Source organism: Schistocerca piceifrons, unplaced genomic scaffold (genome assembly GCF_021461385.2).
Source record: "Schistocerca piceifrons isolate TAMUIC-IGC-003096 unplaced genomic scaffold, iqSchPice1.1 HiC_scaffold_2521, whole genome shotgun sequence".
Lineage (NCBI taxonomy): Eukaryota > Metazoa > Arthropoda > Insecta > Orthoptera > Acrididae > Schistocerca > Schistocerca piceifrons.
Window position 1 is genome coordinate 1,891,129 of NW_025728467.1, and position 72,089 is coordinate 1,963,217.

Here is a 72,089-nt window from a genome sequence, read left to right on the forward strand (position 1 = left end):
GCTCTGGATGAAGGGTGTGAGAAGATAAATTTTGGAACCCACCAAACGTCGCATAATACGTTTTCAGAATTTTCAGGAAGAGGACAAGGAATGCGTATAAAATTCGTTGTCTGTGAGAAGGAAATTTATGAGCACACTATTGCGTCCTACAGTGGGAGAAGAAGTTGTCTGTGATAAGTTTCCAGCAACGATTTCGACCAATAACGGACGATCCATTCCATTAATTTAGGATGTTTTCTTGTTCGTATTCGGCCGTTGTTAGATAGTGGTTATTAGGTGTCGTCGACATCGGTTTACCATTGTTGGTCATATATTTTGTACTATGTCTGGAGAGTTTTCGTTTGTTTTACTGTGGCCTTGCTAGCTATGGTAAGTGAAGGTGTACGTAACGGGTTTGTGCGATTTCAGTGTTTTTGTCACTATGGTTTTTCTTTCTTCTGCCGCAATGGTAAAAGTGAAATATGCGGTATCAGTTTTCGGAGATGTGTGTGGTTAACTGTTATCTAGGGTTTCGTTCAAGCGAAGTTACAATGCCACTGGTTTTGGTTTTGCGTATTTGGCTTGTGCTTACTATGCAGAATTTCGTGTGCTTGATTTTTGGGTTTCCTACAGTCTTTTGTCCCCACCGAAAATTTCTGCTTCTCGTGGTTGGCCCGTTAATTTGAGTTTTTAGTTGTCATTATTGCTCGTGTTACTCAAGTTTGAGACGGATGCAGTGAGTGGCACTATGAGCGACATATTCTTTATGCTTGAAACCCGGATTTACTGTCCAAGCCACATCTGGTGAAGACTTAATATTAATGTGGAATGAGTGGAGATTGCCTCTCGGGAAGGCGTCAAGTGAATTTTATCTGCTTTTCTTGAATAGGTAAATGTTTGTTATTTTTCGGAGATATGGGGATTACAACATTCAATCTCACTACGCCAACCCTGTGTTCACTAATCCCTGAATCGGTTTTGATGCTCGTTATTAGCTCAGGATCAGTTGTTGCTAAGAGGTCAAGTGTGTTTTCACAACCGTTTACTATTCGCGTGGGCTCATGACGTAACTGCTCGACATTTCCAGAGAATGCGTTTAGCACAATTCCAGATATTTTATGCGTACCTCGGAATTATGCATGTATTTCCGCCAATATATCGAGGGTAAATTACAGTCTGACAGGAAAGGACAGCAGAACTTAAGGCTAACAATCAAAATTGTCTCATTAGAAACATACCTTCGAAATTCCTGAAAATCAACATAATAGGAAAGTATTATCCCTAGTTTTTTGTCTCCATAATAAAGTATGCTAGACAGCTTCTCCCAAATACACGGAAATTAGATCTCATTCTTTAAGGAAAGGACTGCACACTACTATGCCTCAATTTCTCAGAGATGAACAACTAACAAGTCAACCACAGAGTCAAGGGTATGTTTGTCTACACATACAGTGCGCTCATTTATCTTTGTTCCAGTACAATAAAGGTGAATAATTTACAGTAGCAGGAAATATGAGAAGCTATACACATTTATTACTTTTAGTTCGAGGCATCACGCTCTTGCTTAGTTTCCAAGTTTCAGCTATGGTCTTCAAAGGGTTGCCAACATTATTAGTGGTTCATGTATCTAATCACGTTGAGTTTTTCATACTGTGTTACGTTTTGGTTACATAAAACCCTAAGTGGGTCCAACAGAAACCTGTCACCGCCGATCTGTGACCTCGACAAGTGTTGCACAGATTGTCTGCTACGTAATCTGATAATGTAACTGATAGCCGGTAGCTGTAGTTCGCCAAGTATCGCCCTACTCAACCGAACTATCGCTGTTCCCTTTCTGACTCGGCTTCAGATGCAACCGTCGTTTACTCCGCACGCGTCCACTGTCCGGCCGCAGTGAGTGACGCGTGCACAGCTCACCTCCCGTGCTGCCACACGGCAGGGAAGACAAACCTGGTGGTCCCACAGCAACGAGCTCGGAATTTTCGTACCACTTTCTATAGAATCGGTGAGTCGTGTTTTCAGAAGAATTCCATTGAATAATCACGTAGCTTCGTACAGTGTTTACAAAACTATTAGAGCCGAGTTTTAACCTATTGTGTCATGAGAAGCTATGAAACAAGATAAACTATTTTCTATCGGAAAATTACATGTTCACTCACACAAGAGGAAAAGTGAAAATGTTAACTGTCCGGCTGAACAAAAATTGTTTATAAATCTGAAAGTATAGTACCAGTACAAACACAGCAGAAAAATTTAGAACTTCTTGATTTAAAAACGGTAATTGTGTGGCAGCACTTCCGTATTTGTATCAAAATTGATTTTTGGTAAAGGTAGTCAAGTTATAATCGCCCAGAGCTCCACAGCCAGTAGGTAACGAAAGCTTTATGGGTGTAGTACCGTGTCATATTCAAAATTACTTCCGCTCATGAAACCAACGTTTCAGCCACGGTTTTAGTGGCCGCCGCTTGGGTGTACTTATTGCTGCCCATAACTGACACGGGCTCTGATTAACCGCGTGCTGCGCCGCAGTGTTTCTCAAAACTAATCAGTTTTGAAAGGTGCGAAGGATATTCTCCGATGGTTACAACCCCCTAAACATCTGCACAGCCATAGAAACGAATGAAAGAACCCGAGGTAGGCAGGACAGGGACGAACTGCAGCCAGCAGCGTGCTTACCTTGTGCGGAGAGCGCCAATGGCCGGAATGGTGAACACCTTCGCCTCGTTGGTATGCTGCCAGTCTTCTGCAGCACCCTGAAGACGGATGTGCTACGCTGCACCAAGGATGAGATACATGCTCTGCACACTGGTGGTGTATACCACTTTTCAGTGAGTAGACATGTGTATTGTTGAAAGCGGTACGCCAGTAGCAAATGGGCATACGGGATGACGAGTGTTACATCCGCATTGGGCAGTACAACAGACCTACAGAGGCAGGAAACCACAAATACTGCGGCAGTGCAATTAAATGTAATGACACCTAAGACGGTGAAATGCAAGATCAGAGAATCCACCAAAATGCTCGGCACTATTCGCCGGTGACTACCAATTATGGACTGCAGCGTATCACCACTCCCTTCACCAGCGAACCCATTAAAATGAGCTTTCCCACTCTTCCACTAGCAAACAGAACCTGTTAATTGCAGTTTGACGTCATGCTCAGCAGAGCCATCATGGTAATGTGATTCAGTACGAAAAGACAACACCAGAAGACCCATAAGAAGGCCACTGCAACCGTAGCCCAAGAAATGGTTTATCAATGATACTATTTCACTCGCTACCATACGAACGAAACTCCTCTGACGGAAGTTTAAGGCCTTTCACATATTGTCAATTGTCTGAAAAAAGTATTCTTAGCTTGTACACAATTTCACACTGTCCGCAGTTGGCTTCAGTGTGTTGCACGTTTTACGGGCCCTACCCGATCGAGCTATCGGCTGACGGACCGACAAACTGTACGTATGTAGGCGTTTTGACCGACCGACAAACACTCCTTGTCCGGATGTCTGACGAGTAGGCCGCACATCACCCAACAAACTATGCCGTGTGTAGCGCTGTCGTGCTAACCTTCCGAGGAAAGCTGGTCTTGTCACTGTTTTTTTTTTTTTTTTTTGTTTGTGGTTTTAGGGCGCAAAACTTCTATGGTCATTAGCGCCCAGCCCGTGACGTAGAAAACAGGAAAAAAACGAAATTTAAAATCAGCAGCAATGGAAACAAAGTCAGAAAATTTGAGAAACTAAAGGCAGAAGGAATGCTTAAAAGTCCACTATAGAAAGGGGTTGGTTGTCCCCAAAAAAAAAAGGTTCAAATGACTGACGTCATTTCACTGTCACGAATAAACTGTAGAACGCGGTCAGCTGAGCGCGTGTCATCTGCTAAAATCAACGATAGATCAGGCGATAGCTGTAGACGGGAGCGTAACGGATTAAAATAGGGGCATTCAATTAAAAGGTGTCTGACCGTCCACAGCTGAGAGCAGTGGGGACAGAGTGGGGGAGGATCACCGCTTAAAAGATGTCGATGACTAAAAAGACAGTGCCCTATCCGGAGTCTAGCTAAAATTACCTCCTCCCGACGACGCGTTCGGGAGGAAGAGGTCCAAGCGCAAGGAACGGCTTTCACTTCCCGCAATTTATTGTGGGAAAGTGTTGACCAATGCGCATGCCATAAATGAGTAACTTGGCGACATAAACCGCTCCGTAGATCGCTAAACGGAAGAGACTGAAGAGCTGGCCGAGGAAGAGAAACTGCAGCCTTGGCCGCTATATCGGCCGCCTCATTTCCACAGATACCAGCGTGTCCCGGGAGCCAGAGGAACGCCACTGAGACGCCCCCCAGGTGGAGCAAGCGCAGACAGTCCTGAATCCGGTGGACCAGAGGGTGCACAGGGTAAAGAGCTTGGAGACTTAGGAGAGAGCTGAGAGAATCTGAGCAGATTACGTACTGTATCCGCTGATGGCGGCGGATGTAGTGGACAGCCTGGAGAACAGCGTAAAGCTCCGCAGTATAAACCGAACACTGGTCGGGAAGCCGAAAGTGATTTGGGGTGTCGCCAACAATATAGGCACTCCCTACACCTAACGATGTTTTCGAGCCATCGGTGTAAATAAATGTGGCTTCCGTCATTTGTGCACATAGAGCAGCAAATGCCCGACGGTAAACAAGTGTAGGGGTACCATCCTTGGGAAATTGACATAGGTCTCTGAGCAAGTCGATCCGGGGACGGTGCCAAGGCGGTGCTGTACCCCAAGTTGTCAAGAAGGTTTTAGGAAAGCGGAAGGAAAGAGAATGGAGCAGTTGACGGAAGCGGACTCCCGGGGGTAGTAGGGAGGAGGAGCGGCCTGCATACCCGACATCAAAGGAGGCGTCGAAAAAAAAGGTTATGGGCTGGATTAGCAGGCATGGAAGACAGATGGCTAGCATAACGACTCAGAAGGACTGCCCGCCGATTGGACAGCGGAGGTTCAGCAGTCTCAGCATAAAGGCTTTCCACAGGGCTGGTGTAAAAAGCTCCAGACACTAAACGTAATCCACGGTGGTGGATAGAGTCGAGACGCCGAAGAATAGACGGCCGAGCAGAGGAGTAGACTATGCTTCCATAATCCAATTTCGAGCGCACTAAGGCGCGATAGAGGCGGAGAAGGACCACCCGGTCCGCTCCCCAAGAGGTACCATTCAGGACACGGAGGGTGTTAAGGGAACGCAGACAGCGAGCCGAAAGATAGGAAACGTGGGAGGACCAGCACAGTTTTCTGTCAAACATAAGACCCAAGAATTTAACGACGTCGGAAAACGGAAGGTTGACAGGACCTAGATGTAAGGAGGGCGGAAGAAACTCCTTACGTCGCCAAAAATTAACACAAACGGTCTTACTGGGTGAGAAACGGAAGCCGGTTTCGATGCTCCACGAGTGGAGGCGATCGAGACATCCTTGAAGACGTCTTTCAAGAAGGCTGGTCCTTTGAGAACTGTAGTAGATCGCAAAATCGTCCACAAAGAGGGAGCCCGAGACATCAGGAAGGAGACAATCCATAATTGGATTAATGGCGATGGCAAACAGTACAACACTCAGCACGGAGCCCTGGGGTACCCCGTTTTCTTGGGAGAAGGTACGGGAGAGAGTAGTGTTCACCCGCACCCTAAATGTGCGCTCTGCCATAAATTCGCGAAGAAAAAGGGGCAGCCGGCCTCGAAAGCCCCAAGAGAACAGTGTGCGGAGGATGCCTGTCCTCCAACAGGTATCGTACGCTCTCTCCAGATCAAAAAATATTGCTACCGTTTGGCGTTTCCGGAGAAAATTGTTCATGATATAAGTGGAGAGAGCAACAAGATGGTCAACAGCAGAACGATGCTTTCGGAATCCGCATTGGGCTGGTGTTAAAAGACTGCGGGACTCCAGCCACCAAGCTAAACGGTAATTCACCATACGCTCCAAAACCTTACAGACACTACTCGTGAGAGAAATGGGGCGATAGCTAGAGGGGAGATGTTTGTCCTTTCCAGGTTTCGGAACGGGAACGACAATAGCTTCCCGCCATCGCCTGGGAAAGGTACTGTCGGTCCAAATTCGATTATAAAGGCGAAGGAGGTGACGCAGGCTATGGGTTGATAAATGCAGCAACATTTGGACATGGATACCATCCGGTCCTGGGGCGGAGGAGCGAGAAGTAGAGAGTGCATGTTGGAGTTCGCGCATGGAGAAAACAGTATTGTAGCTTTCGCGATTTTGAGAGGAGAAAGCAAGATGTCGCACTTCCGCTGCACGTTTCTTCGGGAGAAACGCTGGCGGGTAATTTGAAGAGCTCGAAATCTCAGCAAAGTGCTGACCCAATGAGTTAGAAATTGCGACGGGGTCCACTAAGGTATCATGCGCGACAGTGAGCCCAGAGACCGGGGAGAAACTAGGCGCGCCTGAGAACCGTCGAATTCGACTCCAAACTTCCGAGGAGGGAGTGAAGTTGTTAAATGAGCTAGTAAAGAATTTCCAGCTTGCCTTCTTGCTATCGCGGATGACGCGACGGCATCGCGCACGGAGCTGCTTATATCGGATACAGTTGGACAAAGTTGGATGGTGACGGAAAATGCGAAGAGCACGTCGCCGCTCACGTATTGCGTCACGGCAGGCCTCGTTCCACCACGGAACTGGAGGGCGCCGGGGCAATTCGGAGGTGCGTGGTATTGAACGTTCCGCAGCTGTGAGAATAACGTCGGTAAAATGTGTGACCTCATCGTCGACGCTGGGAAAGCGACGGTCATCGAATGTCGCTAGAGACGAAAAAAGTGTCCAATCGGCTTGGGCAAACTTCCAGCGTCGCGAGCGCATATATGGCAGTTGAGGCTGCAGTCGAAGAACACATGGAAAGTGGTCACTCGAGTGTGTATCATCAAGGGCGAACCATTCGAAGCGCCGAGCTAGCGGAACAGTACCGACCGCAAGGTCCAAATGGGATAAATTTGCCGTGGAGGCAGACAAAAATGTAGGGACCCCAGTGTTGAGGCAGACTAGATCCGCTTGGTGGAAGACGTCTAGCAATAGTGAGCCACGTGGACAAGGATGTGGAGATCCCCAAAGCGGGTGGTGGGCATTGAAGTCCCCAACCAGCAAATAGGGGGGTGGAAGCTGATCAAGAAGATGAAGGAGATCAGCTCGTGCCATTGGTGTAGACGATGGAATGTATACCGTACAAAGAGAGAACGTGTATCCAGAAAGGGAAAGACGGACGGCGACAGCTTGGAAGGAAGTGTTTAAGGGGATTGGGTGATAATGGAGAGTATCATGGAGCAGAATCATGAGTCCTCCATGGGCTGGAGTGCCTTCAACTGAGGGGAGGTCATATCGGACGGACTGAAAATGAGGGAGAACAAAGCGGTCATGGGGACGCAGCTTTGTTTCCTGAAGACAGAAGATGACCGGCGAGTAGGATCGTGAGAGGATCGACAATTCCTCCCGATTGGCGCGAATGCCGCGGATATTCCAGTGGATAATGGACATAGGGTGAACAGAAAATGGAGGAACGGCACCAAGGGTGCTGTCAACTCAACGACTGCTCAGAGCGTGCGACCGACAGCATGGAATGGCATTCAGTCGAAGGCAGAAGATCCTGATCCATAGGTTGGTCAGGAGCAGCTCCTGCCACCAACGATCGGCCAGTTGACCGGCCACCAACAGTGCGCCTCGGCGACACGGAAGATGGCCGAGGGCGATTTCCGCCAGGTGGTGCTGTAGATGGGACACGCCTTGGCGGAGAAGGAGAGGAACTGTGTTTCTTCGTAGCCTTCTTGGAGGTATGTTTAGATGAAGGAGGAACCGATGGTTGTGAAGTTGCAGTACGTAAAAACTCTTCACGAGAATGCTCTTTTTTTGTAGACTGGGCGTCTGACTTTTGGGCTCGAGATTTAGCAGAACCCGACGAAGGGTGAGCCATAGAGTGGGCAGGCGAAAGAGGTGAGGTTGAACGGGCGATCTTTGCGCTGGCCGATCTGACGACCGTGGTACTAAATGTGAGGTCGCAAGTCTGCGTGGCCGCCTCCTTTGTTGGCCGAGGAGAAGCAAGGACAGCGCTGTATTTTCCTTTCTGAGGCACGGTGGGCTGTCGACTGGCGAGTAACTTTCGAGCAGCAAAGGTCGACACCTTTTCCTTCACTCTTATTTCCTGGATCAGCTTTTCGTCCTTAAAAACAGGGCAATCTCGAGAGGAAGCAGCGTGGTCACCCATACAGTTGATGCAGCGAGGGGATGGAGGTGGACAAGCACCCTCATGGGCATCCCTGCCACACGTAACACATTTGGCCGGATTGGAACAGGACTGGCTGGTGTGATTGAACCGCTGACATCGATAGCAACGCGTAGGGTTTGGGACATACGGGCGAACGGAAATTATCTCATAGCCTGCTTTGATTTTTGATGGGAGTTGAACTTTGTCAAAAGTCAAGAAGACAGTGCGGGTTGGAATGATGTTCGAGTCAACCCTTTTCATAACCCGATGAACAGCGGTGACGCCCTGGTCAGACAGGTAGTGCTGAATTTCTTCGTCAGACAATCCATCGAGGGAGCGTGTATAAACGACTCCACGCGAGGAATTTAAGGTACGGTGCGGTTCCACCCGGACAGGGAAGGTATGGAGCAGAGAAGTACGCAGCAATTTTTGAGCCTGGAGGGCACTGTGTGTTTCTAACAACAGGGTACCATTCCGTAATCTGGAACAAGACTTTACAGGACCTGCAATTGCGTCGACACCTTTCTGAATAATGAAAGGGTTGACCGTGGAAAAGTCGTGACCTTCGTCAGACCGAGAAACAACAAGGAACTGTGGCAACGATGGAAGAACCGTCTGTGGCTGAGACTCAGTGAACTTACGTTTGTGAGCAGACATAGTGGAAGGTGAGGAAACCATTGCGGAAGAATCCCCCATGATTACCGGCGTCTCCGATGGCGCGCTCCTCCCTTGTGGGGGCCCTCACCGAGGGCACACCCGCCTTAGGTGATTGTTCACACCTCAGGTCACACCTCCCGACATACGGACGGAGGGACCAATCGGCACTTTCGGAAGGTATCAGCTCGGGTAATCACCCCTCCCTGGGCCTGGCCTTTACCAGGGGGTACGTACGTGTCCTACCTGTCTACCCGGGGCGGGGAATTACGCGTTACCCCGTCACCGGCTACGCATGGAAGTGCGTGGGTCGGCCTTCAGACACGCACAGGGAGGAAGAAAGAGAAAGGGAAAGGAAAGAAGAGGGGGTCTCAAACGCCGCAGCGGAGAAAAGGGTAAAGAGAAGAGGTAAGGAAAGGAGAAGGACAAAGGAAGGAAGAAGACAGACAAGCAGGGAAGAAGAAGAATGCGGTACATTTACAAGCGTCCGTCTCCGGACGTAGGCGCAAACCATGCTCCCAGAGGGGGAGAAAGTAAAGGAAAGAGCAAGAGGTGAGGGGGGGTGAAGACAGGGGATGGGGAAGGATGCGGAAAGGGAAGGTATGCAGCCCGGAAAGGAAGGAAGGCCACATTAGCTCGGGGCCCCGTGCTCGCTACGCACGTATCCACAAAAGAGATGTGGATCCCCTGGGGGGGGTCTTGTCACTGTGCGCGGTATTCAATACACACGACAGGGTGCGAGGCGGTCGAAACCTTAAGGACACTTTGTGGGGAAATTAAAAAACTGAAAATCTTGGGACACGTCAAACGAATATAGCAATATAGTTGCACGAAATGCACTATTTTTAATTAATGCGTAAGGGTTTAGCGTGGCTCAGAGAAAGTTCGTCGGATTTCTGTTTTTAGATCTTGTTTTCAATACTTATGGGTAATTTAAAAACTGGAATATCAACGTATAGTGGTCGTTAATTAGTAAGACACACAGTGCTCTTCAAGATGGAACAGATTTTCAACATTTATTGCTTCCATCATACAAAAACAGTTCCAACGTTCCTGGGAAGAGAAAAGTTCAAATTTTTATGCGTTCAACGTGAGCCCCATTTGTTACACAACAGATACCAGAACGATGGCTCACTTCGTGCCTAACATGAAGCAGCTGGTGTTTCATTGTCGAACTCACAGGTTGAACAATGCGATGAGTGTGAGGCATGGTGGAGGGGAGGGGGGAGGGATGAAAATGCGGTCTTTTACATGACCCCACAAGTAAGTCACAATATGTGACCTCTTGAGACCTGGAAGGCCACCGGCGATAAAGCTCCTCCAAAGTGTCCACACTATCTTGCGACTTACTTGTGGGGTCACGTAAAGGACGTCTTTACCACGCCCCTCCCAATGCCTAACTCTTTGAAGTGTCAGACATCGCGTTGTTCAAACTTCAGTTCGATAATGAGACACCAGCTGCTTCGTGTGTGGCAGGAAATGAGCTGCCATCTTGGGATTTGTCGTGTAACACATTGTGCTTTCCTTTTACGCATAGAAATTTTCTCTTTCCAGGAACACTGGAGCTGGGTTTAAGTCTTTTCCTTCTTTTTGAATAGCCCTATACTTGCTTCATGCTTATGAACGTTCAAAGTCCAGCCTATATCCAAACTACTACGAAGAGCGAAGGATAGAATATTTTTACAGGTTTTACAATTGCCAAGTACTTCATTTCTGATGTATCTGTATTATTAGTTTATGTACACCATCACCACATGTAGTCTTTCGTGTTCGGATTTAAAATAAGTTTCTTAAACTTTAAAGTCATTTTATGCTACGTACATAATGTTTATGTAAACCGTCTTTTTTGCTTTAGCGTGATTTATTACCTCGCAACTATACATCAGGTTGCGCGTTTCACGAATTATATTAACTGATAACCATGGGATACAACAGCACTGAATTCGACGTACTTCTGACTTCTGACAGTCGCTAGAAATCATGAAGTAGTTAACAGCCTCTCTTTTTCGTTAAGAATGGTTTGATGTTCAGCAACTATGAAATGAATAATTCGCCCCTTATCAGGTTATTATGAAAATTATCAAGGCCCAGCTGCTTAAGTAACAGAACGTGGGTGAATTTCTTTGCTCGCATTAGTCACTTTAGTCCATAGCTCTCAGGTTTTTGGCATCATTACCTCAGTTTATACAAACCCCTGTTTCCGTGTGAAACAAATCGGTATCTCTTAAGACAAAATGAACTTTAGTTAAGGTCGGGACGTGTTTTGGCTGCCACGAAATTCGTCGGTTGGCCGACATATTGATGCGTAAGTAGGAGCCCTTAGTGGAAGTCATATCGTATTGTGAAATCAAAGAGTATGTTGAAAATTTTCATGAAAAGCACATATATGTCATTTACTTTGTTAGACTGATGTACAGGGTGACTAAAAACAGTGTGAATGGCTTTCAAGGGTGTTTCACGGTAAGCTGTACCGACAATTAACTAAGGAAACAATTCGATACGTTACGGAGTTTCCGAGTTAATTAGCATTAACGTTAGCCTGTCAGTTCAATCCGCTCAGAAATTCAAGCGTCGGAAGGAGACTGTCGCAGACGTGTTCTTCGGTTTTTCCTAAATTTAAACAGGAGGTTAAAAAATTTGGAGTGTGTCGGTAGTAGGGATCGAACCCGAGCCAAACACTGAGCAACCTGGTGCGCCATCATCTACGCTATGAGAACTGACAGTTGTATGTGGAGGGCACTTTAATTTGAGCACGCAACAGCCTGACTTCAATGTTAATTAACACTGAAACAGTGCAAGGTATGTTTTTCCTTGTCTTTTCAACACAACCTACCGTGGCACACCCCCTTACTATCCATTACGATTGTTTCTCACAACCTCTATAGATTAAGTGCATGCCTACCCTACAGATCTACATCGCACCTAAAATTTGGTGATACGTTTCACAGCAAACGAGTTTATGTTAACGAGAGAAACGAGTTGGTGGCTCCATTTCCTCTCACCACTAGAAGCGACCAACTGTCCGTTCACGCTGTACGGCACGTTATTGAACATGGCAGGTAAGTAATGTCAAAGTCTTAAGACGTATGCTGTCGCATTTCCTCCTTTGGCAGAAAACTGAACTTCATTTACTACAAGATACTACGCACCAACAGCACCTACTCGTTCGATTTCCGAGTAAATCTATTCTCTAGCATGAGTGAAGTTTTCTGGCTGTTGTCTGAAACGTTTCGGTTGATTAGAATAATTCTTCGTAAGATATCAGTTCAATAAAATTTCTCATACTTCAGGGGCTAACCTATCATCAAATAAAACCTTAATTTTCTACATGCTACAGATTTGAGGAAAAAATTCGCACCGATATGAAATACCACAGTATTTAAGACCGACCCAGTAACAACTTCCGTTCTTTTTATTTTGATAAGCTAATGCACAAGCAGTACGTGGAAGACTCATGTCCGGACTGATTTCCTGTTAAGACTACTATCAAAGAAATGTTTAAATTTCTTAGAATTTCAAGTAATCTAACATAACGGCACGTAAGGACAATTTTCCACAATTTTTTTAGTTTCAAGAAAAATCCAAGCACACACTGTCAGCAGCTTATGTCACTGAAACTTCATAAAGGCAGCGCTAAGATGATATTCGGCTCTTCAGTTACCTTCCATGCCATAGCTCCGTCCTAGGTTTTACATGAGAAAACCTAAGTGATTTTTTCACTGTTCTAACAATTTCTAAATGGTTCATTTCGTACGTACCTGTGGCATTTATTACATAGTGTGCGCAACCGTCATGTTTAGACTGCCTTCGAATTTAGCGTTTTTTAAACTTGTCAGTGTTTGTTACATATATCAAATTTTGCATTACCATGATGTCTTTCAGTAGTAAACTATAAATGTTGTTGCATGTTTCACGAATCATTGTAATTAATAATTGTGGGATACAACAGCACTGAATTTGAGTTCCTCTAACTCCTGCTATGGGGCAGAAATCAATGTAGGCAATAGCCTTTCATGACTACCCGTTTTCGTTAAGAATGATTTGATTTCAGCAGGTCCTAAACACACTATTGATCCATTCCTAAATAATTACGAAAACCATCGGCTCCCAGCTGCGTGAATTTCTTTCCTTGCATTATTCGCTATTTTGCCTACAGCTTTCTGATTTTTTGGCTTTGTTACGTCTAACAGCGAACGAAAACCCTCCTTGTTTCTGTGCAAAACCAAGGAGCAACTGTCAGGACAAACTCAATGAAGTTAAGGTTAGCAAATCACAACACACCGGCGCTTTAATCGCCGAGTGCAGTCTGTCGAGACGTGCCTGAAGACTGCCACGAAATAGGGCGGTCGGTTGGCCCAAATCCTGAAGCGTGTGTAGGGGTCTTTAAACTGTTACAAGTTCTAGTGGCCACCAAACAGTTGTTCCTACAGTCTATAGAAACCAGTCGTTCCCAGCCTGGGGGTAAAATTAAATGTTCTGAGGGATAAAATCTGAATCATTCCATTCCGTTCCGGTCACGGAACAATTATTTTCAAAAGATCATTATCCTCACTTTAGTAAGATATTCTGATGATGTAAGCTACCAATAATTACTTTTTCTCAACAGCATCAATGCGATGGAGGTTACAGGTTTCTCAATCCACCCACTACACACGTATGTTTTTCGTCCCGCACATTACTAATGATAAAAGCTAAATATGTAACAGACACTAAATATCTCAAACAAATGTCTTCAAGTATTAGATAGTATCTGCAGTTCTCAATAAATTGCCTCATTGCTTGCTTCGAAGCAAATGAATTAATGAACAACACGATACAGCAGTAACTACGTAAGAGGTACTACAGTGCTTCACACAGCATTCGATTACTATTAAAGTGGTCAGTCAAAGTATTAACAGCTTTAAGTGTTTCAATATCTGGCAGGTCAGAAGGGAGTAGTGCAGCAATCAAGTGATTTACGAACAGTAAGTATAGTGTACACTTTAACTGGTTTGGTTTTAATTGGGGCTGCAGTGTGTATGTCAAGTAAGTGCCGTAATAGAGATGATTAATAGAGGGGAAGAACGCGAAACAAGTGTCTACTCTCTCTGTGGATAGTTAACTTTATCTGAGGAAGTTGTGAGTAGCACTTGCGATGCACCACGAGCTCTGTCATTCATTCTAACACACACACATACACACACACACACACACACACACACACACACACACACACACACTCTAAATATTCACGTTCCCTTTTTTAAAAATAAAAATGTTCCAAGAAAAACCTCTCATTCTACAATCTATTAGTTACCTGCATTGCGGTACGCCCAATGCACCCGGCTTACAACACCGTTGCCAAGTGTGATTGATTTTCTAAGTGAGTCTTCCGCGCATGAAAAATTCTATATTTGACTACAGAGCGCAGCTACTATGCTTAAGTTCCCTCAGCAGTCAGAACTTAGGAATTGGCGTTTGCGCTTAATTTTTTTTTGTTTTTCGTTTTTATACTACCAAGAGCATACAGACAACGTTTCAACTTTCTTCCGAATACGTAAGTAAAAACTGTTTCAGAAAGTAACTAAAGTTATCCAAAGTCCCGTATACAAAGCATATATCGGCATCACGATTTAGCTTATGCGTAGTCTGTGCACAAACCGTCAATATTTTCTAACAACTACACTGTGCAGCACATCAGCACATGTTCCGTACTCACCAAGGACTGCAGCAATGAACAGTAAACTGCGGTGAGGTGAAGTCCAGGACACACTGCTCGCGTAAGACGTTTCCTCGACGGGCTAAAGGCGCACAACGGACGCCACAAACTACGGCACTGAACGCTAGTGAAGTCAATGGGTTATGACAGTGTACACAGATACTGAGATACCACGTTGTCGACTGTAGCGCCCTCCATACGAGGAATCGACAAGCATCACATCTCGATACCACAGAATGCTCGTAATCTACAAATCAGGGGCGAAATCTCACGACAGACTTCCCAGGAACGATTGTCGATATCGGATGTGTACTTTAATACGAAGAGTCTTGGTTTCTGGTACTTAACAGCGTATTAATTTAAGACTGAGGTTTTCGGCCTGTATTAAATCGTTGGGTCACGGAAAACAGTTTCAGTTAACCTACGAAAGAAATTTAATCAGCTCGATATTCCACTTAAGTAAGGTAGCGGGCAGAGAAGCGTCCACCTTGGATCTAACAAAGCAACAGCGGCCTAGCTCTTCCTGTCTTCATTACGTATTCTTCTTTCTTGACATTCTACATCCTAGAGTGTCTCCTCTCTATGGCTCTATGTAATAAATAGTATATCACAAGTAATAAACTTTACAGTAGTTTCAACAGTTTATTTATTTGATGTATAACACTGCACATGACATACCGAGAGAAACTGGAGAAAAAACACAAACGGCACATTTAACCAACAATCAGTTGTTACGTGTTAATGTCCATTCTTCTTACCAATTCGACGCTTGATGGTGCAGCCACGAAAAAGACGTTTGGATCACACAGGTAGCCTCTCAGTCTACACTCCTAGACTATGTGCCGGTTCGAATCTCCACAACCAGCTTGGGCTGGACAGCTTACCCCACATGTGCCTGTTCTATGCGCACACTCGGCGTCTTGTTCGGATGCGATTCATATACGTCCACTAATGCTGTGGGAGTTCAAAACCCCTTCGTTTCTGTAGAGGGTAATGAATATGCCGCAGTTTGGGTGCGTCATTCATAGTCCTGGATTCACGCCATTAGTGTCAATGGTGAAGCTGCTGTCAGCAAGTCGTTTCGCCAGCCGCAGGGATCGGAATTTGTAACCAACTCGGTTTGTTGTCAACCCAGGAATATCTTCATGGTGGGAACTTGAAGACTATTCATCATTTTGGAATATTCTTTCAACAGTGCTTCTTGTCTCCTTACCATAGGAGGGAGTATATGGCTGAGTATTGGAAGCCGGTATAGGGGAGCAGTTATCGTCCACCCAGAGATGACCCTTGTGGTTTTAATGAGCTGAGTGTCTGCCCTATTTACGTGCGGGCTGTCCAAGCACACCGGAGCACAACACTCAACTGCGAAAGTTCGAAGCCTTTCTACTGATGCTCTCCAGTTAGTACTACACAGCTTCTCGATAAGTTTCTTGTTTCATCCCCGTCATTGATTTTCTTATGTAAAAATGTCTTGTTGCATCGTCAGTCTGGTTCCCGTTGACCTGTTGGTCCCCTTAAAGTTGGTTGTGTGGATAAGTTCAAGGGTCGGAGGAAGACAAGGGCGTACCACAATCTGTAGGATCACGCTCAGCAACGCATAGGGGTATTCAGACCAGCCTCCGGAACGGTGACAGCCTCACTTTATTAATGTAGCTGCCAATGACATAGCTGACACGTACTGAGTGCCTTTAACACAGAGCCCAGGTCTCCAAGGCGAAACTCGCTGGCTTGGTTTCTGACATAGTAGGCGAACGCTCTGAAGTTATTTGGTAGATCACGCACACAGCTGTCAAATGTGCGGCTTTACTTACATAATGATGTATTCGTATATGGTGTCTGCTCAGGACTGTTCGTTGCGTAGAAACCTGTCTCTCGTTACATTGGTAGACGCTCTAGTTTCTTATAGTGTAGATAACTGAAATGTGGTCATTAGCAAGGAAACTGCAAAGTGAAGAAATCTGCTACTAAACGTAAACGATCTCTGCTTCAACCTTATACAACCTCTACTGAAAGAACAGGTTCTAAACTGCTACGTAGAAACAATGACGGTACATACATGGTGTTCGTAAATTCCCCTTACAAACTTCTATGACTTGTAGAGAGGAGTAAGTACATAATACTTTGAGCAGGAACCCATGTCTAGAAACATCATCCAACGACGGTACAGAGCCTCAAAGTTATACTGTACAGACATACATTTACAGGCGCTGATGCATATCATTCCGTAATGATGTTACAAACTTTCTGGGATGAAAGCAGAAGGATAAATGTATCAGTCTGAGGCAAGGGTCCCTGGTCCGGAAACGGACTCGAAGGTTGCAAGAGAAAATCGTTCTTATATCTCTGGCAGCGGAATACATGTACCGCTACTGTTGTTGCCAAAATTGTAGAGTAGGCAACTTTCAGAGTTAGAAGTATGCACACAAAACAAGAAAAAACATTTAGCAAACGTGGGCTCTGAAATGCATACCTTAAGAGCTAGGAGCACTTGTTCAATAGAGGAGATGTTTCACGGCAGCATAGATAAACAAGTGCTCGTAGTGCCTCAGGTACGTGTTTTAGAGCGCATGTTTACGGAACGTTTTTTCTTGTTTTGGTCCCTACTAGCACATGCGGAAGTTGCTTGCCCTAAAATCTTAGCAACAACAGTACAATACATGTATTCCACTGTCAGAGGTATCAAAACGGTTTTCGCTTATAATATTCGACCGTTCGTTGCCGTATAAGGACCTTACTCCAAATTGATACATTTATCCTTCTCCATCATCCTAGAAAGTTGCAACATCATCCTGCATATACATACACTTACAGACACCGGAGCACATAACTTTGACGGTCTGTAGTGTCGTTCGGTGACGTTTCCGGAAATGGGTCTCTAAACAAGTTATTATGTGTTCACTCCACTCTACAAGTCCTAAAAATCTGTAACGGTAATTTGCGAATACCCTCCACGTTAAGCACTTAATGATGAACTTATAGGGCTAAAAAATTGTATTGCATCTTGAATAAAATTTTGTAACTCAAGCTTTACTTTTCTTTCTTTGATACTGTGTACCCTCATCAACTCGTTAGTGCTAGGAATGATACACAACGTGTTTTTATTGATATCATTACATCACAGTCTCGACAGGTTATTTTTCCACGTTTACGTATGCAATTCATGTGGTGCACGCTCTATAGAACGTGATGCAGTTAAAAAACGTGTATGATCGCTATGTCTCATTTCTTTCTTTATGTTTTTAATTTTTTTTATCTAATTTCATTCTTCCCGGCTTAAGCGAAATACCCAGGGATCCGCTGCAAAGCAAGGCAAAAGAAAATAATTTGAAAAAAATTCTAGTAGTTTACACAAATTTTAAAAAAAGTTACCGAATTAAATAAGATATTTTTTGCTATAAACTGTCTGTCAGTGGCAGTTTACGTACTTCTTTGTTTCGTTTCGATCGTTTGGATTCTCGAATGAGTTGTTCATCACTTCATCCTTCTAAACAATACCTCTCGTTCTCCTAGGTTCTCCCTATTTTCATCTTGTTTTTGAGCCCGGTACTAGTCCAGGTAGGATATCCCACTTTTTTCCCTGTGTCAGAACCTGTCTTGTGTTTCTGTGCATCTATTTTTGCCAATATCGCAGTTGCTTTGCATTCCTTTCCGACTTCTTTCACTCAGTCCTTCCCGGTTAAGTCTGTTTCGTCCCACATCTTTTGAGTCAAATTCTTGTCGTTCACAATCATGATGTGCTCGAAAATCTCAATCTTCTCTTCCGTAACGTGCTTAAAACAGCCTACTTCTTGATCCATGTATCCAAAATTCACCCTGTTTTTCCGTTCGCCAAATGTCTGCTTCAAATTTTCAGACCCTTATTCGCCAGATGTATGCAGAATCCCTTGCCCAGCATGGTTGCTTTAGATCCGTACATTTCGGCATTTCTCATTATTGTCGACATATTGCTGTAATTCAGGGGTTCCTCGATAATTCTTAGTTTCTGCAAGTTGTCTTATCGTGGTGCTTGCAGTATGTAAGGCCTGTCTAATATGATCTTGCTCATCTGTTGGTTACTTGTTATTTGGCAGTAGATACTAACTGATAAGGAAATAAAAAACTGATACAACTCCCTGTCTTTCTCTTCTTTAGAACGTCAGATGGCATTTCAGGTACACGACTCTATCCTGTAGGTACGCTAGTTCTTCCATGTTGGATTTTGATGCGTAAATTGAAACCATTTATGATAAAAAAGAAAAATTAAAACTGTTATCTGTGTCAGTCACTTTTATTTTGTTTATCTTCTAGCAGATTAATGGTCTACATTAGCATTTCTTTTCATAGACGTAGCTGGTTGTCTGTCTTAGGCTTCATTTCGTTAAAAATGAGTTGTTATGTCCCACTTGTTATCATAATATGTCACTGAAGGCACACATTATAAACGACGACAAAGCTTCTTACAAGATGATAAATCAAAAGGCATACTATATGTTGTTATGTATACGCGTTTGTGCAACTGGTTATTACTAGACCACGAATTTTTTAGGTCGTAAAAAGTGCATTTTTGGCACCTAAAATATGCTCTTTTAGATCTTCATTTCGCCTATATAAAACCTGAAATAGGCCCTAAAAACTATTATGTAGTAGAACTAACTAAAATGTAAAATAAACATTGTTGACATATGAGCATATTGTTACTCATTTTAAAAAAATGAAAATATAAATATGCACAACTGCTCAACACAGCAGACGCTATACCACTTTCATGCTCAAATTGATCTCAAAACACTTCAGTTTTCCTAACATAAAAAATATGGTATAAAACACATACAGCCATACGTTGAAATAGTGTAATGTGTAATGTAATTAATTACTGATAAACCAGTGGTTTCAAACATTCAGACCATAGCTGGCCACGCGCTAAATAACTAAAATCTTATCTACGTTTTCCAGAGTAAAACTAAGGCGCTTGTCCGTCAGTATTTATTTACAAGCCGGAAAAAAAGTTCTTCAACAGATGTGACAGGGGTGAGTTTTACTTTCGTCTGATATTGGACACGAATGCTGCAATCAAAGGACGAGGATTTTCCGCTACTTATGTATGCTGTTGTATAGAAGTAATTCAGCCGTTTTTGCTCATACTTTTCCTCCCATTTCATTCGGCACTTCATTAACTTTCTTTTTCACTTCCTTCAGTAAGGATATGCTCTCGTAGGTCGGTCTTCCGAGCCTTCTAATCAAGAAATGGTCCTCGCTATTAATATTTAGTGGGCTCTAATATATGCCAAGTCTCGCTGGATTGAAGAATTTTGGAGTACGTGCTTTGCAAAAGTTACAGAGGCGGCATCGTACAGCAGATTTCCAGTTACCTTCTGGGAGGTGCTTATTGTAGTCCACTGATGCTAACCACCTGCTCCAGCGATTAACAACATGTTCATGTGGCTGGGGAAATAATTTCTTTACTATAGAGATTAATTTATTTACGTCAGGGAATTCTAGCCATACTTGCTGCTTTTATACGGTTGGTACCATGTACATGCAGTATCAAAGGGTAGAAAATTTGAAGCAACTGAAACGCTACAATCATATATGCAGCGGCATCTGGAAGGCAGAAGCACCTCGTTTCTATCCACGCCTTTTGGATACAGCACATTCAAAGTGTGCAATTGTTTGCTACTTACTCTTTGGGAGCTGTTTTGAACAAATCAGGTAAGTGCTAGAAGTGGCATCTGGGTCCGACGTGCCAACAATCAGATGCCAGGAAGTTTCATATCAGCGCACACTCCGCTGCAGAGTGAAAATCTCATTCTGGAAACATCCCCCAGGCAGTGGCTAAGCCATGTCTCCGCTATATCCTTTCTTTCAGGAGTGCTAGTTCTGCAAGGTTCGCAGGAGAGCTTCTGTAAAGTTTGGAAGGTAGGAGACGAGATACTGCCAGAAGTAAAGCTGTGAGTACCGGGCGTGAGTCGTGCTTCGGTAGCTCAGGTGATAGAGCACTTGCCCGCGAAAGGCGAAGGTCCCGAGTTCGAGTCTCGGTCGGGCACACAGTTTTAATCTGCCAGGAAGTTTCAATCAGATGTACAGTCTACCGGAATAGACTGTCAGAATTTTGATCATCATAAATCCATGTGCAAGATTCCGTAATATTCTCTCGGGTTCTATGCATTCCGTCAGTGGAAACTGAATCCACGTAATTTTTACACAACTTTGCCTTTGCCGGAACAGACTGACTGCAGTTCTTTTCAAGAAAACCTTTGAAATTAGGATTTTCTAGATTTCGAAAAGGGATGTTTAGTGCCACAATAGCATGACACAAGTCACCGCTGAAATGGTTCTTTCTGATGGATTCTTCAGATTTCTTTGTTAAAAGCGATTGCTTTAATTTTGATTTTTCGTTCAACATTTACCTTATGTAATGCTCCATCTGTATGTTGACAACAAAGGGATATTTCATAACGCACTTTTTAAAGAGATGTCGATTTGTAAGAATGGTCTAGAGGCTCAAATCACTTTTTATCACGTTCTTTGCAATATCAACACACTTTGAATAATGTATACTACTGACTTCATGACAACCAAAAAAAAATTTGGAAAATGCAAACTTCGTTCATTGTAGTTAACTTTTATTTTCAAGATACTTTTTAAGAAATACTGGTGTATAAATACGGCCCTGAACCACGAACCACCGAATAACACACTTATTGGGGAAAGTGAAAACTTTTACGGAGACTTAAATTTGTGGGTAGTGTTTAACTGGAAATTTTAAAAGATACATGAAGTCTGGCAGAAGAATTTATTAGAAACAACAAACATTTTTTAGAATTTTAAAATAAAAAATTAACTGACTAAATTACAGCTTTTTCGCAAGGCGGGCGTGAAGTACTTACTCCCCCACCCTGGTATTGCGAGGGGTAAATGGGACTTTTTATGACTCAGAGCCTACTACAAGAAAGAAACAGGAAAGTGTGTATAGAGGTGCATATAAAAAGTGTTTAGTGTTGTTAGAGTACACTGGTACTTAATTTTAGAAAAATAATAAAAGTCAAACAGAGTTTTCTGTTCACAATTTTAGTTTTCCATCTGTCCTGCCACTGAACAGATTTTCGTTACAACTCAAAACTTTAAGCAAATAAATAGCCGGTCCATTATTTTAAGTACATGAATGCTTTTACTTATAGGTATGCCATTTTCACACTGCTTACTTTCCCTTTGTACAAAGATTGAGCTCAGTAACCAATGTGTTCTGGTGTCTCTTAGCATGATATTAAAGCAATATTTGCAAAATAATATGCTTCAGGAATGCTCTGGCGGTGAAAGATGTAAGGAGAAACTTACACTTCTGACATGACAGGAAAAACTAAGAACATAATTATTCCATCTGTCACATAGTGCGGAAGCTCTAGTAGCCACAGACTTATAGGACTGACTTTGAGTAGAGAGAAAACATGTGCTCTGAGACAATTTTGTAGTGAAGGTTGCAAACATTCAGGGAATAATTTGATTGATTTATGACCCCTCCCCTTGCGCTTAACACATTGTTGTGTTAATTGATGTATGACCTCCTGGAGACAATACGTCCTTCTGAGAAAGCCCCCTCAACCTTCCACCTCCCCCTCTCCTGTCGCTCCGGGAAACCCCTCGCTGATACAAGTACTCTTTTGATATCAAATTAATTGACTAATATATTAATTAACCTCTCCCCCTCTGGCAAATCTCCCCGGGCCCTCCCCTCCCACACCTGGAAGTTGACGAGTCCATGCTGGAGAGGAAGGATCTCATAGCAAGAAATTTAATTACAAAGCAGAGGATAAGCTGTTTATTTATAAAATTCAATTTGGAGGGGTTGTATTTCTGTTGCTCATTACTCTCTGCCACATTGGAAGATGCAGGTCTTGTAAAATAAATCGTAAAGACGTAATTGAATAGATCGCTTTTTTGTTCAATCACACAAGGGATACCATGAACATAACTCACCGTAAGTAATTACACTGTTAAATGTCTTTCGCACTGACTGCAAGGCATGGTGCGCCTGTATGCCAACCGATTCGCTGGACTGCACCATGCACTGATGTCCAAGAGATGGCACTATGCTCTCTCAGACCCGTTGGTCATGTGATGCTGGACACGAATTTTGAGCATTGTTATAAGACTTTGACTGATAGCTTGGCTGTTCGCTTACGTGAAATTTCGAAAGAATGAGCCTGAATAGTTATTCATTTTTATTCTATTAATCAAATGGCCCACCCAATGGTGTAGATATTTCCTGACATCTTCGATGTTGTGTGTTTGTGTGTGTATATGCTTAAACCCCACCCTTAAATAGTGCAAGTTGCTGTCTTCTCTGGAGTTGACCTAAGTTGAGCGTCTGTTTGGTTTAACCTTCCGTCTGTTAGCCACCTCTTTGAGTTGTTCTGGGTGTCTGTAACGTCTCTCTTGCGACTTCGTTCAATGTGGCCACGTGGCGTTGCCGGCCTTGATTTCTGTGTATTGCATTTTGCGCCCCTGTTACCTCAGTGCTTCCATATTGACTCTGGTTTCACAAAGGCACTGTTCTATTTTGTACTGGACTTGTATTCCCTTCCCGTGTGTATTTATTAAAACTATTTCTGGACAAGTGGTATGGAACCGACCGTTAACGCATGTCTTAGTGAGTTGTAGTTTGGCAGCGTGAGGGCCTCGCCTTGCGGAAGACGACGCCGGCCTGGTGGGGTGGAAGGACGCTCGGACCTGTGACAACCGACGGACGACAGTTCTGCAAACGGCTCACTGAATCAACAGTTACGTAAGCTGCGTCAAAACCACATTTTGGGGATGTGTCTCAAATGGTTGTATTTTCTCCTGGAATAGTTGATGGCTTAAGAATTTTACGGAAAGTAATTGTAACATTTTATCATGGTAACGCACAGAGACTTTGATTTGAACATTTTCAAAGCAAGTTACACAAATTTGGGAAGTTGGTTTGAAAGCTCATTTTGGGGTGTGTCTTAATTTTTTTAAATGGTTAACACTTCTCTTAAGAATTGGAGGATTGCAAATCTTCCTAAAGCACTTGAGTAGGTCTGTAGTTTGCGCTACGTGTTTCTTTTATTTATTGATGACGTAATTAAGCAGGTCAGCGAGTCGAGTTTTGTTTCTTCTTGAAATGTGTGTGAATCCCTAGACTTACACACTACTGAAACTAACTTAGGCTAAGGACAATACAAACATCCATGGCCGAGAGAGGACTCGAACCTCCGGCCGGCCGCGAAATCTGTGACATGGCGCCTCAAACCGAGCGGCCGCTTAGGGCGGCTTTTGTTTCTTGTTGTTAAAGTGCACTGGCTTAACAGTACTTTCTTTCAATGTTGCTCGTTGCCTCAATTTATACATGATTCCTGTGCGCATGTCGTATTCTTACAAGGATTTCAGTTCACTGTTTCTCCTCTTCCTCCTTTTTTCCTCTGCGTTTCACGTGGCTCCCGGATGTTCAACGGCACTGCCTATTTTGTTATGGAGGAGCTTCCCATCGAAGGGGTCGAAGTCCTTGGTAATGATAGAGAAATAGGGTATACCTTTTTTCTGCGCCAGACCTTGATCTATTTGTGCACCATCCAGTTCCGGACGGACTTTGGAACGTTCCCGATTTTATAAAAAAGATTTGCGTTATCTCTTGTGGAAAATCCCGCAGCATATTTCGCTACGTGCTGATTTTAACTGTATGTTGTGTCTTGTGGATCAGTTTCCCTGTCCTCAATTCTGTCGGAAATTGCTAGATTTAGCTCATTTATTTAAACTGCAAGACGATTAGATCTGTGAATATCTGACTCGTCAAATTTACTTATTTTACTGCTACTTCTAACTGTAGTCTGGACAGATTCTATTCATCTGATTGACTGCGTGATTGGTTCTTGGCTGTCGATGTTATTCCCACCAGTATGTTGTCGGTGCATAGGGACAGTGCAGCTAAGTAAGTGATGATCACATAAAGTATGGGACTTCTGGTCACCCCACCCCGGTCAGTCCGACGAAGAATCAGCAACGCTGGTGCCATGTCCCTGGACTATAGTGAAGACTTCTGGATCCACCCATGTGCAACAGTGGGAGGTTGTGGTGTTACACTCCGAGGCTGGTAATTACGGTGAGGTAGCCGTCTCAACCAATAACGGCTGCCGTTGCTCAGTAACGTGTGCCAGACGTCGCTTTACTGTAAACAGGCAATCGAGTGCGAACGTCATCGATCCGTCTGACCGCCTGCCTTAGGAGCTACAGTGCTGGGGTACTTATGGAGCGAAGTGATGGCCAACGTTTACCTGACGACACACCACACAGGTGTCGCTGTTACGAAGGCACCATCGGATCTCACTGTGCCGTGCTGGGTTAAACAGATTTTTCTAGTATGTGACGTGTTCCCGTCCTGCGGCTTTGCCGCACTAAATTTCTGCTGAGGTCTGCTGTCTGGCCATCCAGAAGCGCTGGTGTCGTGTTTTCCCTTGACCCGCTCTCGGTGCTGAAATGTTATTCTTCGCGCCTGCCTCGTGTCGACTCTAGCGTAATGCGAGCGAGATGGCTTCGCTCTGGGGCTTTAAAAATTCTAACCGTTTACTGTCTTGTTGCCGTATAGCAGCAGGTGAGGTTGACCAGCTATCTGGCCAGTGCTGTCCAAGTTAAATGCGCCGGTACAGCTGTTTGAACGTATGATTCCTGCTGATGTGCGCGTAACGCACAGAATAAACTTTTTACTATTATTGTACTCGAGACATGTTGGCTTCCGCTCCATGTGAAACGAAATCCAGTGAGATTCCAGTACACGCGGAAGAATACGTGGTGTAATGTTTACATCAGTTTTATTCTTGTCAATAACACAGTATACTATCTCTGACAGTGGCTCTTGCGGAAGAATGGATTGTCATTTCTTCCGAAATTCACATACCAGACTGACAGTGTTCCCAGCGGAGTTCAATTCGTTATAAAGAGGGATACACACACTCCCGTATTAACGTCCAATAATAATTGTGGAGATATTTCCCATCAGAAAATATATTATTATAATTCCAGTTCATCCAGTTTCCTAGGGTAACTGACATTTAGAGAATGGCTAACGCAGATCGTCGCAGGCGGTAGCTGCCATGGCGGCCATGTCCCACGGACGTGCAGGACTGCGACGGCGGCTTGCTGCTCGTGGTTGGGGCCGGCGTCGTGGCCCTCTGCGTCTCTGAGCTCGCAGTGTGTTGCGTGGCGTGCGGCCGTGTTTGGCGTTTGTGGTGAGAAGAAGTTGTCGGAGTGCAGTGCAAGTTTCCGCGTGGATAACTAAAGGTGTATTTTGTCACATTAAGCATTAAAGAGTAGTTCTGAGACTGTAGTTTGGCCCTGAGAGGTCTTCTTTTCGTGATAGTGACTGTATTCTTGCGTGCCGTGTGGCGAGTTCCGTTGGCGGAGCGTCAGGCCATTTTCTTCCCTGCCGGCCGCGGCGCGTTGCGCTTTCTGCCGACGGCGCGGAGTGCAGCGGGCTGGCTGCGAGAGCCACAGCTGTTCGTTGCGTCAGGAGTCCCGGACAGCAGCGGCCGACTCATTCAACGCCGCCTACGGAAGCTGCCTGCAGGTATCGTCCACTGGCCTGTGGCTCCTGTTTCCTTGCGCTACTGAGTAACAGCGCGGCGAACTGCGGAACAAATTACACGGCATACTGCGCTTCACGGAACTGGTCGCACTCGGTTAAGAGACGAACTACGTGCGCAACGGATCCATAATTTGGGAATCGACTGCCGTACGGAAAATTTCGTCAGGTGCGCATTATGTTTGCCTCACTTTTTTGAAGCATTTTGGACGTGTGCATCGGCTTTTGACTAAGTTAAGCTCCACGTCTGCGAGTATACGTGGACACTGGAGCATACAATCTGTAGACGAAAGAAAGATAATAGAAAAAACATTACAGCTTAAGGACATTAGGTGTGAAGAACCCAAGAAGTTCAGACCCCTGCTGCCAGTGCACCATGTGTCAACATATTTAACTGACCAGGAATTCTTAGAAGAGCTCTATGAAATAAACCTGAGTGAACACATTACTAAAGACGAGTTCGATATCGAGGTTAAAATAAAATTTAAACAGGACCAAAGGGCAAAAGGACAGTAAACAATATTGTAGAAGTGTCGCTAACAATACAGTTACTGCTGCTTCAAAATGAAAGGGTTTTCATTCAATTTGAATCCTTGTTCATCAATGACTTTGTTGCTGTAAAAAAATATTTTAACTGTTGCGTGATTGTTCGGTCACCGATCGAAGCGTTGCGACAAGGACCAGTATGCGGGAGATGTGAAAAACCGGGACACAAAGTGTCGGAATGCAAGCAGGAGAATCCTGTAAGCTGTATACCTATCAAAACCAGAAATAGAACGTGCGATAAGGTAGGGGGCTGGACTGTCCTACATATAAACAGCCCTACGAAAGACAAATAGAGCGCACCGAGTACGATGTTCTGGACAACGTCCATTAACAAGGAGTGCCACCATAACTGTCAGAAACCCTACCCCCTAACACACGCAGGGACACACGTAACTAGTAACATAAACAGGCAAAGGTACAAATCGCCGTCAACTAGAATGAGAGGCTGGCGGCGGGCCGTTGCCTTGCGGCAAAACATGGGCTTTCTACAACACCCAAATGCCAATACTAATAATCATGTAGGACCGCAGTTCTGGGAGAGAATACAATTTAGGTACTTCAGCATTACCGACTACATAGGAGATATTTTCATGCGGGGTACAATTGAATATGAAGTTGCCAGGCATCTGAAACATCATATGTTTGATTGGGCCTTCTTCCAGGCCGGCCTCCTTTTGCGAGTTGACGAACTGGAAGACGAAATGCACACGAGATAGTTAAGAGAAATGCATCGACGTCCTTGAACATCCTTAGGATGAAGATGTCACAGAGTTCACAAGAAATACAATACCACAGGCAAACACACACAAAGACTACCGTACACTCCCCGCACAACAAGGAGAGTGCAATACAACCAAATGTAGACCCTACATTACACTCGTTCGTTTTGCCTATCGGGGTAGCACACACAGTCACTACGAAAAATAAAACACTGAGGTAGCTGAACAGAAAGACACAGCCTTCACCGCACAACACGAGACACAACCACCCCACAAATGGACATACATGGGTCACCTTTCACAAACAAGTCGCCGGAAGACATCAGAAACAACAAGTCACTATCACGAAAAATGCTCAGCAAAAACACATCAGATTCCACACCACTAGAAACCATAAAGCAGGAAGAACATGCTGCACTGGAAAATTACTCAAAACCGGAGCAACAAACTAACAGTCAAGAACACCAACCAGACTCAACCAAGAACCCCAAGCTGAATAGTGTTTACCACATAAACTACGAAAACTTAGAACCTAACCTACGGCTTAGCAGACTAGAAAACAAGAATATATTTCAAACAGTTCTTCGCTATGTAATACGAATCAAGCATGAAAACAGGGATAAAATCTGCTTCCCAACTACAAGACAAACTGACAGGATGATCCTAAGAGTTGAAAATCTGCCACCGAACCCAAAGAACTAAGTAAGTTTTTATGGGAAACATGTGCGCGAGGGGGAGAGGGCCTAAACGTACGGAAAGTATACAAGGACTTCGTGAGAGCACATGGACATGTGTTTCTGGATTTTAATGAAACCACATCTAAGTGTTTTTCCTTGACTAGACATCCCTTATGAAGGTAATACAACTAAACTGCCACGGCAGTACCCTAGTAAACATGTAACTAGGTAGGCTCTTGGAAGAAACAAAAGCAGACATTGCATGGCATTCAGAAAGAAAAAGGCTGCTCATTCTAACCGATATCAACGCAAAATCCCCCTTATGGAACTCAGAACTGATGACGGAGGATAAATAGTAGTTGACGTGGTAAATGACTGCAACCTCTTTATACTGTGTAGGGAGGGTCAGCCGCCTACCTACTGCGGAGAGGTGGTGTAAGTAACGTAGACCATTCTCTAGGGAACGCAAAATCTCTTCGTCTAGTCAACAAATGGAGGGTATGGGATGGAGCCACACACAGGACCAGAACGCAATCACCGTAAGCACAGATATGTCATTACACATAACATGGACCACGAACAGCTGCATTTACTCAGGAATAGCCGACTGGCAAAAAGCTAGAGATATTGTTGAGGCGTCGTCACTACACACAGTTCAAGACAGTATAGATTACAAAACGCATATACTGAAAGAGGACCAAGAAAGAGCAAAGAAAGCAGATATACCACGGGAAAAACTGTGTGGGGACAGAAACAACCATGGTCGACAGAACTGGCATGATTAAGGAAGGATTCACGGGAAAAAAGAAAGTACTACCAACAAGCAAAGACAGCTCCTGACAGACAGATAAGACTTGACCTGTATTGTGACGCTAAAGAGAAATATCAGAAACAACTAAAGACAACAGGACAAGATTACGGGACCAATTTCGTCAAAACCCAGCAACAGAACGACATTTGGGCACAACCTTTCACGATAGAAACAGAACACCGACGGTTCTGTCAACACTAAAGAAGCTGACGGCACAATGATCAGAGGCTGGAGAAGCAAGCAGAATATCTTCTGAACAGGCTGCTCCCACATGTCAACCCCACACAAGACGAGCGACACCGCGCTGTCCTAAGAGAGAGCATGAGGCAAGCAGACTTAAGAAACCGAAAAGCAACCGGCCCTGACAATATACTTTCAGAAACGTTGAAACCAACGGTAACACAAATCACACATTTTCTTAGTAACGAGGCACTACTAACAGGCAGAATTCCCAACTTTTAGGAAACTACTAATGTAGTAATAATCAGGAAATCACAAAACAAAAAGCAAGAGACCCCAAAACGTACCGACCGATCTGCCTCTTAAACACTCTCTCCAAGGAACCGGGAAGGCTCCTGTCTGACGGCTTAGAACCTCACAGACACCTCCTCGGGCTAACGCCCCTTCAATTCGGCTTCAAGGAAGCTACATCAATAGAAGACGCCGTGAACCAAGCACTGAGAGTTACAAATAGCATTAGTGACAAGTACGTGGCCGCCATAAAAATCGACATAGCCGGGGCTCTGACAACCTGTGGTGGCCATCTCTCTTCGCCAGGTTAAGGGAAATGAGGCTATCAGCTTCTCTCGTCAGTAGGCTCCTCGACTACTGCAGAGGCAGAGTGGCGAAGTGGAGGGCTGGCACACACAAGGTTGTCAAGAGAATAATTAAGGGATGTCCACAGGGCTCGATCTGTGGACCAATATTGTAGGATATTGTAATCGAGCCCGTGCTGAACATGCTGGATGGTGACGACAGGGTAAGAGGTGTGGTGGCATATGCAGATGACCTGCTCGTAGTGGTGTCAGCCAAGTCGAGAGTAGCAATAGAGACAACAGGCACGCAACTGCTTCAGAAAATTAACACTTGGTGCAAAGAAAATAAATTAAAAGTGGCTCCCATAAAAACTGTACATTTACTGCTCAGAGGGAAATTACAGAGGAATCCAAGTCTATAATTAGGCAATACAAGCAAAAAGAGGAAGCAAGCCACACGTTATCTAGGGCTGCCAATGGGCTAAATACAGAGTTTCAACTATCATATCAAAGTTGCAACTGACAAAGCCTCCAAAATTATCCACAAACTAGCAAGACTCAACACAAGTCAGTACATATTACCTATGAGGCCGGTAAGGACATACCACATTGCAATATTTGACTCTATCGCACACTTTGCCGCAAGTGTGTGGGCTCACAGGCTGAACGTAGACTAACGAGACAATTGCAAAACAAGAGTAGTAGGGCAACAAGGAGTCACGCCACTCTGCATTGTTACCAAATGTGTCCAAGATGGCGGGTTCAATGTGACAGAGATAGATATGGCAACATCGCGATGATGTCACTGCGGGAAGTTCAAATTTTGGCGGTAAAGTAGGTCAGTTGGGCTATTTGTCCAAACATATGGAGAGAGACAGACACTGTGTCACGGACATGTGAGGGCTTCCCAGCGAAACTTCTGCAACGCAATCGGAACAGCAGGCACGCTAGCTGTGGGAAACTCACGATGACCTCTTCGACAGCAGGGGCCCGCTGCTCACTGAGTTTGTGGGACACGACACCACAATTAATACCCATGGACATGTAGATGTTTTGCAAAAATTGAAGCGTTCCATCGAGTCCAAAAACCCAGGAATGTTGACGCACGACGTAATTCTGTTGCAGAATAATGGCCGACCACAGGTCGCCAATGTTGTTTCGATTACCCTTCAGAAGTGTCACAGGAAGGCCCTACTCATGCTTTGGTGGCTGACTGTGGAACAGCCACCCTAAGGCCTGATCTCGCACCCTATGGTTGCCACCTCTTCAGTAAACTGCTAAACAGTGGGTCAAAGGCGCTGGTCCTGTCTTCAGTCGTGCCTTAGTTTCAAGGTGGCACTAGGCGACTGAAACGGACGGAGACTATGTCACAAAATTACATTTTGTCTGTCATGAGTGTGTCAAGATATGTAAAAGTTTTAAAGGTATGGAAAGTAAAATGCATGACCGAAAAATACATTATGCAATCCTTTCGGAGTGATCCTTGTAAAAATACGACCACCCAAGGCTACACGGTAAGGCAAGCACGAGATATTTACACAATTTTGTACGAGATGGTTGCCGACGGGCAGTTCGTAGAAGCGCGCACACTGCACAATTGTTTCTACATATGTGCCTGACGTAGCAAGCGAATCCGCATGGAGGTGTGCGGCCAGCTTGTTCGACGCTCGCGGTTCGGCGTGCCGATAAATCCCGCTCTCTCATCGACAGTCGCCATCCGTCGCTGAACGAACGTCTTTTCGCCGCCCGATTTCCGTTAAACGCGATCAGCCATCAGTAACAGTCACCTGCAGCGAGCGCACGCTGGCGGCGACACGGAACGGCAGCCGCTGCAAAGCTGCTGCCCAGAATGAGACCAGCACTGGATGTGTAGCTAGTCATGTTTCCTGTCTTGTACATAGATAACCGCTGAACTACGCACCAAACACACTGACGTAAATGGAAATTCTAGCTCCGTGAAGCAACAGTCGATATGAATCACACTTCTTGGAGATGTTCGTCACATAACAGCCATTGAATCAGTAAACTTTCACTCCGTTTGGATGTGATGTCCGTCATCAACAACGGTATTATGTGTGGCCATAACAGGTAGAAGAAGACTGAGAAGTGTCGTTAGGCTGTTTGTTTAATAGATATGTTGTATTTTCCATGTGTTTTGCTAATACATAGCAATTTCTCGTTCGTCTTCCGCACAACATTTGCTACTTGATAGTGCAAGTTAAGTTGTTCGTAGCTATAATCCTAGGCATTTAGTTGCACTGCCAGTTCCTAGGTTTGTGTTGTTTATCAAGTAACCGAAATTTAACGAACTCTTTAGTATGCATGTGGATGACCCCCGCACTTTGTATCATTCAGATGGAATTGCTAACTTTAGCATAATACAGATACCCCGTATAAATAGTTTTGCAATTAGATTTAAAATTCTGATGACGTTACTAGACGGTTATCATCTTCCGTTTTAATTGATGACTTTCCTAATTACTTCGAACTATCACCTCGCTGACAGGAAATTCTCTCCAGCTACAAGTGCTATTTATATTCGTTATTTGTAGGATAGAAATGTGAAAGCAGTAACATAATTATACAGATAATTTGTTTGTTTGTGATATTACATTCGACTATTCCTCATTTACAAACAAACTAGAAATGCGTAACCTCGTGGCATATACCCTGGTCTAATTCCAGCCCCACCCCAACCTGTGCGATATCGGCAATCGTTGTGTAGTCAGAAACCCATCACAAACACAGTTCTCGCAATACCTGACTGAAAGATCTACTTCTTCAACCCACGCTCCCAGTCCAGCTGTGCACCTCTGAGAGGAATACAACTTGTACACGATCTTTTCCTATGGATCATTCCCTTTCCATCGGAATTTCTTAGCTTGAGCTTGTCATTGATCTCCAGTCGACGTACAGCAGCTTCAGTGTCAGTAACATCATCAACATCACGCCTCTAAATTACCATCAGCATCACATTCGTACATCGTCACACCAACGTATCTCGTTCCAGTTCATCAAACTTGCGCTTTTTATCATCCTTTTTCTTTAAGATTGTTATAGTCATTACCTTTACGAATGAAGAACAGATACATCAGTACAGCCAGCTCACCCAAAATTGCAACGAAATTGTGAAAATGAAAAAAGGGTATTTGTGATTTTTAATTGTTGTCATTAAGAATACTCAGTTAAAATGCAAATAAAAAATTTCTGAAGTAAGTGACAGCTAGCATAACCGTATTAAATAATTACATAAAGGCAATTCACATCAAGCCATCAGCAACTATCTGAGGTGAACTTATCATGCACTGTCTGCTTCGTATTTGGTTCACTGAGCTTCTTTGTCTAAGAATCATGATGTACTTACAAACTGGGAGAATATCAGTTTGTCACATAGTCAACAGTAACTCTGCAGGCATTCATTGGCGGCTTGCGTGTAGGCACTGTGGAAATGTAGCACCTACTATTTTTTTCCACTTCATATTATCAATAGTGTCTAATACAATGAATTCTTTATTTATACTTGTACAATGTACATAGACTGCAAAAATCGTTACAGCAAGAAGGAGTTGTTCGATGTAAACGAAAGTTGGGGCCGTGTTCGTGCATCTTCTAACAGTCCTACCACAACAAAGGCAAAATTTAATTATGATAGTAGTGGTGCTCACGTTGCTAAATATTGAATTTTCGGGCAACAACAAAGTTACGTTATGTGGCAGGTGTCATTAGAGCACAGTTAATAAAGCCATTTCATGAAACAATGGATAAACTAGGCACTCATCTTGTCGTGTTTCCCACGCTGGTCTCGTTGTGAACTCATGGCTCAATCGTCGAAAATCTAGGTAGTGATGATTCCAAGCTCGAATGCAAAGAGGCCTAGGTGTTATTCTGCAATACTCAGAAGTTTAATATATGTGTTTCATAAACCATTCTTGAAGATTAAACTTTTGCAAGTTAGCACAATGGTGGTGTAAAAAAGTAATCAGCACTCCGAATTTAAGTTACACTTCTTTTTTATTACTTTTGTTGCAATATCACGTAATTCACAAAACATCACTTCGCAGTATACAACATACTTGAAAATATCTTCCTCACTGTTAAAGTTCGCATTTTATAAACTGACTACAATTTGCGTCTATTCAACATGACGACCAAGACGTGACTCTCTAATAACCGGTTACGCGCCCAAAAATCAGAGTTACAAGTACGTCAAAGATCGTAGTGACAAAAGAAAGAATTCACATAAGAATGATATCATTGCAATATAAACATATCGATGTATCAAAGTACCTCTACATTAATGAAATCAAAACTGAATGTTGTCTCACAAATATGTTAACTACTTTACAGAAACAAAGTAGAATATTGTTGGTATCGAGAGGTAGAGGTGAGGTGCCGTAATGGTTACGTATTTCAAGTACCATTACAATTTGGAAGATTGCGTCCGCTCTGACGTCGCGGCGGTCGCAGAAGAGTGTCGCTAGTAGCGCCACTGTGAGGATGCAAATCAGTTTTGCTTTAAATACTCGATGTAACGGCCGTGAGCGATAATTATCTTTGAGACTGGACGTGGTGAGCTCATGTTAGTCGAGAATGCCTTTAAGGCGACAAAGGCACTGAGTTTGCACGAGGTCCTGTAATACGGCTACGAGAAGCAGGATGTTCCTTCTACAGTACTGCACAAGGACTGCGGCCACTGAAAACGACTGCTGGCAGCGGTGGTCACGAGAATGTACGGACCCCGGACGACCACGTGGCAGTACCGAGAGGAGGGACCGTCGTTTCCGGTGTACCGTTCTGGAGCGTTGAACTGCGTCTGCAGCAGCAGTATGAGCAGCAGTTGGCTCCACAGCGACACAGCCAACTGTAACGAGTCAGTTACATCGAGGACAGCTAAGAGCCAAAATCCCTGCAGCGCCCTTCCTGCTGACCCCAAACCACCGCCATTTGCGACTTCAGTGGAGTCAAGCGACAGCTCACTGGAGGGCAGCTGGAGGTCTGTTGTGATTTCTAATGAAAGCTGGTTTTGTCTCGGAAGCACTGTCGGCCAACTGTTGGTTGCCGCACTCGTGGTCGTGCGGTAGCGTTCTCGCTTCCCACGCCCGGGTTCCCGGGTTCGATTCCCGGCGGGGTCAGGGATTTTCTCTGCCTCGTGATGGCTGGGTGTTGTGTGATGTCCTTAGGTTAGGTTTAAGTAGTTCTAAGTTCTAGGGGACTGATGACCATAGATGTTAAGTCCCATAGTGCTCAGAGCCATTTGAACCATTTTTTGTTGGTTATAGGGAAGCCAGTTGGTGGCCTGCAGCGAACCTGTTTGCGTGCTGGACACACTTGACCTACACCTGGAGCTGTGGTTTGGGGTGCGGTTTCGTATGACAGCAGGAGCACTCTTGTGGTGATTCCGTGCGCCCTGACTGCAAATTCATGTGTCAGTACTGTGACAACGAGTCGTTGTTGTACCGCCATTCATGTACAGCATTCCAGTGGTGGTTTCCAACAGGATAACGCTAGCCCACAACCGCTGCTGTAACCCAGCATACTGTACAGAGTCTCGACACGTTGCTTTGACCTTCTCAATCACCAGATCTGTCTCCAATCCAGCACACGTGGGACATCATCGGACGACAACTCCAGCGTCATCCACAAACAGTATTAACCGCTCCTGTACTGACCGACCAAGGGCAACAGGCGTGGAACTCCAACCCACAAACTGATATCCGGGACCTGTACAACACAGTGCATGCACGTTTGCACGCTTGCATTCAACACTGTGGGGGTTACACCGTTCATTACTGTACCAACATTTCAAAATTACATTAATCTGTGATCTTGCAATATCGATCACTTAAAAGTCTTCCCTAGACAAAAACATCTCCGAAATTTCATTTCTCTACATTAATTACTTTTTGGTGTTGCGATATTTTCTCCTTCAGATTGTAAACATTATGCTTAATGTCAGAACACATCCATCAATTTATGAAAAAGATACAAAAAACCTCGCGTGGAATTCCGCTTCACACTTCGAGCAGTGTGGTTTTCGGTTGTTGGGCGCATGCGCGCACAGGAAGCTGTCACACTGAGTGCCGCGAGGGAGAGGGAGACACAACACTGTCTCTTCTGCAGTGCCGAATCTGACGAGGCGACTGCTGCTGGGAGACGGATAGTCTTCTTTTTTAATCCAGCTGTCTTGTGCTTAAAAACGGTGATTCATTTTATTGAATGTGATAAATTGTTGAATCAGATTATAACTCTGTTTCCAGCTGTTCTTTCCGATTACTTTTCTTTCAATTCTTTTGCGAGAAAGAAAACTTTAACCATGGCCCTGTATCCCCAAGAAATAAAGTCTGTGACCATAAACCACAGGGTTCATGAAAATATGTGACCTTTAAAAAGTCATTCAGTCAGTAACAAATTCAGATCAAACCACTGCAGAGGCAACATTAATTTAAAATACCTGAACGATGTTAATTTCAAGTTTTGGTTATTCTAATGAAATTATACCTCATGCTGAAATAATTTGCAACCAAATGCACTCTCAAGAAATTAGTGTATTTAAAGGTAAAGCACATATAACAAATTTCATAAGTGTTTTTTTATAGGATTTGCCGACTGCCTTGCCGCAGAGGTAACGCCGGTTCCTGCCACATCACCGAAGTTAAGCGCTGTTGGGCTGGGCTAGCACTCGGATGGGTGACCATCCGATCTGCCTGACGCTGTTGGCAAGCGGGGTGCACTCTGCCCTGAGGAGCTACTTGATTGAGAAGTAGCGGCTCCGGTCTCGTGAAGTGAGATACGTTCGGGAGAGCGGTGTGCTGACCCAGTGCCCCTCCATATCCGCATCCAGTGGCGCCTGTGGGCTGAGGATGACACGACGACTGGTCGGGACGGTTGGACCTTCACGGCCTGCTGGGGCGGAGTTTAGTTTAGTTTCATTTGAGGATTAATAAAGTCGAAGTTCTGTGAGAATCCTTCAAATACACCCATGCCAAAAGCAAGGGAAGTGTGTGATAATGCACAAATACTCTTCCAATGAGCACACAGTAGATGCTAAATTGTTCAACAAGGAATGCTTCATCAGATTCAAGAATAAACAACGTATAGAAGACGTAGCACTGACCGCTGCAGCTTATCTCTAGAATCACAAAGAAAAGCTTGAAATTGAGCAAAAAGTATTCTATTGTGAGTCTGATATTCGCAAATATTGCAGATTAAACTGAGCTGCTGATATTTACCTTGAAAAACAATCTGGCAGATGTTTGTGAAATTACGAAACTTATAGAAAGTGTTATTAACAGTTCCCATAACTACATGAGAGGCAGAATGCTGATTTTCAACGCTGATAAAACAGTAATTTTACGAAAAATCGCTATGAATTCGAAAAGACTAAATGCGCTTAAAGCGCTTTCAATGGAGAAAAACGTTCTCAGCCGTCATTATCCAGAGAATAAGGAACAAATTTTTCATATTTTCGCACAAATTAAAAAAAGAAGAAATGGTTTAATTTTTAAACGCTTAGATCAGGCTTGAACTGTAGCAATTTAGGTTCAAGTGAGTAAAAATGTTTGATTCTGTAATTTTAGGATTCTATCAAGTTTCTGAAAATTCTGTTTTTATACACGTTCGTTTCTGTTTACATCACATCTAAACTGAGGCTAACAATTTTCTGGAGCAGCTCCCTCACTATTTTAGCTACGAACCGACAGTGCAAACATAGTTCATCAAACCTGCTCTGCCGTACTCATGTCAGGTGTCCGGTCTTGTCCCTAAATACCGTGAAATCTGGACACTGTAACGGATCGGTACAGTGTCACTGAATTGCCTACTGCAGCAGCAAAGCGATATAAATAACAGTAAATGGTGTCACGTCTACAGTATTGGTTACTTTAGCTGGCACAGAACTGAGCGTCAGCGCTGGTCGTTAGGTTATTCATTCCTTGGCGTCAGACTTCCGAAAGCAAATCAACAGCGATTATGGGTTGCGAGCAGACCACGTGAAGGAAAAGCGAGTCTAGACGAGCCATTTATAGTAAAATCTTAGTTGACCGAAACCTCTGCAAACTACCGAAAAATTTCAAATAATAAGGAAAAATGGAACATGTACTGGACGGAGGTTCGAGGCGAGGGTGTGCTGGGCCGCCGCGGTTAGCGGGGAGAGGTGAACGCTGACATGGAGTTGTCTTCCTACCCACAGACTCACCTGTCTAAGCAAAGCTACGATGCCAAAAATAGTGCATCCGAGTGACTGTTTCTTTCCACTGCGCATGCAATTTTGTGCTATGGCGACTAAACGGGAGCGTGTTGTGATTACTTTCGCTGACCAGCTAGCTACTACCCATGAAGCTGAGAAAGGAATTTTACTGAAAACGTTGCAGCTAATTACAGAGTTGGTGCTTCTGTCGATTCAGAGCGGGTGAAGTTGTGATCTAAATTTGTAGAGTAATTTGTGGAAAATCCAATAGGAAAAACAGTGAAGAGTTTCGAGAAAAAGAGATGCCTTTTCCGGCTTGAAACTGCAAAAAGAAGCTAAAATATTGGCTGTTGCTAGGCGAGGAAAGAAAATATTTTTCTTCGAGCGGTGGGTGGTTAATCAGGTTTAGAAACAGATATGGCATTCCGCAATAGAATGTGTGTGGACTAAAGTTATTTGCAGACCCGGACGCGATATGTTTTCAAAACAGAATTTGGAGATTTCACCCAAGGCTATACTAAGCATCGATTTTAGATTTTACAATGGCCTGAAACGGGAGTTAATTTCAAGATGTTGTCTCGAAAACCTTTCAGCTCCCTCAAATGAAACGTCTGCTTCATGACACAAAATGAAAAAAGAAACGCTTCCGGCACACGTAGACTGCCCCTAATGTGTTTCGGGAAGGTATTCTTGATCAACGGTATTTTTGGATAACTTGTGAACTCATTGCCAGATGGTTTAGTGATCAGTTCGTAGCGAAAGTTGAAAAGTTATAACTAAAAAGGTCTGCTTAATAAAGACATCGCATGAATTCTCAATGTGCCTACATGTCGTTGCGAGTTAAAAAGTTGCGATATTGTTGTGTTTTTCTTGCCCCAAGTGTTACGTCTGTATCTGTCACTGGCCCAAAGCATAACAGCATTTAAATGGCGCTACCTGGAGCTGTTTGTGAGAACGATCCAACAAAATACTGACATGCAAAACAACAGTGCGAATGAAGCGATGAGGGATGTAAATATGAAATATATAATTTATTGGTGAATGTAGGCCTGATAATGTCAAAGCAGAAATTCTTCATAGGTGCTGTAGAAAGTTGTATGATTGGCATGAAGAAAATGATTCGTAAAATTTTGAGAACTTGACAGATATTGTAAGGAGAATTCGCGGGTAAGGAGACATGCATACTTGCGATGTAGATGAATGGCTAGTGGCGGACGATTCACAAGAAATATCGGACCAAGAAACTGTGGAAACAGTGTTCCAGTGAAACAACTGACGCGATCGAACAGGCGAAGTAGATAATGTCAAAGACAGAGTCACACCGGCGATGGTTTTCGAGTACTGGTGGTAGGTCTGTATTAATAATTTATCTTTCAAAAACCTACTTGGTATAGTATAACACAGAAATCACGGTATATGTTTTGTTTTTATAGCAGGTTTCTCCAAGATTTTTTGAGCAATGCATTGTGTCAACGGCAGCTGTTGTCCTTCTAATGAAACGATGGCGGGACATTGCTGCTCGAAAACGCGGCAGAGACACAAGAAACAAACAAAAATTACCGACATTTTTGAATGAGTAGTTCGCATGCAACAAACAACTGTATTACGTACAGCGCATTGTATAAGAACGTAATGTAATCCTTAAAAGGTAATTCTTACTTTCATAAAGAACATAAGAGATTTTTTGAATTCGTTTGATCTTAAAAACTTTTTAAAAGTACTTGCTGTTATTACAAGACAAAGTACTGCAGTACATCTTAGAGGTTCATGGGCTAACTAAAGAAACTGTTACCCAAAACTTCTTCCCCTCCTTTAATTCGGTTGTACTGTATAATACCAATTGACAAACAGGGTGCACAGTAAACCGGCCCCAGTTGCAGGAATCCTATTTAACGGTTTCCACGACCAACAAAAATTTTATTTTCAATGTTTCATACAATTACTGACGGAAATTAAAAATTTTAAATGTTGTCACAATTTGTCGTTAAGACGTATAATCTTACGTTGCAGGTCAAACACAGTAAGACAAGTACACTCTTGCTCATAAATTAAGGATAATTGCAGAATGTGGTGCCACACAACGTGGCACTCCAAAACACTGGCGCTAATAGCATAGGCACATAGGCAACACACACGACACAGATTTGTATGTCCACAATATTGGTGATAAGTTGAGAAAACCGCCCCGGAACAGAACACATGTGCTACAAAGCACCACTGTTTCCTGCGCATGTACCCGGACATCAGTATGGAATATGATCACCGTGCACACGTACACAGGCCGCACAACGGGTTGGCACACTCTGGATCAGGTGATCGAGCAGCTGCTGGGTTATAGCCTCCCATTATTGCATCAGTGCCTGTCGGAGCTCCTCGAGTGTCGTGGGGGTTCGAAGACGTCAGCGATACATCGACCAGGAGTATCCCAGACGTGCTCGATGCGGTTTAGGTCTGGAGAACAGGCAGGCTGCTCCATTTGTCTGATACCTTTTGTTTCAAGGTACTCCTCCACAATGGCAGCTGGGTGGGGCCGTGCGTTATCATCCATCAGGAGGTGGGACCCACTGCACCCCTGAAAAGGCAGACATACTGGTGCAAAATGACGTTCAGATACACCTGACCTGCTACAGTTCCTCTGTCAAAGACATGCAGGGGTGTACATGCACCAATCATAATCCCACCCCACACCATCAAACCACGACGTCCATACAGGTCCTTTTCAAGGACATTAAGAGGTTGGTATCTGGTTCCTGGTTCACGCCAGATGAACATAACATGGGACCACTGTTCCAGTGACCATGTACTGTGTTCTTGACACCAGGCTGTACGGGCTCTCCTGTGACCAGGGGTCAGTGGAATGCACCTTGTAGGTCTCCAGGTGTCTCTTCAATCGTCTGTAGACTGTGTGTCTGAAGGCAACTGTTGCAGTGCCTGCAGTAAGGTCCCTAGCAAGGCTACCTGCAGTACCCGGTCACCATCTGCGGGCACTGGTGGTGAGATATCGGTCTTCTTGTGGGGTTGTACACTGTGGACATTCCGTACTGTACCGCCTGAAAACGTTTCCTGTCTGCTGGAATCGTAGCCATAATCTTGAGATCACACTTTGTGACACACGGAGGGCCCGTGCTATGACCTGCTGTGTTTGACCAGCCTCCAGTCGCCCTAGTATTCTATCCCTCAACGTCATAAGTATGTGTTCTTTGAGCCATTTTCAACACACAGTCACCATGAGCGTGTCTGAAAACTTCTGTACGCTTACTCGCTGCACCGTACTCTGACATGCAGCAGCACACCTCAGTGTGTGTGGACTGCTGCCAGTGCCACTGTGCGACTGTGCGACTGTGCGACGACCTGTAGGGAATCAGTCTACCCATGCCATATAGAACTCATATGTTTTCCATTGTGTGCCAGCCAAGTCCGCTGTAACTAGCTATGATGTCACAAATGTTGTGCAATGCCTTAAAAGTAAAGTACATAATCTGAAAAGTTAATAGCATGTCAGAAGTGATGATAAAATGATAAGGTGTTAAGTTTCAGTTTAGTAACTCTAACAGATTTCGAAATTTGGATGTTTTACGTAAAAAACATCAGTGCAACAGGAAGGAGCTAGAAACTTCAAGATTTATATTGGGATTCCTTTCTCACTGTAAATTAATGGAAACACCATGCTGCATCTCACAAAATAATATTTTGATTGAAATTCATGATTTTCTGTTTTTGTGTCCTAAAAGTACGGAAGCAAGATAGATGAAGTAAGTGATTAGACAAAGCTAGGATGTTTACATTTAGGTTGAATGTAGACACGCTATAATAACAAAGATGTGAGAAGTTTCCAAAAGGTAGCTATAAAATTGTAGCTGTAGCGTCTCTCCAAAGGGCACGTTCAGAGCTCATCTATTGCATGCAGTGCAACTAAAATAATTCTCACGCCAAAAGTATTTAACCTAGCCACATCAGAATTTTATTATAGATACTTACATGAGTGGTGATTGCAGAATTAAATTGAGAGCTTCATCGGCCTTCAGCGAATGAGGCAATAGATTATTTAGTAACTTGAAGTGGTGCTCTACTAGCCCCGGCGGCTGGTCAGGAAGGCAAATTTTGTCGGCTACACCTTCCGCGTTCCGCACCGTAGCTGTATAAATAAGAGCGCTGCGAGCTCGAGTCAGGCCCCAGTTCTCTTCTAGATTCGTACCAACGCGCACTCCATGTTGGAAGCCACGTCGCGTCTGTGCAGTTGCAAGGAAAAGCCTTGGATGCTCTATTACGTTAACTTGGTATGCACGTAACAATGAGTTCGCATTGTGGTAAAGTGTTAATTGTGGAACGACCTGAGTGATTTATTCTCAGTTTGTGTATGTCGTATTTTCAAGTATCGCCGCAGGGCATACCTTGTACCATTACTAGCGTGGCGTTTGATGAGTATTAACATCAAATTTTTTGGTGAGCATTCACTTTGAACATTTACACTGGTAACAATTATTGAACACTTTCATTATCTAGGAATAATAGGATCCGTGCAATAGACTCTGAACAGCTCTGATACTATAAGAGCTAACAGTAGCATTGCTTGGGTAAACTTTTGTTTGGAACTTTATGCTGTATCGTTTTCAGAATATAGTGAAACTTCTTATAGCTAATTGCATTTTCTATGAATCCCAGACATCATCCTCAGTCCTCAGCGTAATGAACTTTGAAAGGTGGCTACACTGAGTCACAGCGCCAGAGATTGCGCCAAAGAGTATTATTCCGCCGCCTCCACTGGCTGTGCTTGTTGAGAAGTTGTCGTGGAGAGTGCTTGTTGAGAAGTTGCCGTGGGCAGCAGGAGTTCTGATGTAGCCGTGACTAGTTGTGAGCATGTTGTGTGCAGTTGTTCTGATGGGCTAGACAGCCGATGCCGTTCGATTGCGGATATTGTAATGATCAGAGTGTATGTTTCGTCAATATATATGAAGGTAAAGAAATTTTTTTTATTTCAAATGTCCTAACTAACAATGTCTCTTGGTCACAGGTTCAGTCAACAAAGCATCTGGCTTGTGTTCATGTATTAGAGTGTAATTCTGGTTTCTACATGCAATTATAGTATTTCTGTTTTTTTAATTACTTCATTGTGAATGGCGTTTAAAGCATCTTGTCGTATTCAGGAAGAATCGTGCCAGATGTGTACGCTGAATCACACTTCCACACACAGAACAGTTACACTTGTGCTTTGTTGTTTCGTAGCTTTTATAGTTGCTGGGGACTTAATTAATTAATTGTGTTACCGGAAGTTTTCTTTCATTCTTTGTTGTTATTCTATGCAGTCAGATTGCGTACTAATACTAGTCAGGGCCACAAAAATTAAAATTATTTGCATTATATTTAATTAAGCCCCCATGCAACTTCAATGATCATACAACTCTATTTCTCCATAAGAGTGGGCAGAGTGAACTTTAATTATAGGCATCACATTTTTGCTAATCACTTTCTGGTTGCCAACATTGTAGTTAGAGAGTCTGTGGTTTGAACGGCAGCAACAGAAAAATTTCCACCCACCACCCCGCAGACCGTAGGTCAAATGCACTACATGGTCATTCTGCGAGGTGATTTAAACCCGCAAACTGCCCACCAGAGTGTTGATTCACCATGTATCAGCATTATCCTTCATTTATGAACATGAGTGTATTACGGTTAGAAATGAAATATCGTGTGACGAGGGCCTCCCGTCGGTTAGGCCGAGAAACTGTGTATTCGTCTTGGGATGGCATAACAGATCGTGAGCAAATACCAAGAATAGATTCATTCAGTATATGAGCATGAACGCACTTGGCACGTTCCAACACAATTACCACAGCACTTCAAACATTTATGGAATTCTTTTTGGCTGAGCCCACCACAAATAATGGTAGGACAAAAATTTATCACTCATTGCATTTTTGCTGTTCATGTAGTAAGACTGACGCATCAGGCATGACGTTTTAGTTCATTACGTATTTACCACAAACTCTCTTCACAGACAGTATCCACATATACGACTGAATGTAGCTCCATAATTGTATCACTGTACGGTGCACAGCTCAGGACAAATCATGCGAGAAACACTGAGATGTGAGGAAAACTGGTTTATCCTTCAAATGGAGCGCAAATTGCCCAGACTATACTCTTGCAGTATCTCATAATGAGAGCACTCAGCGACACCCAACCAGCTTCAAACATAATTCCAAACATTTTCTAAACTTTCTCTCGCTTATATGCTTAAAGTCTAATAATGAGCACATCAACTCACTTGTAAAGTGATTAAAAACGTTGATGCTGTTTTACACATGGGAGTTCTACACTTTAAAAAATCTGTATTTTACAGATATACAGTAAAACTAACTAAACCATTGTTTTTGTAAGCAGCTGTCCCGAGACTGCTTTGACATTACACTGTAACCTAGTCTACGTTCTGTAGTTCATTTCTTATCTACTTCAACATTAATTTGAACAAATTTACTGTACGCAATTCGCGGTGAGGGTCTACTATTTCTAACCTCAATCTCTATGTTCCATTATCAGATTAACTGTTTACCCGATGTCACAGATCTGATGCTGCAGCCCTGTCCTCACAATTCGATTCACAACCACGTTAATAAGTAACTCCTCTAAATTTCTGTAATCTGTACCAGTATGTTACAGAGCCATCTGTTCTCCCACCTCGCCTACGTGGATTGAGTCGCTTATGCACTCCTGTGCGGTAGTCTTCAATCATGGTTGGTAACCATTTATTTATTTATTTATATACACGTCAAGTTCCGTGGGACGAAATAGAGGAGCAAATCTCCAAGGTCATGAAACGTGTCAGTACATGAAATTACAATATAAAAGTAATAACAGATAAAAATATATGTTTATGATCGTAAAAAAGTTAGACAATAAGTTTAAGTAAACGCAATCAGCAATACAATAAGGATCAGCTAACTTTTTCAAGAAACTCCTAGACCGAATAGGAGTGACCCATGAGGAAACTCTTCAGTTTCGATTTGAAAGTGCGTGGATTACTGTACGCAATTCGCGGTGAGGGTCTACTATTTCTAACCTCAATCTCTATGTTCCATTATCAGATTAACTGTTTACCCGATGTCACAGATCTGATGCTGCAGCCCTGTCCTCACAATTCGATTCACAACCACGTTAATAAGTAACTCCTCTAAATTTCTGTAATCTGTACCAGTATGTTACAGAGCCATCTGTTCTCCCACCTCGCCTACGTGGATTGAGTCGCTTATGCACTCCTGTGCGGTAGTCTTCAATCATGGTTGGTAACCATTTATTTATTTATATACATGTCAAGTTCCGTGGGACGAAATAGAGGAGCAAATCTCCAAGGTCATGAAACGTGTCAGTACATGAAATTACAACATAAAAGCAATAACAGATAAAAATATATGTTTATGATCGTAAAAAAGTTAGACAATAAGTTTAAGTAAACGCAATCAGCAATACAATAAGGATCAGCTAACTTTTTCAAGAAACTCCTAGACCGAATAGGAGTGACGCATGAGGAAACTCTTCAGTTTCGATTTGAAAGTGCGTGGGTTACTGCTAAGATTTTTGAATTCGAGTGGTAGCCAATTGAAAATGGATGCAGCAGTAATCTGCACACCTTTTTGCAGAAGAGTTAAGGAAGTCCGATCCAAATGCAGGTTTGATCTCTGCCGAGTATTAACCGAATGAAAGCTGCATATTCTTGGGAATAAGCTAATATTGTTAACAAGAAATGACAGTAAGGAATGTTTATATTGAGAGGCCAATGTCAAAATACCCAGACTAATGAAAGCCTCGACAAGAGGTTCGTAAACTTACACCACTTATTGCCCGAACTGCCCGTTTCTGAGCCCAAAATATCCTTTTAGAATGGGAAGAGTTACCCCAAAATATAATACCATATGACCTAAGCAAATGGAAATAAGCAACATAGACTAATTTACGTGCCGAACGATCACTCATTTCTGATACCATTCGAACAGTAAAAATGGCAGTATTAAGTCGTTGCACAAGATCCTGAATTTGGGCTTTCCACGACAGCTTACTATCTATCGGAACACTTGGAAATTTGAGCTGTTCAGTTTCACTAATCATATGCCCGTTCTGTGAAATTAAAACGTCAGGTTTTGTTGAATTGTGTGTCAGAAATTGTAAAACTGAGTCTTACTGTGACTTAGCGTTAGTTTATTTTCTACAAGCCATGAACTTAGGTCATGTACTGCACTATTTGAAACCGAGCCAATGTTGCACACAACATCCTTTACTACCAAGCTGGTGTCAAGAGCAAACAGAAATATTTTAGAGTTACCCATAATACTAGAGGGCATATCATTTATATAAATAAAGAACAGGAGTGGCTCCAACACTGATCACTGGGGCAACCCCCACTTGACAGAATCCCACTCAGACCCCACATCACAGCTGTTATCAACATTGTGAATAATGACCTTTTGCTGCCTGTTGCTAAAGTAAGAGGTGAGCCAATTGTGAGCTACTCCCTGTATTCCATAATGGTCCAACTTCTGGAGCAATATTTTGTGATAGACAATCAAATGCCTTAGTTAAATCAAAAAATATGCCAAGCATTCGAAACCTTTTGTTTAGCCCATCCAGTACCTCACAGAGAAAAGAGAATATAGAATTTTCAGTTGTTAAACGAGTTCTGAAGCCGAACTGTACATCTGATAGCAAATCCTGTGATCTAAAATGGTCAATTATCCTTACATACACAGCCTTTTCAATAACTTTTGCAAACACTGATGGCATAGAAATAGGTCTAAAATTATCTACATTATCTCTTTGTCCTTTTTATAAAGCATCTTTACTGAGTACTTAAATCGCTCAGGAAATTGACCCTTCCTAAAGGAAAAATTACAAATATGGCTAAATACGGGGCTAACATGTGCAGCACAGTACTTTAATATTCTGCTAGACACCCTATCAGGACCATGAGAGTCCTTAGTCTTCAGTGATTTAATCATTGACTCAAACTCCCTCAGTCTCGGAAAGGCATTTGCCAAGAAAGTTAAATGATTTCCTGTGGAAACTAAATTTTTATTTAATTCACCAGCAATGCTCAGAAAATGATTGTTAAATACTTTACATATATCTGATTTATCAGTAACAGAAATATTTTTACTGCGAACTGACTTTATATCGTCGACCTTGTGCTGCTGACCAGAGACTTCCTTCGTAACTGACCATATGGTTTTAATTTTATCCTGTGAGTTAGCTATTCTATTTACATACCACATACTCTTTGCCTTCCTAATAACATTTCAAGCACCTTACAATACTGTTTGTAATGGGCTGCTGTAGCTTGATTGTGACTACTTCTAACATTTTGATATAATTCCTTCTTTGTTCTACAAGATATCCTTATCCCACTATTCAGCCACGCGGGATTCCTATTACTGCTAGTACCCTATTTAGAACGTTCTAATGGAAAGCAACTCTCAAAAAGCATGAGAAATGTGTTAAGGAAAGCATTGTATTTACCATCTATGTTATCGGCACTGTAAACATCCTGCCACTCTTGCTCCTTGACAATTTTTAAAAAATTCTCTATTGCTGTTGGATTAACTTTCCTACATTGTTTGTTATTAAATATGTCATTGGTTTGAGTACAAAAGCCTTTTAGTGCTAAAATTTGTCCATCATAGTCTGAAAGGCCATTCACGCTTTTACTAACAAAATGCCCATCTAGTAATGAAGAATGAATAAAAATATTGTCTATGGCTGTGCTACTGTTCCCCTGTACCCCAGCTGGAAAAAGCACAGTCTGCATCGGATCATATGAATTTAGATCTACCGACATCCTTTTTCTTGCACCATTATATACAAAATTTAGGCGGAAGGAGTTTTCAATGGCACAGAGAGGACCAGTGTTGTCGTGCAGTTCTTGGGCACCAGGTTTTTCGCCAGTGTTGTGAATTAAATTCCAAACCTCTTTCCAGTGTCTCATGAAGTAAGGGCACGTGACACTCTTCATGGGGATCTGTGTGTCTCATGGGGACATTGTGTGTGTGTGAATTCCTAAGGGACTAAACTGCTGGGGTCATCGGTCCCCAGGCTTACATGCTACTTAAACAAGTTTATACTAAGAACAACACACACACCCATGCCCGATGGATGACTCAAACCTCCAATAGGAGGGGCTGTACAATTCGTGACATGGCGCCTCAAACCGCGCGGAATCTCCGCGCGTTATCTGGACATAGGTGCGGCTTGTATGGTAGGCTTTCTCATGTCGTCATACAACACAGATATGATCCAGTGCTACATACACACATATTTTAAAACCACACCACCTATATTCGAGAGAAACACTTAACACACAAGTTCCACACTTCGCGAAGGAAAGTTGCCAATGCATGTGAAGGAAGCAAGTACTTCCCAATTAGGCAGCTCAGCCTACCCCTCGTTGTCTCCAAGACAGTCATGCTTTACAGTTTTACTCTTGTCTATTCCCTGTTTCTGATGTTTATCATCCACGTTGTAGCACCATGTAAAACGATACTCTGTAAGATTCAATTTATATTTGATATTAAAATAATTCCCTCTTTCTTCGGCAAATTGTTATCGCTATTGCCAGCCTACATTTCATATCCACAAACACCATGCTACGGTAAGAAATGGACTGAAACTCTTGAAACCAGAAACGTGCTTACTACAGATGTTGTTAGCAAATGCCGATCTATGGTAAGTAACGGACGGAGTCTTAACTCTTGAAACCAGGTTAAAGCTAACTGCACATGGCAATAATGTACACTGTCAAACAGCATATAATGGGTGGGATCAAAACTCTTCGCCAGTGACATGTGCAGCAAGCTCAATTCTAGTTTCAAGAGACTGAATCCCATTCGTTGCATACCTATGGTGTCTGCGACAAATGATGACATGAGACTTAGGCCGTGTCCTACATGAGCGACAGGAGCGAGCGACAGTGAGCGACTTCTGGATACGCGACACTCCAGCAACATGTAGCAGCATGGAGCGAAATGATGCACGTCCTGCGTGCGAACGACCATGTCGTGCTACGAGGTGGCTGCTTTGAGCCAACCAGTTGTTTCTATAAAACGGCGTCCCAACCTGTAGAATACTGTAGGTGGGGAGTAAGGCTACAAAATTAGGTTTACTTTAGAAAATAAAGCGAAAAGGAATGTAGTGCATGAAATTTACAAAGGGAGGAATCTCTATGGAGAATTTCATAAATATCATCAACTACGAAGATCACCAGACAAATTCTTCGAGTACACATGTATGAGCAGAGGATCATTCGACTATCTCATCCATAAATTAAATACGAATGTTTTTTAGATGATCAACAACTTTTAACAGCCAATAAATGCGGAGGAATGACTACTGCATGGCTAACAACGCTAAATACAACCATAAGTATACAGATTGATACCTCTGGGCAAAAGCTAACTGTGGTTTAGGGGTAGCGTATGCAGTTGATGATTAAGTATCAGCCAGAGGTCCTGGGTTCGATTTCGAGGCGTTCTCATATGTTTACTGACTCAGTTACAATTCTGTATACTAACTTTTACGTATACTGTTTACACTGTATCGCTAAGTATATTTTTAAGGTCTTGCCAAAGAACTTGATCTTCACACCTATCCCAGTATATCACACACAATTAATTCCTAATAAATTACAATTAACCATGAAATGTTACTGATATTTGAGGTTGCGAACGTAATTCATCAGCAGCCAATGTGAAGGCCAAGCATTTCAATTACTGTAAATGGTTTGTAAAACTAAAGCTAAGAAAATTTTTGAAAATAAAGTCAAACGTTTTTTGTAATGATTTGTCTAAAAGAATTAAATAAAAAATATTAGGGAAACGTTTGGTGCACCTCATTTTCTGTTCATGATTTAGAGCCTTTGAAGGCACATAGACCGTTTCTCTGATCTACTTATTTCTTATACACAAATCATTTCATAAAATATTTGACTGATTCCTTTCATTTTTTAATTTCAAGTTTTATTCTGTAAGCATGATCTTACTGACTCCTCATTTACCTTCCCAACGTATTTGATTCGAAGGAAACCTTTTTGATATTTAAATAACGCACCAATGTATCTTTTTAAGTGCAAAATAGGTAGGTCTTGAACAGATGAAAATTTTGACACTTTATATACAGCAGCTTTCCGTCGAATATTCTAATTTTTCCGTAGCTTCTTAATTAAGTTTTCGTTAATTACCTTGATTACTTTCAAGCAGTTAAATATTTTCATGCAAAACTAGACCTCACGCTGGTCACTTTGATGTCCCGTACACCTGTTTCCCTCACTTTGTTTGGCTATGATAATTTGGACAAAACCTCATGGTGTAAGTAATAGGAAGTCTTGTTTTCGCTCTGCTCACGCGTTTAAAAAAACGTATCGAGTGTTAATCACATGAGAAAGTAGTCCCTTCTCCGTGCTGACATTTCCAAAATTCGTCGTTTCGATATCTTGAACCTTTTATGAGATACGACGATTTTTACGACCACTTGATTCCCGAAACGCAGGAAAGGTTCGGACGCGCCGCGAGCGACCCGTCAGCGGATATAACAACCAATATCTCAAGAATGAAAAGAGAGATCATTCCGGTCTCAACTTTAAATACAATTTAGTTATATCGGTTACATTTCCTGCGCAATAATGTATGCCCTTAAATGAACTATACGGAAAGTCTACACAATGTGATTTGCAAATTCTTAAGAATTTCGTGCAGCCACGTACTCAATTTTGTGCGGCACAGTAACTATGACGAATAACGAAAATAAATCAGACCTTTATCGTTTAAAGATATGAAGCTATAGGTTGCGGAAGAATCAAATTTTTTCACGGAATAGTTTTCTTAAAATCGGATGTTGAGTAATTCATAGCTGCCGTCGCGTCCGCTCCACTGCTTTGCCGAGAAGACACGTGACTGTCGCTCTATGTCGCGCGTGCTGCAGCGATAAGATTCAAACACATTTGAATTCAAACGTCGCTAGTTGCAGCGCGAGACATGCAGCGATACAAATGTCGCTTACGTAGGACCCTTCCGTAACTACATTGCGGTTGTGTTTTGTCACCAGCAGCTGTCGCGCGCTGTCGCTCGCTCCTGTCGATCGCGTTGGACAAGGTCTTGAAGATTCACAGCTTTTCACTCGTTTTATTAATGCTGGCCACTGTTGTGTCTTCAGCACCTTTATCTACTTGAAAATGATGGAAATTGCAATCGTGGAAAATGAAATAAACAGTAGAGTGAATATGACGTTATTTAAAAAAATTCAATGAGACTGAGTTCCTGCACAAATGTAACAGCAGAAAATTTCATTCTTCAGTTTTTCAATTGGGAAACAGAAACAGAGGTAGAATACAATGTTTCTGTACACTTGCATTAGTGGAATACTGCAGTGAGTGTCCTGTTTCCTGAAAAAGGAGACGCCTGTTCAGCGATCAAGATACTGAAACGGCAATGCATACAATTCTACGCAGGTCCGACGTTCTTTGAAATTGGAGTTCTTACATACTACTGGAATTCTGAGAATATTCCTCCTGTCTTACAGGTCTTGTAAATCATGTAGAACATTTCTCTTGTGTTTTGTTCTCCGAAGGAGCTTAATAATTCTGGAGGAATTTCGTTTATCCCAGCTGCGTGGTTTAGACTTATGTACTAAAGTTCTTGGCCGCGCGGGATTGGCCGAGCGGTCTCAGGCGCTGCAGTCATGGACTGTGTGGCTGCTCCCGGCGGAGGTTCGAGTCCTCCCTTGGGCATGCGTGTGTGTGTTTGTCCTTAGGATAATTTAGATTAAGTAATGTGTTGCTTAGGGAACGATGACCTTAGCAGTTAAGTCCCATAAGATTTCACACACTTTTTATTTAATTCTTCTAGCGGTATTGCGCCGACAATCCCAATTTCATCTTCTCACTTTTCTCGTTTCGTAATGTAGTTATACGTCCTCTATGAAACCCTTCTACGTATTCCTTTCACCCTTCAGCCATCGTTTCTTTTGGTTTACTGCCTTGTCATCGCACTGCGCGATCAGTCTGCAGCTGCTTGTGTTTTCTTCAAAGGTTTCCATAATTTCCCCTAAGCGGCAACTATGTTTCCTGTTGTCCGCTAGCCATAGCAGCTTTATTTTTTCGGTGTTTTTAGGCACTTGCACTTTACTCTCTTTCTAAGTTGACGATTTTTTTTATTGTCTCCTTCCATCATTCAATTTGGCAACTGTGTTACAAGGATTTTTGATGGGAATTGCCTTTTTGCTCAATTTTTTTCCTTGCAACCTTCACTAATCCACCTTTGAAAGTACCAGTTCTTCACTTATTATAAACGTTTCTGTTCCGGCGTAACGTCAAGCGCCGACACGTCGGCCAGGAAGTTACAGCAGAGAGGGCTGCGAGGCGACGCCAGCCAACAGGACGCTGACCGACCCCTCTGTAGGACTACAGCGAGAGTGGCGCCATCTGCACCAAGAGGAGACACGCGCCGCGGCCCCAGTCGGAGTCCAGGTGGCCTACGACTTCTGCAGCAGTGACTTGAAAACAGTATTCCTTCTCTTGTGCTACGAATTGTGTCTACTGAAGAGAATGCTTATGTTTCATGCTGCTCTTTGCTTGCGACGTCTCATTGAACATTTATCAAAGCTACGTATTGTCATTTATATTACTGCAATAAACTTCACTAGTACGATTTGCTTGAGTTGTTGTTTAGCGATCCGAGAAGGCAGGCTTCCTAGGCACCCTGTATCCGACGAGTGGGCAGGACACAACACTCTCCACTATTTCATTTTATTACTTCATAATGCTCCCTTGGAACTCACAAGTAATGGTTGTTTGAACTTCTCCATCTCCTGTATTATGTAATTCATTTTAATTCCTTCAACTTTATTGTATATTTGATGACTAATAAACTGTAGTTGAAGACTAAATGCCGGCCGGAATGGCAGTGCGGTTCTAGGCGCTACAGTCTGGAACCGAGCGACCGCTACGGTCCTGCCTCGGGCATGGATGTGTGTGATGTCCTTAGATTAGTTAGGTTTAATTAGTTCTAAGATCTAGGCGACTGATGACCTCAGAAGTTAAGTCGCATAGTGATCGGAGCCATTCGAACCCATTTTAAGACAAAATCCGTCAACTGAAAAATTTTGCGGTTTAAAATCTAGTTTCTTAAAATCTATCCTAAAATTATGTGAGCTACCAATAGATTCGGTGCCTCGTGGTATTTTCCACATGCAAAGTCTTATTTCGAAATGATTAAATTGATCTCAGTCCAAATTCCACCAGATGACTCTCGTTTCCTTTCACCCTAGTCCATGTTTCCCTATTATTTAGTCCTTCCCTTTCGTTTCCTACTATCGAAATAAAGTCCACCATTTCAAATTCTTGTCTCACACTAGATACTGAATATTTTGGTTTCTCAGTCTACGGAGCTACTGGACTAGTATTTCTGTATTGCCGTGGTGAGTGGTGGCTTTGGGTTTATCTTGGCTACCATAATGCGTTCACTGTGCTGTTGGTAATAATTAACACTCGTTTCTAGTTTCTTATTCATTCTTAGATATTCTCCTTCACTATCCCTAATGATTGTGTGTTAATAACACTAGACAAGGAATCCTGTTCTTCTGGCCATCCAGATTCACTCATCTCGTTTCTCTTTCCTAGTTCTCTAAGCTACCTTCACGATTGAGGCAACTAACTGTGGTGTCACCGCCAGACACCACACTTCCTAGGTGGTAGCCTTTAAATCGGCCGCGGTCCATTACTATACGTCGGACCTGCGTGTCGCCACTGTCAGTAATTGCAGACCGAGCGCCACCACACGGCAGGTCTATAGAGACGTCCAGACGAGGATGGGATCCAATTTGTAGTGGCGTAGCAAGACAGCCACGCCACTCGGAAGTAGCCGAAAGGCACGCGTTAAGCTCACGCAGATTTGCGTGAGGTCTGGAACAGGACAATGTCTTGAGAATTGCAATAAAGTACGAAAATCTTGTAATACTTAACTTTAATCCACATTTGTAGAACATCGCTCTTGATGGTACTTGCTTCACATAGTAAATATCAATTGAATACGGCGTCTTGCTAGGTCGTAGCAAATGTAGCTGAAGACTATGCTAACTATCGTCTCGTCAAATGAGAGCGTTATTGTCAGTGAACCATTCCTATGAACGTCGGCTGTACAACTGGGGCGAGTGCCAGGACGTCTCTATAGACCTGCCGTGTGGTGGCGCTCGGTCTGCAATTACTGACAGTGGCGACACGCAGGTCCGACGTATACTAATGGACCGCGGCCGATTTAAAGGCTACCACCTAACTGTCTACGCTCCACACCGTAGAGCGTCAGATTTGTTGCTTCATGTGTCAACATCGCTGTGATCAGTTCCTGGCCTGACTTTCTTGTAGGGGACAACATTCCACTCAGCAGGATACCGTAACTGTGAGGTGCAGGAGAGCTGCGAGGCCTTGAGAAGTATAACGCCTGCAGTTTAGGACTGCTTTCAGCTCTTCGCAGTACCGGTGTAGCAGGCGAGTTTTAAAATGATATAAGGCTGGATCAGTCAGTTTTTCGTAGTTTTGTCTACATAAGTACTGAAAAGTACTGCTGCCCCTCTTCGGGAATTTTATGTCAGCCTGGCTTATCCACGAATACGCTTAGGAGCTAGTTGCAGACAAAAACATTACTTCTTTTAATTTTAAATAAAACGAGAAAATTTGAAGACCGTCCACTACACTTCAAATTTGTTTGCCTTGGTGAAAAGTTAACTTCTAATTACACCATGTGTGTCACTGCATGGAGTTGGTGGTAAATTATCCTTCGAGCTCCTGAGTGATGAGCAGTCCTTAGTCCAACCTTGTTTATTTTAGACAATTGACTGATACCTAGCATACAGTATTATTTCACAAACGCTACCAACACTGCCACTTTACCGACTACAGTTTGGTCTGAAGATTGTTATGCTGCTAAATTCGGGTCACCGAAAACAAATAATAATCTTTCTTGACTGTTTCAACTTCATTCTTCGATAGACATACGTCTGAAACTCTTGGTCGCGTCATTTCCTGGACCTCTGCGATCCCTTACCTTACAGACATAAGTACCGTTCTTTCAGTACCTGCAACACAGTCGGTCTGAAGCGAGTGTTTAGCAGCTCGGCTTAAGATTTTTCTAATTGCAAATGATAAATTTTTTCTTCTTTATTTTCATTCTCTTCTTTTGACGCTATATGTAATACATCTTTGATGGTTTAAAATTCTTTTTTGTTCTGCAGTATGAAATGTAACCGTGTTTTACTTTATTCATTTTGCTACACGAATCAATTATTAAAGGAGAATGCAAACATTTGAACTTCTTTCTGATCTGACTTGTAATGCTTCTTTTATATGCAGCATGCAAAACTAAAAACAATACACAGAGCTGTTATACGAAATGTTATGCGTGAGAAATATCGATAGCAGTTGTCAAGCAGTGAGAGTCAATCTGTGTGTTCTGTGACGTGTACACAGGGGTGCGCTGCGTAACGTGATAGTACCGCTTCAGGTAGAAGCACACGCAAAACTTGTGGATGGGTTCTTGTGTTTCACACACATTTCGGCTGGACATTAATGTGAACTTTATGAAAGAAGATGTTAAACAGAATACTGCGAGCTTCGTGGGGTACTATAAACAGCAGTGACCACGCATACACGAGTGGACAGAAGTCATCACCACTGGAACAAAATCGTTTGCTTCTAATGGAGTTACACAACTTAAATTCCTGTTATATTTACAATTTAATGAAGTCCTGCTCATGTCAAAACATTAACGGTCTTTTTGGAAACATTTGAAGTGTTTCACATATGTGAAACTGGCTCGTTAAATTGTGAACTTACAAAGATGGTATGCATGCTAAAAACAGACGGACTTTAACTTAGGAAATGGTGAGTTAAAGTGAATTTTACACCACATCAAAACTGTGTACAGAACAATAATAAAAAGGATCATGTGTGTACTGAACGTTACGGTCGCACACATTCGATCGTGGATCTATGCAGCAACAATTATCCTGGAAAACTGTAAGCAAAGGAATACGGCATAGGATAACAATACTGTCAGGAGAGTTACATGATAACCAAGAGGATGTAACCACTGCAGTACACAACTGGTGGAAGTGCTTTAACTACACCGCGACAGCCAACGAGCTGTCGTTGATGTAGCAACCCACCGGCCTCGTACAGATAAGCTGCAACAGAAAGCGCTGTCTCTCTCCATGTTACCAAATAGTAATTTTGTATTCTTGTAATGAATTTTCGCCACCTTTCCTCATTATTTAAATACACGTAGTTTCGGTTAAGATTGTTTCCAATCAGTGATGACATTTCTGATACCAATATTAATGCTAGTCATTGTCATTTACCAGCTCTAGCTTTCTCTTCTATTTTGTTATAGTTATTATTGCATTTTTTTACGTACCTTTTGGAGGGGTGTGTTCAAATGTATGTGCTCAGTGGTTCCATTAAACAGATTTACGTATTTGATTGTGGTATGTGGTAAAATATGGCCTCCGTCGTTAGCTTTCGGGCTCTGACCAATAGAAGCAAGGCTACTCGCTCGCTATTGGTGCAACGCACAAACTTTGATAGCTAACTACCCCAACTATGTTTACATTCTGTAGACCGTCAAAGCCATGGGTCACGTTACATGATTTTGCATCAACAACTAAGCAAGTTTACAATTTGTTCGATCATTATTTTAAAAATTATTTATGAAATTTGTTGCTTATACTCCAGCTATTCCACTTCTTTTGCTACTAAAATGATACGTCCCGTACGTGCAGTATCGACTGACTAGTATTCATTTGTCACTTCCTCCTTAATAAAATTATCCACAGATAAATCTTTTCCTACGAGCGAAAGGCATTCTTTACATATAAACTGTGTAGAAACGATGTGATGTAAAACATTACAACGAGTAGAGAATACATTAAATTTCATTTACACTTAAATATAAAATAAAGAACAGAATTAAAGGTGTACTAAATACATATACTTATCATTAGACATGTACATATACATAAGGAAAGAGCACATTGAAGGTCTCTGTGGAGAAGGGGACTTATCGGTTACTGTGATAGAAGAAGAAACTGGAGTCCATGGAGAAGACATAGAGGGCCCAGCACCACAGTCAGAATTTGAAAGGTCTCTGGAAGTGAGATTAAATAAGGCAGAAGGGATATTTAACATTCCATCGGAAAGTGTCGTTTCTGTTGGCCTTATTGGGTATTTATTTCAGTTGCCTTGATCACTACACATTAGCAGTAATATCTACTTATGGTCCAAGTTTCGTGGAGGTATGTTTCTTCGCAGTGACACATAATGCAAAAGTTATTTCGTCCTCGCGGCTTATACACCGGTGTAATAGGACTGAGAAAAAACATTAGAACAGTTGAAAGAAACGGGCGTCCATTTCTAGTACGACGAAGTAGGGTCTAGTGTTTTACGGATATGTTAAGCGAGATGGGGTGGAAGTAATCGAATCAAAAGCGTTTCTGGTTGTGGCCAGATATTTTCTCAATGTTGCTATCGCTTACACTCTCGTCTCAGTGCCAAAATATTTTGTTGACTCCCATCTACAATGGGTGATATAACGATAGTAACATAACAAGGGAAATGAGATGTTGCAAGGACAGATTTAGGTGCTCATTTTTCCCACGTGCTGTTTGAGTGTGGAACGGTCAAGAAATAGTCTGAAAGTGGTCATATGTTTCCTCTGGCAGTTAAGTGTGATTTGAAGGGTAATAGTGCAGATGTGGAGTTATGTGCTTGTCTCTTGTACTGTGGGACAGAGGTTTGCAAATCGCCTCTTGTACTGTGGGGCAGTGGTTTGCAAATGTTTTATCTTATTATCATTAGATAAAGTTTACACATGAAACGTTGTTGTAATATTTGAAAGCTATCCATGACTTAATTGAATGAAACCCTGAACTGTGATAAGTGATACACGAATTAAATTGCTTGGTGAGTAAGTAACACTCTGTATCTTGTCTTACTGAAAGCTAAGTCGTTCTGTGTCCCTGAAAAAAAAACCATGAGTGCAGCGATTGCTTTGTGAGCGCAGTGCTGTAAAACGAAATCTCAGTCTGCGACCAACCTACCTTGTAAGCTGAAAGAAAAGGCATTTACATTTCTTAATACACTACTGGCCATTAAGATTGCTACACCAAGAGGAAATGCAGATGATGAGCGGGTATTCATTGTACAAATATATTATACTAGAACTGACATGTCATTACATTTTCACGCAATTTGGATGCATAGATCCTGAGAAATCAGTACCTAGAACAACCGCCTCTGGCCGTAATAACGGCCTAGATACGCCTGGGCATTGAGTGAAACAGAGCTTGGATGGCGTGTACAGGTACAGCTACCCATGCAGCTTCAACACGATACCACAGTTCACCAAGAGTGGTGACTGGCGTATTGTGACGAGCCAGTTGCTCGGCCACCGTTGACCAGACGTTTTCAATTGGTGAGAGATATGGAGAATGTGCTGGTCAGGGCAGCAGTCGAACATTTCCTGTATCCAGAAAGGCCCGTACAGGACCTGCAACATGCGATCGCGCATTATCCTGCTGCAATGTAGGGTTTCGCAGGGATTGAATGAAGGGTAGAGCCACGGGTCGTAACACATCTGAAATGTAACGTGCACTGTTCAAAGTGCCGCCAATGGGAACAAGAGTTGACCGAAACGTGTAACCAGTGGCAACCCATACCATCACGCTGGGTGATAAGCCAGTATGGCGATGACGAATACACGCTTACAATGCACGCTCGCCGCGATGTCGCCAAACACGGATGCGACCATTATGATGGTGTAAATAGAACCTGGATGCATCCGAAAAAATGTCGTTTTGCCTTTCGTCCACCCAGGTTCGTCATTGAGTACACCATCGCAGGCGCTCCTGTCTGTGATGCAGCGTCAAGGATAACCGCAGCTATGGTATCCGAGCTGATGGTCCATGCTGCTGCAAACGTCATCGAACTATTCGTTCAGATGGTTATTGTCTTGCAAACGTAACTGGATCGAGACGTGGCTGCACGATCCGTTACAGCCATGCGGATAAGATGCCTGTCATCTCGACTGCTAGTGATACGTGGCCGTTGGGATCCAGCACGGCGTTCCGTATTACCCTCCTGAACCCACCGATTCCATATTCTGCCAACGGTCATTGGATCTCGACCAACGCGGGCTGCAATGTCGCGATACGATAAACCACAATCGAGATAGCCTACAATCCGACCTTTATCAAAGTCGGAAACGTGATGGTACGCATTTCTTCTCCTTACACGAGGCATCACAACAACGTTTCACCAGGCAATGCCGGTCAACTACTGTTTGTGTATGAGAAATCGTTTGGAAACTTTCCTCATGTCAGCACGTTGTAGGTGTCGCCACTGGCGCCAACCTTGTGTGAATGCTCTGAAAAGTTAATCATTTGCATATCACAGCATCTTCTTCCTGTCGGTTAAATTTCGCGTCTGTAGCACGTCATCTTAATGGTGTAGCAATTTTAATGTCCAGTAGTGTACATTGTACATGTATAAATAAAGAATTCATTGTATTAAACACTACTGATAATATGAAGTGGAAGGAAATAGCAGGTGCTACATTTGTACAGTTCCTACACGCAAGCCGCCACTGAATGCCTGCAGAGTTACTCTAGACTATGTGACAAACTGATATTCTCCCAGTTTGTAAGTACATCATGATTCTTAGACAAAGAAGCCCACTGGACGAAATAGGAAGCAGACAGTGCAAGTTTACCTCAGATCGTTGCTGATGGCTTGATGTGAGTTGCCTTTATGTAATTGTTTAATACGGTTACGCTAGTTATCACTTACCGCAGAAATTTTTTATTTGCATTTTACGTTTGAGTATTCTCAATGGCAACAATTAAAAATCACAAATACCCTTTTTTCATTTTCACAATTTCGCTGCTATTTGGGGTGAGCTGGCTGCACTGATGTATCTGTTCTTCATACGTATAGGTAATAACTACAACAATCTTAAAGAAAAAGGACCATAAAAATTCCAAGTTTTATGAACTGGAACGAGATACGTTGGTGTGACGATGTATGAATGTGATGCTGATGGTAATTTAGAGGCGTGATGTTGATAATGTTACTGACACCGAAGCTGCTGTACGTCGACTGGAGATCAATGACAAGCTCCGGCTAAGAAATTCCAATGGAAAGGGAATGAGCCGTAACAAAAGATCGTGTACAAGCTGTATTCCTCTCAGAGGCGCACAGCTGGACTGGGAGCGTGGGTTGAAGAAGTAGATCTTTCAGACACGTATTGCGAGTACTGTGCTTGTAATGGGTTGTGACCTCACAACTATAGCCGATATCGTGCACGGTGGGGTGGGGCTGGAATTAGACCAGGGTGATATAACGATAGTAACAAAACAAGGGAAATCAGAGGTTGCAAGGACAGATTTAGGTGCTCATTTTTCCCACGTGCTGTTTGAGAGTGGAACGGTAAGAAATAGTCTGAAAGTGGTCATATGTTTACTCTGGCAGTTAAGTGTGAGTTGCTGGGTAATCGTGCAGATGTGGAGTTATGTGCTTGTCTCTTGTACCGTGGGATAGAGGTTTGCAAATCGCCTCTTGTACTGTGGGGCAGTGGTTTGCAAATGGTTTATGTTATTATCATTTGATAAAGTTTACACATGAAACGTTGTTGTAATATTTGAAAGCTATCCATGACTTAATTGAATGAAACCCTGAACTTTGATAAGTGATACACGAATTAAATTGCTTAGTGAATAAGTATCTTGTCTTACTGAAAGCTAAGTCGTTGTGTGTCCCTGCAAAAAAAATTAGTTCAGCGATAGCTCTGTGAGCGCAGCCCTGTAAAACGATATCTCGGTCTGCGACCAACCTACCTCGTAAGCTGAAAGAAAAGGCATTTACATTTCTTAATAATTTCCCACTCCAGAATTCAATAATATAAATTTTAATAAACACTACCGCAGGTGTGCTTCAAGTACTTTTATAGCGTCAGAACTGGTTTCGTTCAAAATGAACATCTTAAGGTGACACCTACACTGCACCGACACTCTTCGTAACTCATTCTCACAAAAATGCAGGAATGTGGGCGTGTGGCATGATTCCGGCACAGGTACTTGAACTCCTCGTGTTTCTCCAGTTGACAAGAAGATGGCGGTCCTGACTTGGGCGTGTTTCTCGTTTACGCTCTTCTACTAGCCAGATATTCAGTCTTGAAACAGAAGTCTACCACGGACACTGCGAGTTGTGTGTGTGTGTTTTTGTGTGTGTGTGTGTGTGCGCGCAAATGCAGAGGCTTTGCTCGCAGGAATAAAACGCCCCACCGCTGCACTCAGCCTGTAGACACCGAGGACATCAGCTCGCGGTACAGTGGGAGGCGGATGGCCGCGCGAGGGCCGAGACGGCGCCCGCGGTCCAGGCAGCGCCGGTGCTGAGCGGCCGTTTCTGTCCAGGATGAGGCCAGGCACAGCGCAGGTGCGAGCGGGCCGGACAGAGTGTGGGCGCAGACCTGCAGGCGCGTCTCGTACCGGAAGGCCACCGTGGTACTGTTCTCCCTGGGGGGGGGGGGGGGGGGGGGCTCTAGTGCCGACGTGTCCCGGAGCTACACAAAACAACTGCTGCAGCACGTGTTAGTACTGGGAAGAACGATAGCGGTGTCTCAGTGAATGCGCTAAACCTCGCCCCAATAGCGTGGCAGATGCGTTTCAGAACGTGCAGAGGAGCGAGAGACACTGTGTGAGTAGTAAGGTAATGGCGATATCAACCCAGTATGCAATGTTACCAAATGTGTTCGAGATGGATTTGGGGCACCACTCCACCCTGAATTCTAGCCAGTTAAATTCCAGATGGATTGGGGACAGCACACCGCTCACCATGGTTGCCAAATTTATAACCCCACTTAACCTATTGTTCTGCGAAGTGGTTTTCCGTGTCACCCCTCCCCCTCCCTTAAGGTATCGTTCAGTTGTGTTCCTACTCTCCACGGTTGCTGGGCCGCATAGACCAGAAGCCACGCTAATTCCCTGAAGCTTCAGGTGGCGGAAACCCTCAGATATGAGACTCAATTTCCGTCACACACCACTGCTGGGAAATTCCAAATCTCTCCCTTTCTGTCTGTTTGTTTCTCTCTCTTAAGTGAACCTAGTCCATGTACCAACTATTGTGTGCCACATTAAACCCTCTTTTGTCCTGACCGATGTAGTGGGTGCTAGGGAAACTCTCAGGCCTTCCGAAAATACTGGGCTCTGGATGTCTTGGAAAGAGGCCCTACACTCTATCACATTGATTCACTAATTAATTAAGTCAATACCCTCAGTGTGGTATGATAGGTGGGTGGCCAGTTGCCTCTCACTACAATGCACACGTGGTTAAAATACACTTTATTACAGGAACAAACTGAATACTTAACTTCAATGATATCCAATCTTAAGTTCTGTGGTTCACAGCAATCAAATAACATGTACTAATTCTTGAATCTTGTCTGTGTCCGTGACACAGCTATATACAATGAGTAACATTCACTCACAGCTAAAGTGCGAGGCGACGACCATCACTGTGGGAGACTAGAGCATAGTGCGACGTATCGAAGTCCAATGTGAACTCAGTTCCAATGCGACGTCCTGAGGTAACGCGCGATTGAGACATCTGAGTCGACGGCGGCAGCCTATATGCACGCTGCCCAGGGGGTGTTATCGGCACATAGCCTGGGGCCGTGTCTTCGCCTTTTCTTGTCATGCGCGTGTCTAGTTCAGCGCCTGCTATGCAATGCCTCCTGGTGCCGCCCGCTGATCTGGCGAAGGCGTTCGCCAGCACATTCCCACGTTAGCTGCCAATCGAAGATTAGTCCAATGATTTTAGTGTGTTAGTTACCTGGATGTAACGGTCGTAAATGGCGGCGTAGAAGTCATGCACACGGAAGGTATAGGTGGTGCGTCCATTAATTATTTCCTGGATATGGAAGGCTTAAGCAAAACGTGGATAATGGAATGTAGTCGAATTAAGTCGGGTGATGCTGAGGGAATTAGATTAGGAAATGAAACACTTAAAGTAGTAAAGGAGTTTTGCTATTTGGGGAGAAAAATAACTGATGACGGTCGAAGTAGAGAGGATATAAAATGTAGACTGGCAATGGCAAGGAGAGCGTTTCTGAACAAGAGAAATTTGTTAACATCTAGTATTGATTTAAGTGTCAGTAAGTATTTGTATGGAGTGTAGCCATGTATGGATGTGAAACATGGACGATAAATAGTTTAGACAAGAAGAGAATACAAGCTTTCGAAATGTGGTGCTACAGAAGAATGCTGAAGGTTAGATGGGTAGCTCACATAACTAATGAGGAGGTATTGAATAGGATTGGAGAGAAGAGAAGTTTGTGGCACAACTTGACTAGAAGAATGAATCGGTTGGTAGGACATGTTCTGAGGTATCAAGGGATCACCCATTTAGTATTGGAGGGCAGCGCGGAGGGTAAAAATCGTACAGGGAGACCAAGAGATGAATACACTAAGCAGATTCAGAAGGATGTAGGTTGCAGTAGGTACTGGGAGATGAAGAAGCTTGCACAGGATAGAGTAGCATGGAGAGCTGCATCAAACCAGTCTCAGGACTGAAGACCACAACAACAACAACAATCTTAATGAGTCCAAGTTTATAAAATGCGATATGAAGAGGCGTAAAACTGAACTAATAACAGTAGAGTGAGCAAATAAATGTGCATGGGCCGCTGGCAGTCGTGACAGAAAGATTGTTAACAAGGGAGTTTGTTTGACTATTTTGTTATATTCCCTCGTTCATTTGTCAGCAATTAGAGAAGAACATGATGATACAGTTACTGTTTCGTTTCACGTCTATTTTCGTGGTACTCTGCTATTCATTCAAGCATAATCAAACACCGGTAGACTTTAAGGTTTTGCTTGTAGTTCTGGTTTAAAACGGTGGAGTCCTCACTGCATTACTCGAAGCTGTGTAGAATTCACTAATCGTACCGGTGCAACGTAGGCGTTGATAGAAATCACATATCACCTAAAAACTGTTTTTTTCACCTGATCGATATGACGAAGAGAGCGTACAATAAGTGGAAGCAAGAGGATATGGAGGAAGCTTTACTGAAATATCGAAAGCATGAAATTGGCTTTAATGAAGCATATAAAGGATATAACATTGGAACGATTTAATTAAATCATCAAAATTTGGAAGACCTAATGTTACGAGTTGGAAGATGTACTGGCGCAGCATATAATTAATTTTAGAATCCACTTTCTTTGGAGTAACTATTAATGAATGAAGGAACCTTTTCTGTCAACCGGCTGAAAAATGTCATCAACCACATCGCTTCAACAACGAAAAATAATACATCAAGTATAAAATGTTATTACAGGTTCATGAAAGATTGTCCTTGCGAGATTGCGAAGAAATGTCGATCGCACGAAGGAAAGTACTTTAATCAAGAGGGTGCTAAAGAGTTTTTGATAAATATGAGGAAATAGTAGATGAATGTTAAGTTTACTACTGACCGAATACATAAAGTGTATGGAATCCCATTATTCACGTTCAAAAACCGTCTAAGGCTGTAAACTCCAAACACCAAATGGGTGCAATCGCAAGGGGAGAATGGGCTCTTCAAACGACATGTTTCTATAATGTGAATGCAACAGGCGAATTCATACCGTCTGTATTAATAATTCAGCGCAGTAGCATGAATGACGCCTTAGAAGGAGGAGTCCCACCAAACACAGCATTTGGATGCTCAAGAAATGGACGGATGACATCAAAGCTATTTTTCCGAATGATAGAATATTTCTTAAAATTTACAAAACTAAGAAAAAGGGACCAGAAGCAAATTTTGCTTTTTTCTGGATGGATATGACACACTCATCAAAATTAAGAGGGAATTAAGCTGTCCTGTTATTATAGTACGCTCATGCTATTATATCGTATTCACACGACTCGTCGCCTGCGGTCATTGGTCAGATCGCTCTGTTAAACACTAAAAAACAGCTGCATGAGGTTCAGAGGTTCAGATCCACAGTTCTTGCATCATCACGTGTGGATGGTCTTGCGTTGAAATTCAGTGCAACGGGAAGTGAGCCGAAATATCAAATTTGTGGTAAAGATTATCAAAAAATTTGCTTCACGTACTGAGGACAACAGAGCAAACAGAGAGCGCAGCCTTTATTTTGTTCGAATTTGCGAATAATACTTCTCTCAATCGTCAGCTTTCCCAGCTGATTACCAACTGTAATTAATTTAGCGTTACACATGTCTGTGTCGTTGTGGAGATTAGTCGAAGGCTGCTTCGTGCAGTGATCTGCACTAGTCTATTCTGTGTAAAGCTCTTCACCTCTGCGGAACTACCGCAGTTTACATGAATTTGAACCACAATTTACATCAATTTGATGTACTTTTAACCCTCCACTCTTCCTCCATTTCGAAACTGGTATTCCTCGATTCCTTTTGACGTGTCGTATCAAAATAACAGTTCTCTGTTATATTTGCACATTGCTAACCTTCAGATACTTACATGTCGGTTATTGGCGACGAACTTGTGTTGTTATCGCAGAACCTAGTGATCGACTTTCACTGCAGCGTCTTGTACGGTAGTTTCTCTACTTGAGTTCTTTAGGACGTGAATAACCTAAGCCAACCACGAGAAAGAGAGCGCAGACGTTAGACATGCTTTTACAAATTTCGAAGGAAAGCAGAGCCTTCGTATTCTTTCTTTTCTGTACAAGGTTGTGAAAGAGGAAGGTGTCCTTTCTTACAATGTAAAATTGTGTACCGTCGAAACCGACTATATACATGAGGGGCGTTCAGTAAGTAACACAACCATTTTTTTTCCTGAAGGCGTGTTGGTATTATTACGCATTCAAACACGCCATACTATTCCCCACAGGCTTTGCCTACAAAATCCTATTTTTCAGCATCACCTCCGTTCAGTGCGACAGCCTTATGCCACCTTACTGGGAGCGCCTGTAGTCTCGCACGGTACCATTCTACTGGCCAACGTCAGAGCCACCGCCTCGCTATATCAGTAAGCTCACCATCACCCACGTACTGCTTCACGCAGAGTGCATCCTTCATTGAACAAGCAGATGGAAGTCTGAAGGTGCGAAATATCAGCACACAACTATGAGCGAGTCACCACTACCGACAGAGGCACACAGTTGTGCAACATGGCGTTTGATTGTGACTCGTCGATCACTTGGAGAGAGAGAGAGAGAAGAGAGAGAGAGAGAGAGAGAGAGAGAGAGAGAGAGAGTCCACACACTGCAGCACTGCAGGAGTGACAGCTGTGTGCGGCCGGCCGGCGAGCCTCGTTGCGACGACGGCAGACACCTCGCCCGGCGACTCGCCGTGATTTTGTTCACTGCCAGGTCTCCGTAGACATTCTGCAAGCTGCCTGAATATCTGCGATACTCCACTTTTCCTCCAAAAGAAACTCAGTGACAGCTGTCTGCTTGTAACGCACCTCCGCTACGGGCGCCATTTTGAAGGCCACGTACAGCGCCACCACCTATCGGTATTCCATGAAACTGGAGGGTGTGAAGCAGGAATATGCCACGATGGCGCGCAACAAAATATGCATTTTTTTAAGCAAAATGGTGGAGCAAGAAAAGGCCTTTCATTACTTATTGACTGCTCCTCGTACATTTTGACAAGACTGGGAGAGTTGTAATATCCACGCCTACATTTTATTCAGAGCAATATTCACGACAGAATTGCGTGTGGAAAGCGAATGAACATTCTCGTGGTAATAATAAAAAGGACTTCGTCGTAGATAAAAAATAATAATTATTGTCAACGACATAATTAAATATTATGTAAAAAACTATATCTCAGACGATACCAATGCAAAAAGATAATGGAAATCTCAATCTTTTGTTATTCATGATTCTTCTAGAATAATCCATCTTCTTCTTCGAACTGTTGTACTGATAGGATGTGACGGATGTCTGGAAACACAGAGGTCTGTAAAAAACTATATTATGTTGCCAATTTAATATTTGAAAAATAGATTTTATGTGTCATTGAAATAAATCTTCTCTGTTTGGAGTTTTATTTCGTTGTGATTCTCGTCCTATGTAAATGTTGATTTTTCTGATCAGCTACAAAGGAGCGGAGCCATTAGCGCTATTGATCTACTGCGCAGTATATTGATAAATGCTGAATAATATGCGATTAACAGTAAGAAATATTTTCAAATGTTAATGCATATAGTGAAGGTACAAAAAGATTTAATATATATTATTTGTTAGTAGCAAACCAAGGGTTGGAGCAGAATCAATAAGTGATTGTCTTACATTGGCCGCCATATTAGTGAAATATTGCAGCGGTAGTTTTAAATTGACTTCCTATACAGACATAAATGTTGTTGATCATAATAGCGATAATAATTGTGTGTTGGGGGCTCAGAACTCAATCTGAGGTAACAAATTCCAGTTAGACTGTGAATAATCTCTAAATATTGTGAATTTCTATGAAAGGAAACAGCACCTTACGTATTACAAATTCTTATATGCTGCTGTATGAAGACCGGTTATTTCGCAAATACGTTTATGACACGAAAAAATACATTAGTGTTGTGTTGTATTGTGTGACAAAACTGTTCATTTTGCTTAAAGAAAAGTGTTGCCACCTCGAATACCAGCAGCGTTAAATTCCATAAACGATCTGCAACTAGTAAAGAGACTTATGCAATAGCACTGAAAATAGTAAAAATCGATACTCTTGTTTAGTTCAGCTTACATATCATACATATAGCTTGTTTGCTGGTATGTATATGATTACTTTTGTGCGTGAACTTACTTCCATTTACACTGCTTGACAGACAACATTGCTACACGTTCCCAAGAAGAGATTTCTTTAGGAAAATAACGATCGCTAGCCAGGAAAAGCCGTTATTAAATAAAACCTCATGTTACATTAGTAATGAATAACTAGATTTATATTAATCTTGCTGAAATTGTAAACACGCAATCAAACCACAGAGTAAGCAATATATCAAAGCAGCGTTGGGTTTGTGTGTGTGTGAAGTCCTTGCGTGATATTAAAGATCCTCTTATACGACAATTCTGCATCAGAGATGACCATTTTTTCTTTACTAAGCATTTGGCGAGAAGTGTTGGGTTGTCGACGTATATGTAGGTCAGACACAAAATGCCACGGGAGAGTGCCTTTCTGCGATTACAGTTCAGTTTTGCAGTTTCCGTTTATAAACTGCGTTTAATTGGCCATCACGTTAAGCAAGTTGGTATTTCATTCACCACATAGGCACTGGATTTTCTATTCTTTTCAAACCTTTGTGAAAGAACTTGTTTTTTTTTTTACGCTGTGCTGTGCTGAGACCAGGAATTGTTTCATCAAGCCTTAATTAGATTCGTCTAGGTTAAAACATGCCCATTGCTTAAAAAAGTACTGATATCGTCAAAATTTTGATAAATGAGTATTCTGCGGGCCGAGCTTTCGGCACGTAACGTGAACATTTTCGAAGTTCCGTGTTTCCTTCTGCACAATGTTGTTCTGGCGTAACAGCAAGCACCAGAACGGAGCTGAAGAACGCAAGAGAAGGCGGTGACACGACGTCGACCAATGGCGCGCTAATTAGGAGCGCACCACGACAGCGGCGGCCTCTACAGGAGGAGAATACAAGCGCCGCTCCTGCCAGGCTCGGCCGCTCGTGGCCGAGGTGCCGTTGCGAGGGGGAGGGGGGTGTCTCCACGTGAAGGCTGTGGCGGGTGGGGCCAGCTCAGGCGGCTCAGTTGAACCCGTCGGCGGCCCCGTCCGGCCCCCCACCTATGACGAACCAGCTTCCGACCACTGACCAAGACCAGGTTTGCTCTTCCACTGATGACACGCGCTCTTGTGACCGAGCGTTCATTATTATGAAAAAGCTCGTTCACGGGGGCTCTTACCCCGGTCGAGATGACGACGAGGCGGCCGTACTGACCTTCTGCAATATCCTGAAGGCTGCTGCACTACCGACCTCGGGGCAGCAAGAGCCGGGTGTGCCACCGAGAGCGTCGCCGGTCGCGCTGCAAGATTTTGCGGTCCCGGCGACGGCGGCCTCGAAGGGAGTTGCGCCACTGGACTCGACCACTCGAGAGGTCGATGTTCCCGCGGTTGCTCCACTGGCCCCTTTGACACGAGAAGAACCCGTTGCTTCGCTAGTCGACGCGCCGTCCTGCGCTGGGGGCATCCCTGCGGTTTGGATGGGTGCAAAGACAGCTCCAGAGGCCTCCGACATGGAGGCCATTGACCTCCCAGACACGAACCTTGCCGAGGCAGAGTGTCGCGATACCGACTCTGGCGAAGCCCGAGCGCCCAGGAAGCGCCGGGCTATGACTAGTAACGATCCGGATACTCACTCCTCGACCTCCGACTCCGCGAGGCCGCGGAAGAAGGCACCCAGAGGCTCCCGCTGGGAGGACAGTAGCGGGCTCTTCCCAGAGTGCCGCCAGGGCGCGACCTTCGAAGAGGCCGCAGCGGCCCACTGCGTCGAATGCTGTCTCCCGGCACCCTGATGAGGACGGCTTTGTCGCCCCACCTCGGCGGCACACCGCCAGGGCTGCCGTACTGCAGCCACCGCAGCCGCTGCCGACAACTAGCACGTTTACAGGGGCAAACGTCGACGAGATGGAAGACGGCGAGGCGCCTCTGGTGCCGCCCCCGCCGCCCCCGCCGCCCCCGCCGCCTATCGTCGTCCAATGGGACGGCGTGTATAAGGACCTGTAACAGAAGCTCGAGAGGGTGGCCACGTCCACTACTATCGAGAATGGCGGCCGTGACCTCTACAAGGTCACGGTCGCGACACGCGAGGAGTACCGGGCGATGATGGACGCCATCTGCAAGTACGGCCTCCATTGCTACACCCACCCCTCCGCGCCGCTCAAACTTCTGAAGGTGGTATTCCGCCACCTTCCCCTCAAGTTCGGCGCGGACTGCCTCCGTGAAGAACTGGACGATATGGGCTTCGGCGTCAGGTCCACAGCCTTCATGATGTCCCCTCGTACCCACCACGACATGCCGCTGTACAAGGTTGTCCTAGTCGACAACCTGGAAAGTCGGGAGACTTTCCAGCTGCAGTTGGTCGGCCGCGTCAAGGTTGAGGTCGATCACTCCGGGCCAAAGGCAAAAGGGCTCAGTGTTTCTCCTGCCAGCGGCTGGACCATGTCTCCAGATACTGCTCCATGCCTCCCCGCTGCGTCAAGTGCACGGGGCAGAACGAGAGCAAATCTTGCGGCCTTGCCCGCGGGGACAAGCCGACTTGCTGCAACTGCGGCGGACCGCATGTTCCCTGTTATAGATGCTGTTCGGCTTTCGAGAGGGGCCGGAACTAGCAGCGAGACAAGGGTGCTCCTTCTCGTAAGGTGCACTCTTCCACCAGCTTCGCTGCCGCCACCGAGAGCGGGTTACCTGCCCCCTCCAAGCGCTCTGACCAACCCGTCGGAGAGAGAGAGAGAGAGAGAGAGAGAGCAGCAGACTGCGCCGTCCACGGCTTCGTCCGAGAGGGCGGCTATACCCGCGGCCGCGCCTGACGCGCGGGTTGCCCGCCCGCTCAGGCGTAGCCGGCGCCGGGGGCGTGCCACCCTCGCCGCTGCGCAACAGACTGCCACCGACAGTCCGCCGCGGCAGCGGCAAGCAGCTCGCGCTGCACCGCAGTTGCGGCCCGAAACTGTCGCTCCACGGCAGTCGACACCTACAGAGTGGCCCCCGTGAGCCACCCCTGTGGCGGAGGCCGCCGCAGTGGCCCCCGCCGCCTCCACTGCTTCAGAAGCAACTGAGCTCCGATCACTTCTGCGGTCGTTGAGCCAGCTTCTGGAGCAACTCCCGGTGCTCGTCACCGCGGTCACGGCGGCCCTCCAGGTAGGCGTCGTTCCTCAACCCCATCGTGGATAATCACCATATCCGTGGCCTCACCGTCTGCGCTTTTAACGCGAATAGCTTGTTCCCATAGCAAGGGGGCAATCGATATTTGCCTCGTGTGCGAGACCTTCCTCAAGGCTGGGATACAGGTCAAGGTGGCCAGGTTGACCCATGGCGGAGGGACTGTCGTTTACATCGAGGCTTCCCTGAAACACCACGAAGTGCAGCTTCCGCCCCTCGCCGCTGTGGAAGCCACTGCGGTGGCTGTTACCACTACGGCAGGGGTCATCACCTTCGTTGCGGCCTACAGGCCGCCGAGGGGACTGCTCCAGGAGGCTGACTTCGATGCTTTATTGGCGTTGCGAGGGGAAGATTTTAATTCCGGGCGACCTTAACGCCAAACACACGCAATGGAACTCCCGCATCACCAACGCCAGTGGCCGACGCCTCCTTCGCGCCACACAACGGCATGGCGCGATAGTACTGGGGCCTTACGACCACACCGTATTCCCTCATCTCGGTCAGGCTGACGTGAGTTTCTACATGTCGCCACTCCTGGCTCTATTGTGGTTCAACATAACGTCTACCCGGGTTCCCGGGTTCGATTCCCGGCGGGGTCAGAGATTTTCTCTGCCTCGTGATGACTGGGTGTCGTGTGATGTCCTTAGGTTACTTAGGTTTAAGTAGTTCTAAGTTCTAGGGGACTGACGACCATAGATGTTAAGTCCTATAGTGCTCAGAGCTATTTGAACCATTTTGAACCTAACGTCTACTTGGCAGAGAAGGAATATCATGTTTTATGTGAATTTCAGACCACAATGCCATTATACCTTCATCACTTAGCGTAGCCTGTCCAAAATCATCGGCGGAACTTGAAATCAATCCCAGACCATAAGTTTATCAACCTATCATCAATCCAACAGACCACCAAATCCTCTTCTCGGTGACTCATTTTTCTATCCTTAACGCCGTTGCACCACACTGGATTAGAATTCTGACACACAGTCTTCCTGTAGTGGTTTACAGCATGTTCAGTACATTCATTTACTTCGTTGACCAAATCGCCATGAACCAGCTGCCTCGGCTACCCAGTACATACATTCGACTCTATCTTGTGATCGCCGAAATAAAATCATGTAACTGCCACCTACACAGAACTGCCAACACTGTAAGATGCAGAAATTTAAATGGGAAGTGTTCCTTTCCACTCGAGCTACACTATTACGCTATTTGTTTGTCGATAACGTCGTGTAGTGCAAGAGAAAAGGTGTAACTGTCTGTCTCTCAGAAGTCTAGATCCGTCCATATGCATTATCTCACAGCACTAAGGAATGCAGAAGTTCTGGAGGAATTGTTGTTGACTTCGGGAGCTGCTGTAG